The sequence below is a fragment of the Phyllobates terribilis genome, unplaced genomic scaffold (genome assembly GCF_046119375.1).
Source record: "Phyllobates terribilis strain yellow unplaced genomic scaffold, ASM4611937v1 Scaffold_12__6_contigs__length_324123572, whole genome shotgun sequence".
Classification (NCBI taxonomy): Eukaryota; Metazoa; Chordata; class Amphibia; order Anura; family Dendrobatidae; genus Phyllobates; species Phyllobates terribilis.
The window spans coordinates 150,640,090-150,712,178 of NW_027362772.1; the positions used below are offsets into that span (position 1 = coordinate 150,640,090).

A 72,089-nucleotide genomic window follows, 5' to 3' on the forward strand; every position below is an offset into this window, starting at 1 on the left:
AAAATGTCAATTAAAATTATTGTATTTTTATACCTTATTTCTTATGCTCTCAAAGTGTGTTCCTACTTATTAACCTATCACCCTAAATGTATGTATGGGCCGTGTTGATCCAGAGGAAGGCGAAAACCCCCTGTGAGGAATAAGCCAATTGTCCTCATATCAGGGGGGAAAATTCCTTCCTGACCCCAAATATGGCGATCAGAACGAATCCCAGGATCAAAGGATGAAACCCACCTGTGTAATGTACCTGACCTGTGTAATGTACCTAACCTATGTAATGTACGTGACCTGTGTAATGTACCTAACCTGCGTAATGTAAGCTTAATATACAAAAAAAAATACAAATAATTTTTAGTTACTTGGACTAATTATCATTTATATTTATAGGAATTAATTTTTCTTTTGAACAAAGAAAATGTTATTTTTTATAACTTTTTTTCTTATGCTACCAGTGTGTGAATCTACTTATTAATTTATGAGACTAAACCTATTTAAGGCCGTGTAGATCCAGAGGAAGGCGAAAAACCCCTATGAGGAATGGGCCAATTGTCCTCATACTAGGGGAAAAATTCCTTCCTGACCCCAAATATGGCGATCAGATTAAATCCCAGGATCAAAAGCCGAACTATGTGCCGAAAATAAATTACTGTGTGTATGTGCCTATCATGTAGTGTAGGTTCTATACTGATCATGTAGTGTAGGTTCTACACTGATCATGTAGTGTGGGTGATGTGATGTGTGATGGGTGCAGTACTTACCAGGCCTGTGCTAAGGTGAGTTCAGGGATAATGGCCGCTCCGTACATTCTCCTGCCCCAGGACTATTGTTCCTGAACTCACCAGATGGAAACTTAGCACAGGCCGCTCCTGGGGTAGAAGATCTTCGGGCTGGAGGGATGTCAAATGCCAGCCCAGGATTGGAGGAGGCCAAATCAAGAGTCTGGGGCAGCAAAACAATGGCAGTGGTCCGGCATGAAGATGGTATAGAGAGAGTTGATGTTGACGGGCAGCCGAGGTGACGTACAGCAGCAGAGACGAGGCACGGGTCAGGAGGCATGGAGTTCTGGGCAGCTGGCACGGGCTCATCCTGCAAGACACAAGGGGAAGACATGAAATCTTCTGTCTACTGCATCTTGTGTTATTAGGGGAATGGTCTTTATAATGAACCATTCCGCTATGTAACATCAGATACAATGTACTGATATAAAAGGTGTCTTGTGTGGACAGCGGTCACTCACCAGATGGTCATGGATTCTTTCACAGTCCAGATCTTTTCATCCACCTAAGAAAAAGAGAGACATAAAGTCATTACCGGAAAGTGAAAAAATACAAGATGGAGGATGACAATTACCACAATGTGAGAACACCTGATGGGAGTTATCCCCAGAGGAGGAGATACTTACCGGGCCCAACTTGGTGACACGTACGTAAATCCGGCCACGGGGTGAAGGACTGTATGCTCCGGCCACTGCAGATGGTGGTTCTCCAGATCAGGCCTGAATGGTGTAAATGGTGGCACTGCTCTCCTTTCCTCCAGTTCCTCCCAGCGGATGGTGGTAAAGAATGGATGCTGTCGGATGTTCCCGCTCACACCCAGGCGTGTCTGAGGGTCTTTGCGCAGCAGCTTCTTGATGAGATGTTTCACGTCAGCATCAAGCCAAGATGGAAATTTTGGCTTGTCGTTGATGATGGCTTTGAAAGCCATTTGCTTAACGGGGCCGTTGTAAAATGGGGATCGTCCTGCTGCCATCCTAGACACCACGATCCCCAGGCTCCACCAGTCCACTGCTGCGCCGTATCGTTTCCTACGAAACACCTCAGGGGCCATGTAGTGGAAAGTGCCCGTCACTCCAGAGATGTTTTTGGAGGATGTTACGCCATCTTGGGCAAGCCCAAGGTCGATGATACGGATGTGGCCATCTGCATCCAGCATGATGTTATCCGGCTTTATGTCTCTGCAAAGAAAGAAGAAAACCAATTAAGAAATCTGTCCATTGATAGCAAGAAATGGAAAATGGGTCACTACAAGATCAGGTAGAATAAGGGACAGGACACCAGCAAAGCTGGGGGCCATATCTCCAGAATGTAAAGGGGACAGAGAGAAGGAGGAAAGTACTGCTTACCGGTGGACGATGTTGTGTCCGTGGAGGAACTGGAGGCCACATACAATCTCTGCTGTGTTGAATCTGGTGAAGAGAACAGAGTGTAGTATCAATGTCATCAAACCCTTCTCTAGCAATCCCCAAATACCCTGGTACCCCATCATCTGGATCTAGCACCCTAAATATATGCCCTGCCAGTGCTCCCTTAGTTGCACCCTGACCTCAGGTTTTTTTTCCATCTCCTTAGCTCTCTTGTAGGCACATTCTCCGCTTTCTCACCTCACATTGCCGATGTTCAGGCAGCCGCACATCCTGATCAAGTCCTCCAGGCTGCCACCGGACAGATACTCCGTGATGAAGAAGGCCCTGTGCTGAGACTGGTGTGCGGCATAGAGGTGGCATAGGAATGGGCAGTCTCTGGCCGCCAGGAGTATCCGCCGCTCTCTCTTGATGGTATCCTCATTGTCCTCTTTTTTGATGATCATTTTGACGGCCACATTGATGTTACAGCCGGGGACTGATGCCAGGACCACCTGAGAAAGACAAATGGAGAATACTTAGAAGGTGTCTGCAGGGGGTGGAAGGGATGTGGATTTTATAGTACACAAGGCACATGAGAAAACTGAGTGGTCGCTCAATCTGCTGGTGATCAGGATTGGATGGACAAATCTATCTATCAGCATAATGCACTGCCTGATCCATGGATGGGCTATGGAGAGGTGTTAAAAAATAATCATAATTTTAATTTTCATTTCATAAATCAATAATACACATGAAAATAAGCAATTTTGTAATAAATCTTTTCAGAGAAATCTGCTTTGTTCTCTGCCAGGACAGATTCTCAGTTTTCAAAATTCTCTATTTCCTGGTAAAATCAATATTCAATGAAGGCAGATTGAGATTACTGAGAGGAGATGACAGTTGGTGCTGATAAAATGCTATGTAAGCGGGAGGAGGGAGGAGTACTGCATTTAGCTCTTCCCTCTCTCCCTTCTACATAGAGTACTATCAGCACCTACTGTCATGCTTTGAGTTGGCGTTAGTGTGGTCCAAATCTCCTTGTCTAACTAGATTTAATAAAAACACAGTGACCAATGTATGTACAATATGGCCGCCTTATAGGAGCTGATATAAACGATGGCATGTAAAAAAAACAATGTCCCCCCGCCCCCTACAGCTGTGAACCCCCCAGATGTGGGACTTACTTTGCCAAAGGCGCCCCTACCCAAGACCTGGTAGATGTTGAAGCGGCTGATGTTAAGCCTGGCATAGGGGCTGGATGATCCATCGTCTCCGCTGCATCCAGGTATTGGCTCGTCCAATCCGTTGTTGACTCCTCTACGCTTCTTCATTATCTTCTTGAATCCAGTGATATCACTGTCATCTTCTCGCTTCCTCTTGCCTTCTCTATTCTCCATGCTCTGCTCTCCATGTCTAGTAGACTCCATTAGCATAAATTTCTTCCAAACCGCAAACTTCCGTCCGATCGCTTCAGCCGACAGTAGAAAGTAAACGGCAGTTGGTCGTGTGCAGGTGATGTCAGAGGTGACAGTTTAGAGTCCAGAGGAATGGCACAGAACTTCATGGCGACAGTTAGTGATTTTTTTAAATCTATTCCCATATACTTCAGGAATAATAAAAAAAAACATACAAAAATTAATACTATTAATTTACTAGCTCTTCCTCTTACCAATGTAATCCTTCTATATTCCAGAATTTTTTTCTTCTTTTCCTGTCATTGTAAGATGCTACTTTTCATACAGTGTCATGTAAAAGTTTGGGCACCCCTGGTCAAATTTACTGTTATTGTGAAAAGTTAAGCAAGTAAAAGATGAAATGATCTCTAAAAGGCCTAAAGTTAAAGATGACAAATTTCCTTTGTATTTTAGGCAAAATATATATATATTTTAATCTTTTACATTTTAAAAATTTCAAGAAGGAAAATGGGCCAATGGAAAGGTTTGGGCACCCTGCATAGTTATTACCTAGTACCGTCCCCTTGTGAAAGTATCAGCTTGTAAATGCTTTTTGTAGCCAGCCAAGAGTCTTTCAATTTTTGTTTGAGGGATTTTCATCCATTCTTGCTTGGAAAATTCTTCCAGTTCTGTGAGATTCCTGGGTCGTCTTGCATGCATTGCTATTTTGAGGTCTAGCCACAGATTTTCAATGATGTTCAGATCAGGGGACTGTGAGGGTCATTGGAAAAACCTTCAGTTTGCGTCTTTTGAGGTCGTCTATTGTGGATTTTGCTGTGTGTTTAGGATTATTATCCATTTGTAGAAGTCATTTGCCCCCAGTTCCAGCTTTTATAGGGGCAGCCTGCTCACCCTACTGGCCTGAGACAGGAGGTATTGCATGCTAATGTTCCCCTGACTAGAGAACCTCCCCCTTGCTCTCAGACACAGCTTTATTACATTTGTGGCATCCAGGCCAGGGTGACACATATATATATATATATACAGTACAGACCAAAAGTTTGGACACACCTTCTCATTTAAAGATTTTTCTGTATTTTCATGACTTTGAAAATTGTACATTCACACTGAAGGCATCAAAACTATGAATTAACACATGTGGAATTATATACTTAACAAAAAAGTGTGAAACAACTGAAAATATGTCTTATATTCTAGGTTCTTCAAAGTTGCCACCTTTTTGTTTGATGACTGCTTTGCACACTCTTGGCATTCTCTTGATGAGCTTCAAGAGGTAGTCACCGGAAATGGTTTTCACTTCACAGGTGTGCCCTGTCAGGTTTAATAAGTGTAATTTCTTGCCTTATAAATGGGGTTGGGACAATCAGTTGTGTTGTGCAGAAGTCTGGTGGATACACAGCTCATAGTCCTACTGAATAGACTGTTAGAATTTGTATTATGGCAAGAAAAAAGCAGCTAAGTAAAGAAAAACGAGTGGCCATCATTACTTTTAGAAATGAAGGTCAGTCAGTCCGAAAAATTAGGCAAACTTTGAAAGTGTCCCCAAGTGCAGTTGCAAAAACCATCAAGCGCTACAAGGAAACTGGCTCACATGAGGACCGCCCCAGGAAAGGAAGACCAAGAGTCACCTCTTCTTCTGAGGATAACTTTATCCGAGTCACCAGCCTCAGAAATCGCAGGTTAATAGCAGCTCAGATTAGAGACCAGGTCAATGCCACACAGAGTTCTAGCAGCAGACACATCTCTACAACATCTGTTAAGAGGAGACTTTGTGCAGCAGGCCTTCATGGTAAAATAGCTGCTAGGAAACCACTGCTAAGGACAGGCAACAAGGAGAAGAGACTTGTTTGGGCTAAAGAACACAAGGACATGGACATTAGACCAGTGGAAATCTGTGCTTTAGTCCGATGAGTCCAAATTTGAGATCCTTGGTTCCAACCACCGTGTCTTTGTGCAACGCAGAAAAGGCGAACCGATGGACTCTACATGCCTGGTTCCCACCGTGAAGCATGGAGGAGGAGGTGTGATGGTGTGGGGTGCTTTCCTGGTGACTCTGTTGGGGATTTATTCAAAATTGAAGGCATACTGAACCAGCATGGCTACCACAGCATCTTGCAGCGGCATGCTATTCCATCCGGTTTGCGTTTAGTTGGATCATCATTTATTTTTCAACAGAACAATGACCCCAAACACACCTCAAGGCTGTGTAAAGGCTATTTGACCAAGAAGGAGAGTGATGGGGTGCTACGCCAGATGACCTGGCCTCCACAGTCACCAGACCTGAACCCAATCGAGATGGTTTGGAGTGAGCTGGACCGCAGAGTGAAGGCAAAAGGGCCAACAAGTGCTAAGCATCTCTGGGAACTCCTTCAAGATTGTTGGAAAACCATTTCCGGTGACTACCTCTTGAAGCTCATCAAGAGAATGCCAAGAGTGTCCAAAGCAGTCATCAAAGCAAAAGGTGGCTACTTTGAAGAACCTAGAATATAAGACATATTTTCAGTTGTTTCACACTTTTTTGTTAAGTATATAATTCCACATGTGTTAATTCATAGTTTTGATGCCTTCAGTGTGAATGTACAATTTTCAAAGACAGGAAAATGTAGAAAAATCTTTAAATGAGAAGGTGTGTCCAAACTTTTGGTCTGTACTGTATGTAGCCAGAAATGCAAAGGACCATCCATCTGATCCATCAAGAGTCCCTCTCATCTCATTAGTCCATAAAACCTTTGAACAATCCGTCTTCAGATATTTCTCGGCCCAGTCTTGATGTTTCCCTTTCTGTGTCTTGTTCAGTGGTGGTCGGGTTTCTGCTTCTTTACCTCGGCCATGTCTCTAAACACTGAGCACTTTGTACTTCTGGGCCTTCAGGAGACTGCAGATCTGGAATATGACAGCACTGGAGGATAATGGGGCCCTGGACGATTCACGTTTGATTCTTCTCAAATCTTTAACAGTTAATGTGAGTCTTTTTTTCTCAACATCTTTTTTGTGATCCCGTCGACTATTTGCACCAAAACTTTTGCTGGTTCTGTGATCGCGCCCCAATATCTTATCAATTTCAGGAGTGCTGCATCCTCTTTAAGTCTCTTTTCTGGCCATTTTGTCTGAGGAAAACAAGCGCCTAATAATTCTTCACACCTTGGTAAAGAGCCTCACATCCTTAGTCCGCACCCCCCTCATTACACAAATACACATCACCTGAGCAATGGTTCTTCTTATTTTGGTGCAGGGTAAACCTGTATTTATTACCATTTTTTGGATGTTTCTTCTAACTATTCCAATACTTGCAAATGTTCCTATCTGAGAGAGGCTTCCTGATCATTCCTTGCAAATGGCATCATGAGATGTTGCTACAAGAGCTTGGTATGTAATTTGTGAATTAATAGTTCACATCTATCAATCTTTGTATGGTCACCTTCATCCCTCCTAGGAAACAGATATAACAGTGAGTGAATGACCAAACACCATTGATCCTTTCCCACCATTGGATGTAGTGGTGACATATGTTGGGAGCGGGCTCAGGAGCTGAACCTGCTCCGTACTCTGCAGGTGTCGTCTGTGTTATGCAGTCAGGGCCTGGGCGAAGAGCAGCAATCAGAGCTAGCTTAGATTGCTGCTGATTTAACCATCTAAATGCCGCTGGCACTCTCACACAGCTAAAATATAACTTCCATGGCGCAATCACTTTTGCACCCCAGCCCAAATGATCACAGGTTCAGGTACTGAGGGGGCAACGAAAATAACGTAAATTAAATAAAAAGTGTAAGAAAAATCCTAAAGACCAATTTTTTTATAATTTTTTTTTATTATCATGTCCCAAAAAGAAGCAAAATCAAAATCTAAGGCTACTCGACCCATACATTAAATTTTAGAATTGACGTTTTTTGTCTCCACCCCAAAAAAAGTGATCAAGAGGGTGTGAAACTACAGGAGTGCACAAGAAAATAAGCGGTCACATGGCTTATTATGTTATATACCCCATAATGGTCAAAAAAAATATTCAAATCGTCACGAAAAAATGAAGCCCTTATTCAGCTTTGTTGGCAAAAAAAAATAAAAAAGTTATAGCTCTCACAATTTGGTGCCGAAAAAAGCAATTTTTTTATTAAAAAAAAAGCATTTTAGTGTGTGATAGTAGCAAAATATTAAAAAAACTATATAAAATCAGGTATCACTTGTACCGCACGGTTAACCGCGCAAAAATAATAATACAAACTGTTCTTGTACTTCTATTTGCTCATTCTACCTCCCAAAAATCGGAATAAGGCTCAGGTCACATTTATCCTGTGCTCTCCGCTGAGCGCTTACATCGGGGTTTCCATGTAAAACAGAAAAACCGCGATTCGGGCAAAAACCCAATGGAACCACTCACTATAAAGAGGCAGATGGGGGCACTGTGGACCCCATTTGGTCTGTGTTCTTGCAGTGTCACATTATTTTAGGTGTTTTTTTAGCGCACAAGTGTTGGTGACCACAGTTCTGTAAAGACCTAAAAAGATGGATACCACCGGAAAAGACAGCAAATGGAGCCAAGGTGTTATTATAGTGAGTAGTACCAGCAGGGTTTTCATCTGAATCACAATTTTTGTGGAATTTACACGGAAATCCCAATTTAAAAAAAATATCATGTACCCCAAAATGTTACCAATAAACCCTAACTTATCCTACACAATACCATCCCCCACTCAGGTCCGTCATCTGTCAGTGGAACTATAGGGGGTCCCACGTTACTGGTAGAACAAAGACTATGGAAATGCAACGGCTCCCCCCTCAAATAAAATCCAATGAAATCTGCGCTCCTATATCCAAAAGCCCCATCCTTGTGCCTAAACCGTAGTAAACGGCCACATGTTTGGCATTATTGTAGCGGGGAGAGCACACTTAACAATTTACAGGGTGTCCCCAATAGAACAAGCTGGGCACGACAATTATAGGTGCACAATGTAGGGGCACTAAACTGGCAGATTTGCAATTCTCCAGAATAAAGTACAGCGTGGATGTTATAAAATAGTCATTGAGCCGTAGATGAATTCATTGAGAGGTGCAATTTCTACAATGGGGTCACTTTTGGTTTTTTTCTGCTCTTCTGGCACCTTTTGGGGCTCCGCAAATGGCGCCCGAACACTATTCTAGAAAAATCTGTGATCTAAACCCCAAATAGTGCCCCTTCCTTCCCAGCCCTGACATGTTGGCTAACAGTAATTTTTGACGACATATGGGCCATCACCGCATTTGGGAGAAATGCACAATAAATTTTGGGGTCCAGTTCCACCTATTTACCCTCGTGTAACTGAAACTTTTGACGCTAATTTTTACTAACAAAATGTTATATTATATATACTGCCATGTTCAGCAAAAATTGCATAAGTTATGGAAGGAACTAAAGCTCAGAGTTCATAGAAGTAGCCCACGGGACCTTCAGGATGTGAAGAGTGCTTGTGTAAGAATTGGTCAAACTCACATCTGAGCAATGCCTGCGACTAGTTTCTCCATATAGGAGGCGTCTTGAAACTTCATCACCAACAAAGACTTGTGTACGAAGTATTAAATAGATTTCAGTAAGCGTGTTCAATACTTTTTCCCTGTGTATTTTTTCTTAATTACACATATTTTAATATATGTACATCTATGGTGTGATTTCTTTGCCTGTGTGGATTGGATGGGCTGTTACTAACAGCTGGTGAGAATTTCATGTCAGTAGCACCTTTAGAAATAGATTTACTTAGAAAATTGGTGACGTGTTCAATACTTATTTCACCTGCTGTATATTTGCAGTTATTGTATCGTTTGGATTGTTAGAAACAGATCTTTGTAAATCAATTAATAGTATTTTGAGAACCCGGCAGAGACATCTGTGTTTTTATGAATAAGAATATATTGTATAAATTTGGATACAATTGTAATATCTGTCCCCACTGGACTGGTCGTCTTCTGCATAAGTCTTATGTTGTTATCTTGTACTGTTATACTAATTATAAATTACTCTCAGAGTTGTAATCAGTGGCGTACCGCCAATGGCGGCAGACCACGCTACTGCTATGGGGTCCGTGGCCGGAGGGGGCCCGTGAGGGCCCCAAGCAGCGTGGGAACGAGGAGGATAGGTGAGTAGGAGGTTGCGGCGGCAGAGGAGCGGGTTGCGGCAGTGGAGGAGCGGGGCACACGCTGTAGCCGCTGCTGCAGCTATCACGTGTGCCCGCTGCTAAAGTGACATGAATATTCCCTCTTCTCCACTCCTATGGGCGTGGAGAAGACGGAATATTCATTCTGTTTAGTAGCGGGCACGGAGGAGCGCTGAGCCCCGGCTTCTGCTGTCAGTGCCCGCCGCTAAAGAGAAAGCATATTCACGCTTCTCCACGCCCATAGTCCCGGCGTGGAGAGGAGTGAATATGCCAGCAGCAGCTCACCTCGGCCTATGAGAGCGCGCGCTGCTCAGATGCCGACATGAGCTGCTGCAGACAGGACGCAGCGCTGGAGCAGAGGTGAGGAAGGAAGGGGAGTATAAGTGTTTATTGTTTTATGTGTGCAGTGATTGGGGGGATGAGGAAGTCACACATTCCAGGATACTTGGATTGAGGAGGCCACACATACCAGGAATGAGGGATTGAGGAGGCCACACATACCAGGAATGGGGGATTGAGGAGGCCACACATACCAGGAATGGGGGATTGAGGAGGCCACACATACCAGGATTGAGGGGTTGAGGAGGCCACACATACCAGGATTGAGGGGTTGAGGAGGCCACACATACCAGGATTGAGGGGTTGAGGAGGCCACACATACCAGGAATGGGGGATTGAGGAGGCGACACATACCAGGATTTGGGGATTGAGGAGGCCACACATACCAGGATTTGGGGATTGAGGAGGCCACACATACAAGGATTTGGGGATTGAGGAGGCGACACATACCAGGATTTGGGGATTGAGGAGGCGACACATACCAGGATTGAGGGATTGAGGAGGCCACACGTGCCAGGATTTGGGGATTGAGAAGGCCACACGTACCAGGATTGGGGGATTGAGGAGGCCACACGTACCAGGATTTGGGGATTGAGGAGGCCACACGTACCAGGATTGGGGGATTGAGGAGGCCACACATACCAGGATTTGGGGATTGAGGAGGCCACACATACCAGGATTTGGGGATTGACGAGGCCACATGTACCAGGATTTGGGGATTGACGAGGCCACACGTACCAGGATTTGGGGATTGAGGAGGCCACACGTACCAGGATTTGGGGATTGAGGAGGCCACACGTACCAGGATTTGGGGATTGAGGAGGCCACACGTACCAGGATTGAGGGGTTGAGGAGGCCACACGTACCAGGATTGAGGGGTTGAGGAGGCCACACTTACCAGGATTGGGGGATTGAGGAGGCCACACGTACCAGGATTGGGGGATTGAGGAGGCCACATGTACCAGGATTGGGGTATTGAGGAGGCCACACATACCAGGATTGGGGGATTGAGGAAGCCACACATACCAGGATTTGGGGATTGAGGAGGCCACACGTACCAGGATTGAGGGGTTGAGGAGGCCACACGTACCAGGATTGAGGGGTTGAGGAGGCCACACTTACCAGGATTGGGGGATTGAGGAGGCCACACGTACCAGGATTGGGGGATTGAGGAGGCCACATGTACCAGGATTGGGGTATTGAGGAGGCCACACATACCAGGATTGGGGGATTGAGGAAGCCACACATACCAGGATTTGGGGATTGAGGAGGCCACACATACCAGGATTGGGGGATTGAGGAAGCCACATATACCAGGATTTGGGGATTGACGAGGCCACACTTACCAGGATTGGGGGATTGACGAGGCCACACATACCAGGATTGGGGGATTGAGGAGGCCACACATACCAGGGATTGTGGGATTGAGAGGGCCACACATACCAGGGATTGTGGGATTGAGGGGGTCACACATACCAGGGATTGTGGGATTGAGGGGGCCACACATACCAGGGATTGTGGGATTGAGGGGGCCACACATACTAGGGATTGTGGGATTGAGGGGGCCACACATACCAGGGATTGTGGGATTGAGGGGGCCACACATACTAGGGATTGTGGGATTGAGAGGGCCACACATACGAGGGATTGGGGGATTGAGGAGGCTACACATATCAGGGATTGTGGGGGGGCACACATACCAGGGATTGTGGGATTGAGGGGGCCACACATATGAGGATGGGGAAATTTACCAGTAGCTGCTGCATTTCCCACCCTAGGCTTATACTCAAGTCAATAGGTGTTCCCATTTTTATGTGGTAAAATTAGGGGCCTCAGCTTATATTCGGGTCGGCTTATTTTAAATATACGGTATTTTAAAATCAGTGAGTACGTGGTGCCCATAATACTGCAGGTCTGTGGCGTGCATTATACTATATGGGGCTGCATTTTACCCTATGGGGTGTGTAATATACTGTATGGAGGACTATGGGGAGTGCATTATATTCTTTGGAGGACAATGGGAAGTTCATTATACTATATGGAGGATTATGGAGGGAGCATTATACTATGTGGAGGATTATGTGGGCGCATTATACTATATGGAAGATTATTGGTGGTGCATTATACTATATGGAAGGCTATGTGGGGCCATTATAATATTTTGAGAGTTATGTGGGGGGACATTATACTGTATGAAAGCAATTATACAGTGTGAAGGTTTGTGTGGAGTCATTATACTGTTTGGAGGGCTGTGTGGGGGCCATTATACTGTTTGGAGGGCTGTGTGGGGGCCATGAGAGTGTATGGAGGGCTCAGTGGGGTTCACAGTTGGGGCATTATTCTGTGTTAGGGTCACCATACTTTGCCGTGGGAGTTGAAGTGGGGTACAATAGGGTTATTATACTGTGCATGTGGAGGAATGCACCATAGGGGTATCATACTGTTTGGGGGGCACTTTTGTTGGCATCATACTTTATGGGGGCAATGAAGAAGGAATCTACGACTTCAGAAGGAGGTAAATTACTATGTAAAGGCTGGAAAGTTATGAGATCTGCTCTTCTGTGACACAGACAAATATTTATTTTTTGTAGGGGGGGGGCCCAATTAGAGCTTCCGCTACGGGGCCCCATGACTTCTATGTACGCCCCTGGTTGTAATTATTCTATTTTCATACATAGACAATCAAATAGATGCAGAAATTAATAAAGAAGAGCGTTTTATTCTTTTTTTCTGCTCATGTACATTCATAGAGGCAGAATGAGATTTAATTATATTGAATATATGGAATTTTAATCATGTTTGTATATAAAGAAAAACATACATTACTGCATTACTTGGAGATATGGTTTTCTATGTCTTTTACATTTCATTTCGATGATCATTCTCCAAGGTAAGACGCACAGCAGTTACAAGCTCTTTGCTATAGATTCCTATGATTTTGGACAAAGGGTAAGGGGCACTTCAAAAAATTACAAAAGCCTACAAAAAAAAAGAAGTACTAAGCCCAAATGATAAAATTCAATAATGCTCAATAATTAGTATCAATATTAAAAAGACATACAGATATAATAAATGGAAATGAATACAGAGAAATTACTGTGCTAAGATGACCCAGATAAATAATAATTAATTACAAGTGTTACACGATTGCCCAAAATCCAAGAAAACAAAAGTGCTCCTGCAGACTGTTAAGATGGCAGAAGACATACACGATCTAATCAATCCCAGAAAATGATGTATATAGATCGGAGATAATTATTGAACATTATTGAATTTTTTGTCCTCTTTGCTATAGAGCTTACAAGCGCTGCTCTGAAGTTGGCCAGATCAGTGGATCCAACCATCTTCAGTGCTTCTTTGATCCTCCAATGCTGCAGAGGCAAAGGTGCCTCATATAGAGGCATGGGAGCAAAATTTGAACATATAGTGGAACCATAATACTTCTCCAAACTGTCAGTCAGGAGCACGCTTCTCCCTGCCGAGCAGGAAGCTGGAAGACAGGGGAGCAGCGCGCTCCTGAAGAAGAGTTGAGAATAACCCCTTAAAGGTGTGCTACAAAGATTACAAGTGATCACCTTTCCACCAGAAGAGTAAATACTTGCTGACCACTGGGTATCCCACACTGGGACCTCCACACTCCAAAAATTGCACAAATATGGGGTTCTAGTGTCCCATTTGAATGGAGGGATAGTCCTGCACAAGAATCATTACTCCATTCATTGACTCCATTCATTGCCCCATTCATTTATTGGTACTGCTGGAGATATAGGGCCCGATTCATCAAATTTTTTGACAATTTTCTAGTGTTAAACACTTTGAAAAGTTACAAAATTTTGGCGCAATTCGAAGTAGCACAAAAATGTTGTGACTTTTAGCATTTTTACTCCACTCCTGACTAGATCCACCAAAAGCTGCAAAGCTAAGGCACCACTGGGCTTGTGGAAGCCCGGGGGGGAAAATTCATAAAGGATTATGTCACTTTAGGTGCATAGATAATCTATGCATAGAAATGACTAAGACAATTATTTTAATCATTTTGTGAGCACTTTCTTAGTCACCAGTCTTAATGAAAAGCATGCATGAATAAGATTCACTGATTTCTTTAAGAGGCGCACAGCACCTAATGATGTATCTGATCAGTGGTGTGCGTCTCCATCTGCCTCTTCAGAAATGTTACTCCAGTCAGGGACTACAGGAACTGGAGTCATATTTCAGGAGAAGAAATGGTTCCTATTTTGAAGAATTTGATGGCGGCCACAGCATCGCCCCGTCCTATAGCACCGCCCCGTCCTACAGCACCTCTCCGTCCTACAGCACCGCTCCGTCCTACAGCACCGCTCCGTCCTACAGCACCGCTCCATTCTACAGCACCGCCCAGTCCTACAGCACTGCCCTGTCCTACAGCGCCGCCCCGTCCTACAGCACCGCCCCGTCCTACAGCACCGCCCCGTTCCACACTGGCTCTTTCCCAACTCCTCCTATTTTGGCGGAGCTACCTGAAAGTGTTGTGGAAACGCAAAAAAATCCCAATTGTTTGGCGCATCTTTGCCTTGAGCAATAATTTGAAACTTTTGAAAGTGTTTTATGCCAGTTTTCTGGTAATGACACTTTCATAAATTGGGATCTAAAAGTTTTTGAGATTCAATAAATAAAGGGCAAACTTTGGAGATGCTGTAAAGATGCATGAGACATGAGCGTGAGACTGATAGGCTATAAAGAATGAAATATATTGATTGTGCTAAAATAATTCAGCTCAAAATGTTGAAACAAATGACAAAATTTCGCTAAAATGTGGACATTTACAACATGATACTGAATATTACCCCAGTACTAAAAAAACAACATTTTCAGTATCAGAAATCTAAAAATAGTCATGAAAGTTGCCAAAACATAAAGCAACAAGAAATCAAGAATCACTATTAAACAGCTTAGTCAAAGAGGGCTGTACGGCAGAGACATAGAGGACTGTACGTGTTGAGGGAGGGCAGTAATGACCCTTCACGGTTGACCAAGTGAGTGTCAAAATATTATGTTACAAGCTTGATTGCAATTCAAAAGAAAACCAGATGGATGCAAAGTTCTGTATGGGAGGATTCAAGAATCTCTAACCCTGTTTATTTCTACTTACCATTTTATATTGTTTTGAGTTTATTAATATCCAATCACCTACACCCATACTACAAGCTTGAACCAATGTTAGTACAATTATTACTGAAATACACAAATGGTCATATTATCGTCAGTTCGGTGCATGGTGGAAAGTTACAAAGTCGTACATCCCGGCTCAGACTAGCTAGATAACAGGAGCAGGGTGTCTCATAGAATGTTCCTGAGAGAAAAGGTTAGTGTGGGAAAGTTGCATGTGAATCAAGAGGAAAGAAGGAAAGAATGTATGTTATGCAAAGAGTATAATAACATGATTTTGAAGCAAGCAGACAAAATGGAGTTGCCATAGCATGAATAGTATCAATATGTCCTTTACATTTCCCCCCTAAAAATTACGTTATTATCAACAATAGAGGTGCTTTCCCAGGGTTATGGTTTGAGCCTGAGGAATATTGGTCTTCACTCAATTAGTGCCCTTGTTACCAATTGAAGCTGTTGCGGCATGTCCACCCCCCTTGTCCGTTGATATAATCATAAAGCTCTGATCTTCAGACGTGAGGTTGGTCGGGGCGTGTGGGTGAAGGTCATCATTCCCTTGCCGTCCTGGTCCTCAATGCTGGTTATATCTGGGAGGTCCGTGTATAGTAGCACTGGATGTTGGTTGACAGCATTCTCCTTGCTCTCTGATAACTGGCAGGTTTTCCTCATGCAAATTGGGATACAATAAAAGACTAGTTTTAGTAAAACATATATTAACAAGATGCAAGCAGCAATATGCAACACTCCTTGTAATATTCCAGCAATCCATCCACCAATCCCTTTAAACCAATTAGCAGGATTTAAAAAGGAAAACGTATCAGACCACCAACTGTCTTTGGTCAATTCATTATGTTTTGTTATATTCTTCCCTGAGTTTCCTAATGTCTTCCATTTTAGTCTTTAACTGTATGGTAGAGTCGGGGTCAATATAGTGACAACAGGCTGGGCCTATAACCTGACACATTCCTCCTTGAGCTGCTGTCAAATAGTCCAGCACTAAAGTATGTTGATTAGCTACTATAATAAGTTGATTCTGCACGGCAACAGTAGTATTAATTACTTCCAATATACTCCAAATCTGGTCATCTAAGTAGTCAGTGACTTCCACTAATTTGTCCCACATTTGTGTAACCATAGGGTAGAGGAAGATGGTACTGGCTATCTTATTGGTATACTCATTTGTACTAAATGAGGTCTTCCTGATGGGCGTGGGGTGTTGTCCTTAGCACGTTTATAGATGGTGTGAAGAGGGATGGCTCTCATATCTACTTTACCATGGGGAATAAGATAAGTGGCTGGAGTTAGTCGGGCCAACGTACAAATCCCCCCTACTCCGACTGGGAGCCATTTGTACGCTTTATTCCCACAGAACCAATATGTGGCTGATGGCAGATCCCATAAAGTAGAGTGCTGTAATACTAATTTATGTACCAAATCGATAAAAACGGTGTTATTTGATAACATACACCATGAAGGCATTTGTCCCAGGGGGCTACAATATCCAACATCCAGATCGCTACATGTTGGATCACTAGGCTTATATTCAGAAAATTCATTGCAAGGGATGTTACCAGATATTTTATAACATGTGTCATTGGTACCTTTTATAAACAGATTTGCATGTACCCATGAGTGATTATGAATGTATCTTTCCAACAATGATGGTTTAAAAGCATCTGCCGTACTAGAGGTAGCATTAAAACTGATTTGTAGACCTTCAGTTGGTATGAAGCCTAAATTAGTCAAGGAAGACTTGTTTCTGGGCACCCACTTGTTTCCGTTAAGGGCAAGAAATTGTAGGTGTTTACTAGTGGCAGTAAGATTTCCTTGCCACCAAGGGAGATCCACCCACCCAACTACTGGTATACCTACAGTGGTGTTCCATAATCTACTAAACTTAGTAGCATTATTAGCAAGGGCATCGCTACAATTGGGCTAGTTTAGTAATTCCTCCAGAGTGACTGGGACCACCAGAAAAGGCATACTAGTGGCTGAAACTGGTGAGTGAGTACATATCCAACAGTCACTTATGTGGTTGTTCTCTAATTGACTCAATTCTTGTACCAAAATCTGGTGCTGAGTAATGAACTTATTATTAAAAGGGTCAGTATTCTGTTGTAGGCTATTCCAGGTATTGACTAATCTAACCATACATATTATCATAAAACATCTCAGGATGGTTGGTGTTTGCAGTGTGAAGCATGAGGGTATGACGACCTTCTGCATCAGCTGGATCTGGAATAGAAGATGATACTAACGCATGGGTGTTAGTTAGTGCTTTGGCAAGCTGAATCACATATTGCACAACATGATCTGTTTCTTCTGATAACTGTTTTGGAGTAAATCGAGCTATAGCTGGTTGCAACCCAAATAGTATCTCATAGGGTGACAATTTGTGTTTCCCTATGGGGGTGGTGCGTATGTGATATAGTGCAATATCATTTTGGTCAATTGCCTTTTTGGTGTGCCATTCAATCTTTCCACCTTGCCACTTGACTGTGGATGGTAAGGAGTATGTAACGCCACTGTTGATGCGATCATGGTAAGTATTTCTTGATATACGCATGAGGAAAAGGCTGGTCCCTGATCACTTTCGATAACTTCTGGGACTCCATACCGGCAAACAACTTCAGAGACCAGCTTCTTGGCGGTGGTAAGGCTGCAGCCTCTACCAATGTATCTTCAGTTGTGACAGCATATCCAGTATGAAGCCTGCCAGAGGTATCAACATATCTGGATCCATCCGTATATAACGTAAGTTATGGATCATCCAAGGGTACCTCCCCCACTAAAACAAGTGGAGTTGACTCTTTCCCCTCTCCTTCAGGTGCTGGTAGCAGGGTGGCCGGGTTGATGGTGGTGCACCGGTGTAACTTCACATTTTCTGGCAAAATCAACGAACACTGCAGGCGCAGGTGTCTCTGTGTGGACAAATGTTTAGGTTGCTGTAAAGCCAAAACAGCCGCAATATTGTGTGGAGCATAAATGTGAGTCTCATGTCCAAGGATGATGTCCGCCGTCTTCTCAAGTAACTGCTGTGTGGCGTGAACCGCTTTTAGACAGCTGGGGGAGGCCCTGGCTACCGGGTCCAGATGTGCCGTGTAATAACCGACCGGGCGCTGGTTTGTACAGTGTCTCTGCGTGTGTACCCCGGCTGCATGCCCTCCCGTCTCAGAGACATACAAATGGAAAGGTTGAGCATAGTCCGGATTTCCAAGGGCAGGGGCTGTCATCCTTGATTTTAGTTGCTCAAAGGCTTGTTGCAGCAGTTCTTGGTGGTCCTTGTTGTTTACATCAGCAAGAGTGTCTTCTTTTAATGCATCATATAGGGGTTGCATCAGACGTGAGGCGTCTGGGATCCATTGTCTGCAGTATGTGCATAGTCCAAGGAACCGTTGCAGCTCTATGGGATCTTTTGGGAATGGTAGCAGGTAGATGGCCGTCTTTCTTTCTTCTGTGAGATGTCTGGCACCCCGAGTAAGGCAGTGGCCTAAGAAAACCACTTGACCGAGGCAAAACTGAAGTTTCGAGGCTGAGTCTCGACAATTCAGTTTTGCCAGATGCTTAAGGAGGCTAACACTGGCCCTGATGGACATTTGCTCCATGGGCGCACACAAGAGAAGATCATCCACGTATTGTAATAGTACTACCTCAGAGTTGTCCAGCTGCCACGGCAGCAGACAGCTAGACATGTTCTTTGCAAACTGATTAGGGCTATTCTGCGCACCCTGTGGCATGACCGTCCAAGTCAATTGCCTGCCCTGATATGTAAATGCAAACAGAAACTGACAGTCTTTGTGTAATGGAATGCTAAAAAAGGCTTTTGCTAAATCAATTACTGTAAACTAGGCTGCGGTAGTTGGTATTTGTGAGAGTAGTGTATGTGCGTTAGGCACCACAGGAGTTTCCAAGACTTTCGCTGAATTTACTGCCCTCAAATCCTGCACCAATCGATAAGCGGGCGGCTGCCCCGGTTGGGATCTTTTCTTTACGGGAAACAACGGCGTATTGCACGGGGAAAGGCAGGGGATTAGTGCCCTTTTCTCTAACAAGGTCTGGATTTGCTGGTGTAGACCTTGTTCTTGTGCATGTGTGAGCGGGTACTGGCGAACCCTGGGAAAGGGCGCTTCAGGCTTGAGGTACACCTGTATTGGTTCTACCGGCAATCTCCCAATGTCATCTGGGCCTTGTGACCACAGATGAGAAGTGATTTCCTCTATGTATAGAGCTAACCTGGGATCTTTTGGGAGATTTCCACTCGTATCTGATATGTTAATCATAACCGTGGGAAGCGCCCGTAAGATGCAGACCTCCTCTATGTGTGCATCAGAGTTTGGATCCTTTAAAGTAAGGATCATCTGACCATTGTCCTGGTATTGGATTCGGGATCGGAATTTAGACAAGAGGTCTGCCTCTAAAAGATTTGCCGGGCAGGTCGGGGATATGACAAATTGTGCCATTACTTCTGGAAATGGGCCAATCGGAATAGGTTTGGTAAGAGTGTGTTTCTTAGGTCTGCCATCTACACCCATCAATATTAGATTGTCATTGGAAAATTGGACTGGGAGACCCTAGGGCAGTTCAGTGGATTTTAAAATGGAGTTGGCCCCCCCAGTGTCTACCATGAACTTCACCGGATTCCCTCCTACTGGGAGAACTACAGATGAACAGAGCCCAGGGGTGGTTACGGGCATCACGATGGCAGACTCTGGTTGGCCTCCATTTCAGAATGGACGGTCCTGGGGGACATTTTCTTGTGAATCTCGTGGGCCGGGCGTCCTATTTCTAGATAGGGGGGCTTGGGTGGTGCACTGGATGGCAGGGGTGTGACAGTCCCTTTGGAAGTGTCCTGCCCGGTCACACCTCCAACACAGAAGACGGGAATTCGTTACTGGTCTTCTCCCAGGATCCATTACTCGCTGATCAGGTACTGTCATGGGGCTGTAAGGGAGGATACTGGGGGGACAAGGGGGGATACTGTGCTATGGGTACTGTGGGTGCCGCAACTGCCACTGCAGCGGGTTTGGATTTAGGCTTAACCGCAGAAGCGGTCCGGGTGACACTCTTCTGGAAGCTTTTTGATACTTTTAGGGCATCTCCTGGGGTGGCTGACTCAACATCTGGCCGTACAGCCAATATCGCGTCCTTGATTTCAGTACGTAAACCCTGGATAAAGGCGGACACTAACAGCTGGCAATGAGTTTTAGTATGTAAGGAGAACCCAAGGTCCTTATAGACCTGCAAAAGGCGCTCATAAAACTTCTCAACCGACTCTCCCTTCTCTTGAGTGACATCTGTGAGGGTGGTGGATTGATCAGCCAGCTTATCCTGAGCCCATATTTTAAGGGCTCGACAGAAGTCAATCCCACTCTCATACGTATTGGAGTCTAATGCTCTGTTATATGGGATAGCAGTCTCTATCATCGGATAATATCCTTCACCGGCTTTTACACGAAGCAGGTGTAAAAGATCTTGCCTTGTTGTTGAATATATCTCTCTATTTGTGGCCATGCCCCTGTAAAAAGCCATGGGGGAATGTTCGGGATCTGGGAGACGATTACACAAAGTATCCGTCTGTGCTGGGGTAAACGGGGTATATTTGGGTGGGCTGGTATTCTGGTCCGCTTCCTACATTTCCTCCAACTTTGTGAGAGGGGGTAGAGGTGGAGGGAAATCAGGGGGAGGGGGGAGATCAGCATGAGTACTGATTGATGGGAGATCTCGGAGGTAGGGAAGCGCTGGGGGAGACCAGATATCGGATCTGATCGTGGGTTTGATTAGTTGAGCGGCATAATCGACTAGATCCCTGTCGATGGCCAAGAGTCTTCTCTCTCTCAATTTAGTTGGATGCGTGGCAATGTATTGCTTTATAGTCTCAACTATTATTTTGGCCACATCCTGTTTTGGATATCCAAAGATACCGGTGGAAATAAATGGCAGGGCTAGGGTTGGGACCGCATGAAGCTGTGATGTGTATGCTATGGTGTTCTAAACTGTTTCTGTAAGCAGGTGTTGTGACCTGGTTACATCTAGGGGATCATATCTTGGTCCCACCGCATGTATAACATTCTGACATGATAGCTGTCCGGCTCTTGTAGCCATTACTTCTACTTCTCTTAACGGACCATTGTCACGGATGTGATCGTTGGATGCAATCTGTATTGCAGGTTCCACAAGACAAAATATTTCTGCAGCTAGCCCCCTCCCCCCCCACGCTGTAGTCTCGTATTTGCTGCATTTACAATGATCCCAACTTGCTGTTGCGGTATGCTCCCTATGCCTATTCTCAGTATAGTGGAAAATTCTGAAAGACCATTCAGTAAAACAGACGCCAACTCCTGGTACTTGTGTCCATGTTCTATTTCCCCAGTTTGGGAGAGGGTGAATAGGGTAGAATTCGGAGGACCCTGGGTCTCCCCGAATGGAGTGTGGACCATGGCGGGGGCAGGTGGGGGCAATGGTTTATAATACCCACCGTCATTTTACACGAAGCAGGTGTAAAAGATCTTGCCTTGTTGTTGAATATATCTCTCTATTTGTGGCCATGCCCCTGTAAAAAGCCATGGGGGAATGTTCGGGATCTGGGAGACGATTACACAAAGTATCCGTCTGTGCTGGGGTAAACGGGGTATATTTGGGTGGGCTGGTATTCTGGTCCGCTTCCTACATTTCCTCCAACTTTGTGAGAGGGGGTAGAGGTGGAGGGAAATCAGGGGGAGGGGGGAGATCAGCATGAGTACTGATTGATGGGAGATCTCGGAGGTAGGGAAGCGCTGGGGGAGACCAGATATCGGATCTGATCGTGGGTTTGATTAGTTGAGCGGCATAATCGACTAGATCCCTGTCGATGGCCAAGAGTCTTCTCTCTCTCAATTTAGTTGGATGCGTGGCAATGTATTGCTTTATAGTCTCAACTATTATTTTGGCCACATCCTGTTTTGGATATCCAAAGATACCGGTGGAAATAAATGGCAGGGCTAGGGTTGGGACCGCATGAAGCTGTGATGTGTATGCTATGGTGTTCTAAACTGTTTCTGTAAGCAGGTGTTGTGACCTGGTTACATCTAGGGGATCATATCTTGGTCCCACCGCATGTATAACATTCTGACATGATAGCTGTCCGGCTCTTGTAGCCATTACTTCTACTTCTCTTAACGGACCATTGTCACGGATGTGATCGTTGGATGCAATCTGTATTGCAGGTTCCACAAGACAAAATATTTCTGCAGCTAGCCCCCTCCCCCCCCACGCTGTAGTCTCGTATTTGCTGCATTTACAATGATCCCAACTTGCTGTTGCGGTATGCTCCCTATGCCTATTCTCAGTATAGTGGAAAATTCTGAAAGACCATTCAGTAAAACAGACGCCAACTCCTGGTACTTGTGTCCATGTTCTATTTCCCCAGTTTGGGAGAGGGTGAATAGGGTAGAATTCGGAGGACCCTGGGTCTCCCCGAATGGAGTGTGGACCATGGCGGGGGCAGGTGGGGGCAATGGTTTATAATACCCACCGTCATCATTAAGAAATGGGAAGGCTGGTGCTGCAGCATCGGGTCTGCGTGCTCCACAATTATAGCACGTCTCGCGCCATCCTGGATTAGTGGCCCAACTCACATTACAAAGCCAGCCATCTGGGTTACATGATGTTGGCTGGCCACCAGTGGGAAGTGCAGGGTATTTAATCTCCTTAGGTAAAAATTGCTCAGTTTCCGGATTGAGGGGCTGGGATACGGCTACATTTGTCGGGGTATGGGATGCTTCTTTAGGGGCTTCAGATTCTGTTTGTGGACACATAAGTCACGAAGGGGAACCTACTTCCTCCTCTATCTTGTCCCCATCAGCTTCATTTTGTAGCACAAAACAGTCAGTCATCGTTACAGTGCTATATAATTTTCCCTTCTTTGCATAAAGATAATTGAAATAACCAGGCTTCATCTCCTCCTCTATTTCAACATATCCTTCATCACAAATCTCATGTGCAACTTTCCTAAACTTTTCAGCGTCTTCCAATAATCCACAGTCAACTAATCTACCCCTTTTCTGCCAGATGCCTTCATCCCACAATGTAGGATGAAGTTTCCCTTCCACGGGAAAGTTTAACACCTTAAACACTATTGGTGCATTCTTAAATGACCTTTTCCCCTCTCTTCCGACCATGATGGTCATCACATCCTCTCCCTCCTGCGGGAGAGACACTCTCTTTCTGCTCCACGGAAACATTGATTAATCACTGCACTGCTGCCTTTCAACTGACAAAAGATCCTTGATTTGTGCACAGTACAAGTCCGGCCAGGCTCAGCTGCTGTTTCACTGACTTCACCCCTCCCGTTGGGGGAGTCACATACGGCCCAGATGAAAGGAGGAGAGCTCTCGTCCACAGCTCTCCGGACACTAGATATAGTTATATCTGTGTGTGTGTCCTACCCAATCTTCGATCACCTGCCGCAACTGAACCTAACAGTGTTCAGTCTCCTAAGGATCTTTGTCAGAAGTTAAGGAAGTCTCATACAATATTCACTTGTCAATCCGAGGGGGTATTGTTTTAAAAGTTATCAATATCAGAACCCTAATGAGACTACACCCCTATAGTCTCACCTCTGACTATATCCAACCAGGACGTCCGGAGATACTGCAAACAACCACGCACCACGTGGAAACCACGCCAAACGGTCAGTATCACTAGTAAAGAACTCGTGCACTTACTGTGGCTTTTGTGGGGGATGATCAGTCCCAATTCCAGTGGGGGAGGTCGAAAGCAAGTCTCTCTTTGTGGACGTCCAAGGGTGGTGGGGCGTAGTCCCATTAGGAGACATAGAGGACTGTACGGAGGATACATAGAGGGCTGTACGGAAGAGACATAGAGGGCTGTATGGCGGAGAAATAGAGGGCAGTATGGAGGAGACATAGAGGGCTGTACAGCAGAGACATAGAGGTCTGTACGGAGGAGACATAGAGGGCTGTATGGCGAAGACATAGAGGGTGGTATGGAGGAGACATAGAGTACTGTACGGAGGAGACAAAGAGGGCTGTACGGTGGAGACATAAAAGGCTGTACGGCGGAGACATAGAGGACTGTACGGAGGAGACATAGAGGGCTGTACGGTGGCGATGTGGCACCCCAGGGGTCTGGTTGCCACAGTGATAGAAATATTACGTCTGGGAGCAAGTGGGAGGTTTCCTGTTCAGGAGCCCTTAAACATGCAACACCTCCTGTCCCAGGTCAGATAGGGGAGGAACCTGCCCTATATAAACTGGATCTGGGGCGGGGTTAGTCAGAGTCAGAGAAAGAGAAAGACACAGGGAAAGCAACAGCTAGGAGCTCTGTAGGAGCAGGAGCTGAAGACCAGGGACTTGAGCTAAACGGAGTTCGTCCTGGCAGAAGACACCGAGAACCGGACACAGGAGTCTGAGGCTGTGGGGACTTATATTCACCCAGCAGCAGAAACCTGCAGGCAGGGGATTTCAGGTCCTCTGGCCATAGAAGCACGGAGGCTCAGTCACGAGGAAGGGACCAGCACCGCCATCGAGGAGCGGAGGCTATCAGAAGGCCCCAAGTCACCAGCCATACGGGTGAGCACCACACGGTACACTCAGGGACGTGGGCTACTTCCACTCGCTTACAGTAAGGTAGCCAGGAAGAGTGCAGACAGACGGGGAGGCCTACAACTCCACCTGGCCAGGGGAGCTCCTGCTTGCTCACAGACTGACCAGGCCCCTTATGCTAGCCAGTACTCCTGGGAGGGTCTGCCTTAATATCATCAGTAAAGACCCTGAACTGCACTGCAAAGACTCTGAGTCGTTCTTGCTTTCTCACCGCATACAGCACTACTATTACTAGGACGCCCGTGCACCATCACTCCCACCATCCACATTCCCTGCCCTGAGGCTATACTCTTCCCGTGGGGAGTCATCCCATCCTTTGCTGCGCACACTACACCAGCCTCAGCGGACTGCCTCGCAGCGGCGGTACCCCCTGACCGCAATCCACGGGTGGCGTAGTCGGACACTAACCCATTAAAACACTATAAAAGACCACCCTGAGCCACGGGATCGGGTCGCCGCCACAGAGACAACAACCCCCAGAGACCCGGCTCCGGGTAACGCACACACATGCACACGTGGCCCAGGGGGCGCGTCAACTTTGGCGTAGTCGGCAGGATTTCGTGCCCGCAACCACCGGGTACTGTGCGCCTTCAAAAAACTGTCATACCTGCCGTGGTGAAGGTTCCCGCCATCCGGAGCCGTTTCCCGCCATCTTCAGTCGGTTCCCGCCATCTTCAGCCGTTTTCCTGCCATCCGCAGCTGTTTTCCCGCCATCTGCAGTCGTTTTCCCGCCATCGGACGCCATCTTCGGGACGCCGCACGGGAAGAAGAGGGGAATGGACGCCTAAAGCGCGCGAGACCTGAAGCTCCGCCCTACGCACTGACGCTGCGCAAGGTCCTGGAAGGAGAGGGAGCGACGCTGACGTCACCAGAGCGTGACGCAAGGTCCTCCACCCTGACGATCGTCTGCGGAGCCGCGGCCTACGGAGAAGAAGCCACAGAAGGTAGGCCACACTTAACTAGGGGGGAGGAAGATGACGGACAGTAATGCCGTTCACCATGCCTTACATCCCCGGAGCGGTCTGGCTGCCCCAGTATTCAGGGGAGTCGCATACCCTAAGCGACTTTAAAGAGAGAATGTACAGCCTATTTAAAGTATACCCCCTGATGGAGGGACAAAAAGTGAGCATATTGGTAGGCCTGTTAACCGGCGCAGCCCAACGTGAAGTAAAGTCCTGGTCAGTCAGGGACAAGGAGACTGTGAAGGAGATCTTAGCCCGTCTGAGGGACACTTTTGATACCCGCACCTCAGCAGAGATCAAAATGAAATTTTATGGGTGCAAGCAGCGGGCCCAAGACAGTATAAGAGACTATGCTTTGAATTTGCAAGAGGCCCTGGGAGCCATTAAACAGGCAGACCCTGACAGTGTGCGGAATGCAGATGAACTGTTGACTGAGCAATTCATTGAGGGTCTGCTGTCCAACGCCCACCGAACCCAGTTACGGGCAATAGCCTTGCAGAACCCTGGGTTAGACTTTGCAAAGTTCAAAGACAGGGCCATCCGGGTGCTCCGAGAAATGGCACCGCGTAGCGCTGTAACCCACCGGCGCCCTGCTATTACCTATCACCAGGAGGCGGCACCCTTGTCAACAGAGTCTGTAGGAGCTGGTGCGCAGGCTTTGGATAACAACCCGGCTACAGACTTGCACCACCAGGTCCAAGAACTGACCAAAAGCATAGCCGCGCTAACCAGAGCTGTGCAGTCTTTACAGGTTGTAGCGACGGCGTCCCTGCCCTCTGCTAGGCAGGGACGCTGTTCCCCTCACCTCTCTGCTCCGTGCCCGGCGTCCTCCTCCCGCTCTGCTGGCAGCGCGCTCCTTCCCGGCCACTGTGCTTAGGGCGCGCGCGCGCGCTCTCCCTCCCTCTTAAAGGGGCCGTGCGCGCCGTCCTAAGGAGTCCCCGGCCAATGGCCGGAGGACTTCACCATATATAAGGCACCTCCTCCAAAATGGAGGTGCCCGAGCAATGTTGTTGCACTGTTCACTACTCTGCTTCAGCCCTCAGGTCCCGTTGCCAGTTACCTGCCAGATACCTGCCAGATTCCTGCCAGCTTGCTGTCTTATTCCTGCCTAATATTCTGCTACCTGCCTGCTAGCCTGAGGTCCGACGGTCTGCCTTACTACTCCTGTCAGTCTGTCTAAGGACCAGCTTGCCCGCTCACCTGGGAGCGCACATCAACTACCTGCCTGCTTGCCTGAGGTCCGACGGTCTGTCTTCCAACTCTTGTCAGTCTGTCTATGGACCAGCTTGCCCGCTCACCTGGGAGCGCACATCTGCTACCTGCCTGCTAGCCTACCTGGAGGCTCTGCCGTCACGTGCTGTGACCACCTGCCTGTCCAGTGACTCCTGCCCGCTCACCTGGGAGCGCTCATCTGCTGCCTGTCTGCTAGCCTACCTGGAGGCTCTGCCGTCACGTGCTGTGACCACCCGCCTGTCCAGAGACTTCTGCCCGCTCACCTGGGAGCGCTCATCTGCCGCCTGTCTGTTGGTCTTCCTGGAGGCTCCGCCGTCACATGCTGTGACCACCCGTTTATCCAGAGACTCTCGCCTGCTCACCTGGGAGATCACGTCTACCATCAGCCGCCACAGGTCGTACCAACCCTTTACCCAGAGACTGCCCCGGTCACTTGCCGTAACCATCTGCCCGTTCACCCAGAGACTGCCCCGGTCACTTGCCGTGACCATCTGCCCGTTCACCCAGAGACTGCCCCGGTCACTTGCCGTGACCATCTGCCCGTTCATCCAGAGACTGCCCCGGTCACTTGCCGTGACCTCCTGCCCGTTCTTCTAGAGACTGTCCCGGTCACCTGCTGTGACTTCCTGCCTGGTCGCCACCCGCTCCCTTACAAGGACCGCCCCCTTGTATAGTAGCTCAGAGGTTCCGCCTCCCAGACCCGTTACAGTTTGCTCGGGCCATGGAACCCGGTGGCACCCAAGCTCCCTCGCTCTCGGACCTGTGTCATGAACTGTCCCGTCAGAGGTCCCAACAGGAGTCCGTCCTGGGTCACCTGCGGAATGTCAATTCTCGCCTGGACACTCTGACTGCTCCGCCAGCAACCTCCGCCAGTGCCATGACTCGCAATCCGGCAGCTCCGCTGTCCACTAATACCAAGGTATCCCACCCCGGACCCCGGCTTTCTGCACCTCCTCGCTTCGGAGGCGACTCCGCCCAGGCTCGGGGCTTCATAAATCAGTGCACCCTGCACTTTGAACTCCTGTCCCACCAGTTTAACTCCGACCGGGCCAAAATTGCCTTCATCATGTCCCATCTCACCGGGGAGGCCCTGGCCTGGCTAAATCCTCTATGGGAGAGAGGAGACCCCCTGGTGTCCGACTTGCCTGCCTTTCTCATGGCTTTCCGGAGCGTCTTCGACGAACTCGGACGGAAGACCTCATCCGCATCATCACTGCTACGCCTCCGTCAGGGAAGTCTCACCGTGGGCCAATATGCCATACGGTTCCGTACCCTTGCCTCGGAGCTGGCCTGGGATAACAACGCTCTGGTATCCGTCTTCTGGGAGGGTCTGTCCGGCCGTATTAAAGATGAACTTGCCGGTCGGGACATTCCTACCACTCTCGATGACCTAATAACTCTTGCCACCCGGATTGACCTACGGTTCCAGGAGCATGCCAAAGAGGTCACCCGTGAGAGGAGATTTCCACGTCTAGCTCCTACTTTTCAGAAATCCGTCTCTCCCCAGGTACACTCTCCTGAGCCTATGCAGGTCGACCAGACCAAGATGGTCAAAACCCGTCAGGACTTACGCCGTGCCGAGGGGAGCTGCTTCTACTGTGGCAGTAAGGAGCACCGGATCCGTGCCTGCCCGGAGAGGTCGGGAAACGCCTGTGTCTAGGTTCGCTCAGAGAGGTCGACCTAGACAAGAATAAATCCTCTCCATCTCTGCTGCTGTCAGTCTCAATTGTCTGCGGGGAGAACCGTTTTTTCGAACTAGCCCAACTTGACTCTGGAGCAGCCGGGAATCTTATTTCACAGTCCCTGGTAGAGAAATACCGCATCCCCACCAAACCTCTGGCTGTACCCTTGTCTGTTGCTGCCGTGGATGGGGGTCTCTTACCACGCCCCATCCAACTCATCACCGAATCCATTACTCTGCAGGTGGGAATGCTGCATTCTGAGAGTATCTCCTTTCATGTTCTGCCTGGACTCTCTCACGCCCTCTTGCTAGGTCTACCTTGGCTCCAGAGACATGCACCCGTGCTTGACTGGCAGACCGGAGAAGTCCTTCGCTGGGGACAGGACTGCCATAAGACCTGTCTGGTTCCCGTCCATCCCGTCCGTCCTTCTCCTACCCCAGCTAATCTACCTGGACTTCCGATTCCTTATTGGTCTTATGCTGATGTCTTTAATAAAAAGGAGGCAGAGACACTACCCCCTCATAGACCATACGACTGCCCTATCGACCTGTTACCTGGTACTACTCCTCCCTGTGGGCGTATTTATCCATTATCCGCTGCTGAGACCCGGTTGATGTCCGAATATATTGAGGAGAATCTGGCCAGGGGATTCATCTGGAAATCTACCTCCCCGGCGGGAGCAGGCTTCTTTTTCGTCAAAAAGAAGGACGGCTCTCTCCGTCCCTGTATAGACTATAGAGGCCTTAACCAGATCACGGTGAAGAATAAGTACCCCCTTCCGCTCATTCCGGAGTTATTTGATCGTCTGAGGGGGGCTAGAATCTTCACCAAACTGGACCTCCGTGGGGCGTACAACCTGGTTCGTATCCGTCAGGGGGATGAATGGAAGACGGCATTCAACACCCGGGACGGCCACTATGAATATCTGGTAATGCCCTTTGGTCTCTGTAACGCTCCTGCCGTCTTTCAAGAGTTGGTCAATGACATCTTCCGGGACCTTCTCTACTCCTGCGTAGTGGTGTACCTGGACGACATCTTGGTCTTCTCTCCGGATCTCCAGACTCACCGGAGGGACGTTCGTCAGGTCCTGCTCAGGCTCAGGCAGAATCACCTCTTCGCTAAATACGAGAAGTGCCTCTTTGAGCAGACCTCGCTTCCGTTTTTGGGCTACATTATTTCTCAGACCGGCCTACGAATGGATCCAGAGAAACTGTCTGCCATCGAGAAATGGCCTCGACCGGAGGGGTTGAAGGCCATTCAGCGGTTCCTGGGCTTCTCCAACTACTACCGCCTCTTCATACCGCACTTCTCTTCCCGGACTGCCCCAATTTCCGCGCTCACCCGTAAGGGTACTAATCCCAAAGAGTGGCCGCCCGAAGCAGAGGAGGCCTTTCTTTCCTTAAAACAGGCCTTCTCTTCCGCCCCGGTGCTGCATCGCCCGGACGGCAACAAGCAGTTCTTCCTGGAAGTTGACGCCTCCTCCTCTGGAGCCGGAGCGGTACTTACTCAAAAATCATCTTCCGGGAGGATGGTAACTTGCGGCTTCTTCTCTAAACTCTTCTCCTCCTCAGAGCGCAATTATTTCATAGGAGACCGAGAGTTATTGGCCATCAAACTGGCATTAGAGGAGTGGCGTTACCTGCTCGAGGGGGCTCTTCACCCGGTAATAATTTACACTGACCACAAGAACTTGGCTTACCTCCAGCATGCCCAGAGACTTAACCCGCGCCAAGCCCGGTGGTCCTTGTTTTTTGCTCGCTTTGATTTTGTTCTTCATTTTCGCCCGGCTGACAAAAACGTCAAGGCGGACGCCTTGTCTCGATCCTTTCTGGTGTCTGATCTCGAGGAAGATCCGAAACACATCATCGATCCCGCCAGAGTAATGCAGGTGGCTCCCGTGAGTCTAAATCGTCTCCCTCCCGGAAAGACGTTCGTATCAGTACCTGATCGGGAGAAGATCCTTCACTGGGGTCACTCGTCTAAACTGGCTGGCCACGCCGGTCAGAAAAAGACCCTCCAGCTTATTACCCGGCACTACTGGTGGCCTACCCTGCACAAGGACGTAATAGACTTTGTTTCTGCCTGTGTGTCCTGCGCCCGCAACAAGGTTCCGAGACATCTGCCAGCCGGTCGCCTCCTTCCGCTTTCTGTACCTGCTGCCCCCTGGCAGCATATAGCAATGGACTTTATAACTGACCTCCCAGTCTCTGCCGGTTGTACGGTCATTTGGGTGGTCGCTGACCGCTTCTCCAAGATGGCTCATTTCGTTCCCCTGCCAGGCCTCCCGTCTGCACCCGAGCTAGCGAAAGACTTTATTCGTCACATCTTTCGTCTTCATGGCCTGCCCCTCCACATCGTGTCGGATCGTGGGGTACAGTTCACCTCACGCTTCTGGAGAGCCACTTGTAAACTGCTAGACGTCACCCTGGACTTCTCTTCCGCTTACCACCCACAGTCCAATGGTCAAGTGGAGCGGATCAATCAGAACCTGACCAGTTACCTCCGGCACTTCGTTAATGCCTATCATTCAGACTGGGTGGATCTCCTACCATGGGCCGAGTTCTCTTATAACAATCACGAGAGCGAATCCTCCTCCAAATCCCCGTTTTTTGTAGTCTTCGGTCAGCATCCTCGGATTCCTTTTCCTGTCTCCACCTCTGTGGACAACCCAGCTGCGGAATCTCTCGTTAGCAAATTTTCCTCCATTTGGGAGAGTACCCGATCCGCACTCCTTCAGTCGTCCGAACGGATGAAAAGACACGCTGACAAAAAACGCCTGGATCCTCCACAATTTCGTCCTGGAGATAAAGTCTGGCTCTCATCTAAATATGTCCGACTCAAGATACCTTCTTACAAGTTAGGGCCTCGGTTCATCGGTCCTCTGGAGGTCATCAGTCAGATCAACCCGGTGGCCTATAAATTGAAACTCCCGGCCAACTTACGGATCCCTAACTCCTTCCATGTATCTCTCCTCAAACCTGTGGTACTTAACTCTTTTTCCAAGTCTACAGGTACGCCTCCTGCTCCGGTTTCTGCTGAGGACGAGTTTGAGGTAGAGAACATTCTTGCCACCAAAAGGGTAAGAGGAAAGGCCTTTTTTCTAGTAGATTGGAAGGGGTTTGGTCCTGAGGAGAGAACGTGGGAGCCCCGGGAGAACATCCATGCCCCGCTCATCCTTGCTAAATTTCTGTCTGGCCTAAAAAAGGGGGGGCCTAAAGGGGGGGGTACTGTAGCGCCGGCGTCCCTGCCCTCTGCTAGGCAGGGACGCTGTTCCCCTCACCTCTCTGCTCCGTGCCCGGCGTCCTCCTCCCGCTCTGCTGGCAGCGCGCGCTCCTTCCCGGCCACTGTGCTTAGGGCGCGCGCGCGCGCTCTCCCTCCCTCTTAAAGGGGCCGCGCGCGCCGTCCTAAGGAGTCCCCGGCCAATGGCCGGAGGACTTCACCATATATAAGGCACCTCCTCCAAAATGGAGGTGCCCGAGCAATGTTGTTGTACTGTTCACTACTCTGCTTCAGCCCTCAGGTCCCGTTGCCAGTTACCTGCCAGATACCTGCCAGATTCCTGCCAGCTTGCTGTCTTATTCCTGCCTAATATTCTGCTACCTGCCTGCTAGCCTGAGGTCCGACGGTCTGCCTTACTACTCCTGTCAGTCTGTCTAAGGACCAGCTTGCCCGCTCACCTGTGAGCGCACATCAACTACCTGCCTGCTTGCCTGAGGTCCGACGGTCTGTCTTCCAACTCTTGTCAGTCTGTCTATGGACCAGCTTGCCCGCTCACCTGGGAGCGCACATCTGCTACCTGCCTGCTAGCCTACCTGGAGGCTCTGCCGTCACGTGCTGTGACCACCTGCCTGTCCAGTGACTCCTGCCCGCTCACCTGGGAGCGCTCATCTGCTGCCTGTCTAATAGCCTACCTGGAGGCTCTGCCGTCACGTGCTGTGACCACCCGCCTGTCCAGAGACTTCTGCCCGCTCACCTGGGAGCGCTCATCTGCCGCCTGTCTGTTGGTCTTCCTGGAGGCTCTGCCGTCACATGCTGTGACCACCCGTTTATCCAGAGACTCTCGCCTGCTCACCTGGGAGCTCACGTCTACCATCAGCCGCCACAGGTCGTACCAACCCTTTACCCCGGTCACTTGCCGTGACCATCTGCCCGTTCACCCAGAGACTGCCCCGGTCACTTGCCGTGACCATCTGCCCGTTCACCCAGAGACTGCCCCGGTCACTTGCCGTGACCATCTGCCCGTTCATCCAGAGACTGCCCCGGTCACTTGCCGTGACCTCCTGCCCGTTCTTCTAGAGACTGTCCCGGTCACCTGCTGTGACTGCCTGCCTGGTCGCCACCCGCTCCCTTACAAGGACCGCCCCCTTGTATAGTAGCTCAGAGGTTCTGCCTCCCAGACCCGTTACACAGGTCTCTCCTCCAGGAAAGATCCAGCTGGCATCCGGACCGGAGGACATCCCATGGCGCCGACAGAGGAGGATCCCGCCGTCCAGAGAAAGACCCAGCGACCGCTACAACGAGGACGGACAGCCCATCTGCCGCCGCTGCAATCAACCCGGACATATGGCAAGGTACTGTCATTTAAACAGGCACAACCTAGGGTAGAGGGCCAACCCCCAGGCATAAGATCATCAGGCCCATCGAACTGGCGTGATAAATACGTAGGGGGACGTCCGGTCTTGCCTGTGGTACTGGATGGAATTCCTATGAGTGCCCTACTAGACACTGGGTCACAGGTGACTACCATCCTATACATGCTCTTTAAGCGGTACTGGAATGACTCGAACATAACCCGCTACCCAGATGACGACCTGAGTATCATCGCCAGCAATGGTCAGCCCGTGCCAAAGGTGGGGTTCAAAGAGGTGACCATTAAGGTCGGTAAAGTCGAACTGGCGGCACAAGGACTGATTATTGTGGACATTGACCGTCATGAGAGTCACCCTAAAATAACCTTGGGAACTAACGTGATTGAAAATTGTCTTGCAGAGGTAATTCTCATTTTACAGCAGGTTGCCAAGAACACCAGCTCCAGCCAGCAACGTGTTCTCCAAAAAGAGATCCGGGCGCTAATGAAACGGCAACAAGTGGAACTATCTGGTGGTGAGATTGGTAGCGTGAGAATGTGTGACCCGTTCCCTATTGCCATGTCCCCGAAAAGTGAGATGATGATCTGGTGCCGGGCAGCTATTGGTCTAAGAGGTAGAGACTACCAAGCAATGGTAGAACCCGTCTACTCAGACAGTAGGCCCACCATTTTGACAGCACGGGGGGAGGTCGATGTACGACATGGGAGGGTACCTGTGCGCATCATAAATATCGGGGAGAGAGAAGTATCCTGCCCTGGTATGCCACGCTAGCCAAATTGTTCACCATAAATCAAAATTCTGTAAGGGCCGTGGAACCCTTGCCTCCATCTCAACCAGAGGAAGGTAACGGCTCTAAGAAACAAATGGAGGACTGGTGTCAGCAACTGCATGTGGGTACTGACTCCACTCCCTCACACCAAAAACAGGGAGTCTACCGGGTGGTTCAGGAGTACGAAAGAGTCTTTAGTAAACACTCGCTAGACTTAGGGCGAGTAAAGGGGGTAGAGCATCACATCCCCACAGGAGACCATCCACCCATAAAGGAGAGATACCGACCGGTACCCCCTGCACACTATCAGCATGCAAAGGGGATGTTGCGGGACATGAAGGAGGCTGGGGTAATCAGGGTTAGCTGTAGCCCCTGGGCAGCTCCTCTAGTTCTAGTGAAAAAGAAAGACAACACCATGAGAATGTGTGTAGACTACAGAAAGGTCAACCGTATCACACACAAAGATGCGTACCCGTTACCTAGAATAGAAGAATCTTTAGCTGCATTAAAATCTGCTAACTTCTTCTCCACTTTGGATCTTACTAGCGGGTACTGGCAGGTTCCTGTAGCATAGGCAGACAAGGAGAAGACTGCATTCACCACCCCAATGGGTCTCAGCGAATTCAACTGTATGCCGTTCGGAACTGCAATGCACCAGGAACCTTCCAGCAGTTGATGGAATGCTGTCTGGGACACCGAAATTTCGAGACGGTCCTGTTATACCTGGACGATGTCATAATTTATTCCAAAACCTACGAGGACCATCTGAAACACCTGGCAGAAGTGTTTGATGCCCTGGCAAGCTACGGCCTAAAGGTGAAACCCTCCAAGTGTCACCTCCTGAAACCAAAGGTGCAGTACCTGGGACACGTGGTGAGTGCTGACGGAGTGGCTCCCGACCCCGATAAGATCACCGTGATTAAAGACTGGCCAAGACCCTCCAGCATAAAGGAAGTGCGGCAGTTCCTCGGGTTGGTAGGCTACTACCGAAGATTCATTCCCGGTTTCACCAAAATGGCAGCCCCTATGCTGGACCTCCTGATAGGTCAATCCAGGGAGGCCAAAAACAAGAAGCCGCCCTTCAGGTGGGAAAAGCTGGAAGAGGAGTCCTTCCGCCAGCTGAAGATGGCCCTCACGGGGGGTGAAATCCTGACGTACCCTGACTACAGCCAGCCCTTTATCCTCCACAAGGACGCGAGCAACATCGGGCTAGGAGCCGTACTGTCCCAGATCCAGCAGGGGAAAGAACGGGTAATCGCTTACGCCAGCCGAAAACTACGGCCCACAGAGAGAAACCCTGAGAATTATAGCTCATTCAAGTTAGAGTTCCTGGCAGTGGTGTGGGCAGTGACCGAACGTTTCAAGCATTACCTTGCCTCTTCCAAGTTCACCGTGTACACGGATAACAACCCGTTGACACACCTGGACACTGCAAAACTTGGTGCCCTGGAGCAGAGATGGATGGCCCGCCTGTCCAACTATGAATTCACCATCAAATACTGGGCGGGACGCTCAAATGCCAACGCGGATGCCCTGTCCAGAATGCCAAACTTACCAGACATAGGGGAAGATCCAGAAAAACTGGAAGAAGTCGAACTCCCTGCGTTCCACCGTCATGGGATTACCCTGTATTCCCACCGTGTAAGGGACAGGCGCTCTGCTATATTCAATCCCAATCACAAGACAGTTATCCCGCAGTCCGTCTGGTGAAGGAAATGCTGACACAGGCTGATGCCCGTCTTGACCCAGACGCTCCAGAGGAGACCAAGCAACTGTGGAAGGAGAAAAGTAAGCTGTTTCTCTACAAGGAGAAGCTGTGCCGGAGGATGGTCAACTCTCGAACACATGAGCTAACCTGGCAGGTAGTGGTCCCAAGACGAGACGCGGCTATGGTTCTGGAGGTATACCACGACAGAGCAGGGCACTTCGGATGGAAGAAGCTGGAGTTCCTGTTGCGTGGACAGTTCTACTGGGTAGATATGAGAGATGCCATCGAGAGATGGTGCAGAGACTGTGGCCCGTGCAACCTAAGAAGAAAGGACCGTGCCAGCCAGAAGACTCCCCTGCAGTCCATCATCACCAGGCAGCCACTGGAACTGGTAGCCCTGGACCATGTGAAACTGGCTCCATGCAAATCTGGGTACGTCTACGCCCTCACCATCGTAGATCACTACTCCCGGTTCCTGGTGGTGGTCCCTGTCAAAGACTTAACAGCTCAAACAGCAGCCAGAGCCTTCCAGCTGCACTTCTGCCGTCCACATGGGTATCCGTCGCAAGTGTTGACGGACCAAGGACCAGTCTTCGAAGCGGAGGTCTTCCAGGAGTTCTGCAACCTGTATGGCTGCAGGAAGATAAGAACAACGCCCTATCACCCTCAGACCAATGGACTATGTGAGAAAATGAACCAGGTGGTGATAGACTTTCTAAAAACGTTGCCCCTGGAAGAACGCAGTCTGTGGCCTGAAAAACTGCCTGATCTGGTGGACTTGTATAATCACATCCCCGTAGGTTCCACCAACTGTACCCCGGCTTACCTAATGAGAGCAAGACCTGGTAAGCTGCCTATTGACCTGGATATGGGAGTCCTAACACCTGAGGACACCTCGCCAGAGGCAGACTGGGATACAGAACGGCAGCAGCAGTATCGGAAAGTACAGGAGAGCGTTGAGCAAAGTCTGTCTCAAGCAAGAGAAAGGCAAGAGAAGACTTATAACCAGCATGCTCCTGCTGTTCCCCTGGTACCAGGAGAGCAGGTCTTGAAGAGAAAGAGGTGGCTCCACAAGTTGGACGACCAGTGGGAGAAGGACCCATACACAGTACTGCCTTCAAGTCATGACAATCCAAAAGTCTGTGTAATCAGTAAGGATGGAGGAGAGACCACAGCCATTGTCTCCAGAGACCACCTGAAAAAGTGTCCCGAGCAGCTGCAAAGCCCTGACGAAGATCAAGAGAACCCTCAACCCGCAGAGGAAAGGGAAGAAATGATCAGTACCGTACTCGGAGACTTTCCCCGGTCCTGGACTCAAATCAACAATGCAGTTGTGGTACCCGTCCTCACCTTTCTCCAGCCAGCCCCTCAAGGGCCTACAGAAGAACAGGGAGTGTCAGCAGAGCAGCCGGCCCAGTAGGCAGAAGAATCCATACCAGCAGCCCAGGAGAATCAACCCTCTGTCTGCTAGTAGTGAGCCTGTCGTGCCCCTAGTAAGCCAAAGAGTATGCAGAAAGCTGCCAGGCCTGCGCGCAACACCTCCTACACCCTGTAGTGCAGAACCAGATAGTGGGTTACGTAGGTCCACCAGGAGCACTAGAGGACAGATGCCCGCTCGCTGGAGAGTCTAATGCCAAGTACATGTTTACCTGTTCATACGTAAATGCTGAAAAAGGTTTATGTTTTTGTTGCCTGTTCATTGATTATGTTTCTCTAGTTACCCTGCAGGTTTATTTGGACTGACAGGTTATGGACGCTGAATAACCGGAACTACATTGTAGATAGTTGCACCTTGTGCCTCTTGCGAAGATGGCCGCGGAAGAGAAAACCGGTCTGGCGTGGCCACCTTGTGGCCCAAAGTAGCTAGCCTCAGTCTTGCAGCCACGCCCAGGGCCAACGTTTGGGGTTTGCTTTGGACAGGTCCCCTACTCTGTTCCAAGACTTCACCTTGTTGGGTGATATGGACACCCGGTCACGGACACGCCGTGACCTCTAGAGACTAAACTTCTTGTACATATGTTGTTGTATTATTGTTTATACCCTTGTATTTGTGTATGTTTTAAAAATGTGTTTAGTCCCGGAGTACTAAAATTCACTAGGGGGGAATGTGGCACCCCAGGTGTCTGGTTGCCACAGTGATAGAAATATTACGTCTGGGAGCAAGTGGGAGGTTTCCTGGTCAGGAGCCCTTAAACATGCAACACCTCCTGTCCCAGGCCAGATAGGGGAGGAACCTGCCCTATATAAACTGGATCTGGGGCGGGGTTAGTCAGAGTCAGAGAAAGAGAAAGACACAAGGAAAGCAACAGCTAGGAGCTCTGTAGGAGCAGGAGCTGAAGACCAGGGACTTGAGCTAAACGGAGTTCGTCCTGGCAGAAGACACCAAGAACCGGACACAGGAGTCCGAGGCTGTGGGGACTTATATTCACCCAGCAGCAGAAACCCGCAGGCAGGGGATTTCAGGTCCTCTGGCCATAGAAGCACGGAGGCTCAGTCACGAGGAAGGGACCGGCACCGCCATCTAGGAGCGGAGGCTATCAGAAGGCCCCAAGTCACCAGCCATACGGGTGAGGACCACACGGTACACTCAGGGACGTGGGCTACTTCCACTCGCTTACAGTAAGGTAGCCAGGAAGAGTGCAGACAGACGGGGAGGCCTACAACTCCACCTGGCCAGGGGAGCTCCTGCTTGCTCACAGACTGACCAGGCCCCTTATGCTAGCCAGTACACTAACCCATAAAAACCCTATAAGAGACTGCCACTGGTTATATCACCCTGAGCGACGGGACCGGGTCGCCGCCACGGAGACTACAACCCCCAGAGACCCGGCTCCGGGTGACCCACACACGTGCACTCGCGGCCAAGGGGGCGCGTCAGAGACATAGAGAGCTGTACGGCGGAGACATAGAGGGCTGTACAGCGGAGACATAGAGGGCTGTACGGAGGAGACATAGAGGGCTGTACGGCGGAGACATAGAGGGCTGTACGGAGGAGACATAGAGGGCTGTACGGTGGAGACATAGAGGACTGTGCGGAGGAGACATAGAGGGCTGTACGGTGGAGACATAGAGGGCTGTACGGCGGAGACATTAAGGACTGTACGGAGGAGACATAGAGGGCTGTACGGCGGAGACATTAAGGACTGTACGGAGGAGACATAGAGGGCTGTACGGAGGAGACATAGAGGGCTGTACGGAGGAGACATAGAGGGCTGTACGGTGGAGACATAGAGGGCTGTACGGAGGAGACATAGAGGGCTGTACGGTGGAGACATAGAGGGCGGTACGGAGGAGACATAGAGGGCTGTACGGCGGAGACATAGAGGGCTGTACTGCAGAGTCTTTTCATCACACTTGATTTATGACTAATGATGTAATAAAGAACTTTCGATGTCACTTTAGCCAGACGTCCCAAGACTGAAAATCAAAAGATAATTGATTATAATATTATAATTTTCTTCATCGAGTTCATCAACCATTTGTAGGTTGTTTTAGTTACATATGTGAACAAATGATCAATAAATGATTCCTAAAAAAACAAGTAATATTGTTGCCCAACAGGTATGAAAGAGTGAGGAAAGTATATTGTGGATATAGGCATTCTGCATTTTGTGAAAAATGTGACAAAAATATTTAAATGCCCTTTGAAGTGTCCATCTCACATGTCACTTCAGAGAGTTCCTCCTCCATCATCTACCAGTATCCTTGTATCATTCAGGTCGGTCCTGTAAATTACTGCTCTTGAGTTTTACCACTGATTGTGTCGGGCACTTCTCCCCAATCTACGGCTCTTTATGCCATTCTGGGAGTTGTAGTTCTGACACCAGCATAGAGCTGCCGGCTGGGAACATTGGTATAAAGCAATGTAACAGCATTGTATCAGTAAGGACTTACCTGGGGAACATCTGCTTCTTCTTGCAAAACTTTCTCTTTATAAAGCGACGCCAGAAAGAAGCCAATCGGGTTTGAAGAACTAAAAAAAATAATAATTAACATTTCTATTAGATTTGTTTTAACAATTACTTCTTTTGCTGTTTATCTTCCCATTTTCTGCCTATGATATCTTTTGTTTGCCCATTTTGGTATTTATAGGACTTTTTCAGAATGGATTTTGAAGTAGAGAATAATAACAAATGATGTTATAGAAATGTTTACAGTGAGGTGAAAGATAAATGTCTGGCCCCACGTGTCTGTAGCCTCCTGACAATGTCTGGGAATGCTCCTGATGAGATAATCGGTGGTATTCTGGGGTGTCGGGGCATCGGTGAGCTCCTGCACAGCCTGTTACTTGGCGGCGTTGGATGCGCTGATGCTTTACAAACCTGAGGTTTTCAATAGGATTCAGGTCTGGGAAACATGAGAACCAGTTAGTGGCATAAATGCCTTCATCATCCAGGAGCTGTCCACACACTCTGGTCACATGAGGATGGACGTTGTCTTGTTTTGTTTTCAATGTTTTATTTATTGAGAATAAGAGAACACAAATAACAAATCATTTTCATGTTGAATCAAATCTTAAAGAAGTGGTGAACAGCTTTAAACATGAGACTTATAAGTAATTACAAGTAATCCACACAGGGCCGGCGTCAGCACCCGTCACACCCGGGCAAGTGCCGGGGCCCTGAGCAAGCGGGGGGGCCCACTCACGTTCGGGTACCCCGCCGGGCTGTGGGCGGAGGAGAGCTGAGCCAGCACCCGTCCTTCTCCCCCACTTGCTCAGGGCCCCGGCAGCCGGATACTTACCTCTCCCCGTGCCTTCGCAGATCCGCTGTCTTCCTGCTGTGCGTTCCCTGTGATGTCTAAGATCAGAGGGTGTGGTGACGTCTTTCCACTGCGCCCTCCCCTGAGCCACCACAGGCAGATCAGAGCGGGACAATGCCGGCGACGCTGGAGTCCCGACCTGAGCAGCGGCAGCAGGTGAGGAGGAGTGAGGTGAGTATTTGATTTTTTTTTTAATGTATGGAGGCATGGGGCATTATGAGGGCGGTGACATCCTGCATGGGGCATTCTATCGGGGGGGGGGTGACATCCTGAATGGGGCATTATATGGGTGGGAGGTGACATCCTGCATGGGGCATTATATGGGGGGGTGACATACTGCATGGGGCATTCTATCGGGGGGGTTAAACATCCTGAATGGGGCATTATATGGGGGGGATAGGAGACATCCTGCATGGGGCATTATATGGGGGGTGACATCCTGCATGGGGTATTATATAAGGGGTGACATCCTGCATGTTGCATTTTATGGGGGGGTGACATCCTGCATGGGGCATTATGTGGGTGGGAGTTGACATCCTGCATGGGGCATTATATGGGGAGTTACATCCTGCATGGGGCATTATATGGGGGTTGACATCCTGCATGGGGCATTATATTGGGGGTAACATACTGCATGGGGCATTATATGGGGGAGGTGACATCATGCATGGGGCATTACATGGGTGGGAGGTGACATCCTGCATGGGGCATTATATGGGGGGTGACATTCTGCATGGGGCATTATATGAGGGGTGGCATCCTGCATGGGGCATTTTCAAGAGAGGGGGTGATATCCTGCATGGCACATTATATAGTGGGGGAAAGGGACAACCTGCATGGGCCATTATATGGGGGGGAGAGGTGACATCCTGCATGGGGCATTATATGGGGGGGGAAAGGAACATCCTACATTTGCCATTATATGGGGTGGAGGTGACATCATGAATGGGGCATTATTTGGGGGGTGACATCCTGCTTGGGGCATTATATGGGGGGTTACATCCTGCATGGGGCATTATATGAGGGGTGACATCCTGCATGGGGCATTTTATGGGGGGTGACATCCTGCATGGGGCATTATATGGGTGAGAGGTGACATGCTGCATGGGGCATTATATGGGGGTGACATCCTGCATGGGGCATTATATGGGGGGTGACATCCTGCATGGGGGATTATATTGGGTGCTGATATACTGCATGGGGCATTATATGGGGGGAGGTGACATCCTGCATGGGGCATTATATGGGGGGTGACATCCTGCATGGGGCATTATATTGGGGGGTGACACCCTGTATGGGGCATTATATTGGGGGGTCACATACTGCATGGGGCATTATATGGGGGGAGGTGTCATCCTGCATGGAACATTATATGGGTGGGAGGTGACATCCTGCATGGGGCATTATATGGGGGTGACATTCTGCATGGGGCATTATATGGGGGGTGACATCCTGCATGGGGCATTTTCAAGAGAGGGTAGTGATATCCTGCATGGCACATTATTTAGTGGGGGAAAGAGACACCCTACATGGGGCATTATATAGGGGGGGGAGGTGACATCCTGCATGGGGCATTATATGGGGGGGAAGGAACATCCTACATGGGGCATTATATGGGGTGGAGGTGACATCATGCATGGGGCATTATATGGGTGGGAGCTGACATCCTGCTTGGGGCATTATATGGGGGGGTGACATTCTTCATGCGGAATTATATGGGTGGGTGACATTCTGCATGGGGCATTTTAAAGAGAGGGGGTGATATCCTGCATGGGGTATTATATAGTGGAGGAAAGGGACATCCTGCATGGGGCATTATAAGGGGGAGGGGAGGTGGCGTTCTGCATGGGGCATTATATGGGGGGGAAAGGGACATCCTGCATGGGGCATTATATGGGGGGAAAGGGACAGCATGAACTATCCATCCACATTTGAATGAAATTAAATGCTATGGCAGGAGACCCAGGAGAACCTCACTGCTGACATAGAGACATAAAAAGCTAGACTGCAGTTTGCTAAAATGTACGTGAGTAAGCTAAATCCTTCTGGAAAAGCATCTTGTGGACAGATGAGACCAAAATAGAGCTTTTTGGTAAAGCACATCATTTTAATGTTTGCTGAAAAGGGAATGAGATCAAGAAAGAAAAGAACACAATACCTACAGTCAAATATGGTGAAGGTTCAAAGATATTTAGGGGGTGTTTTGCTGCCTCTGGCACTGGGTGCCTTCACTGAGGCATCATAAAACCTGAAGATTACCAAAGGATTTTGGGTCGCAATGTAGTGCCCAGTGTCAGAAAGCTGGGTTTGTGTTCTAAGTCATGGGTCATCCAGCAGGACAATGACCCCAAACATACTTCAAGAAGAACCCAGAAGTGGTTGGAAACAAACTACTGGAGAGTTCTGAAGTGGCAGCAATGAGCCCTGATCTAAATCCCATTGATCACCTGTGGAGAGATCTTACAATTTCTGTTGGGAGGAGACGCCTTCACATATGAGAGACCTGGAGCAGGAGATCTCATCTATATGTGTGGTCAGTATAAAGGACTAGCACATGATTTATTCCTTCCAAAGACCATACTAAGGACCAGGAGGCACTCATTACGGGTGGAAGAAAGGTGATTCTGGCAGCTAAATAGGAAAGGGTTCTTTACAGTCAGAGAAGTCAGACTGTGGAATGCCGACCACAAGAGGTAGTAATGGCTGACACTATAACAGCTTTATACAACGGCTGGAGGACATTTCACAACAAATGGTATTATGGGTTATAAGTAATGTGTAAGTGGTGGAGAAGGGTCTTTTTTCGACCTAGAATTCCCACAGCGATCCCCCTGATTATATAATAAGACAATGTTTGGTTTTATAGGTCAATGAGAGAATCCTTAACAGACTTCACCAAGTTCAGAAGATCACACGAAAGCTGAAACAAGAGAGAAGGTTGGTATTTTGCCATCCCACCGATAGAGTAGACCTCGTACACACCGCGCTGTATTCATCTGTCTAAGAATAGAAGACGTCCGAAGGGTGAAGGTCCCGCACACAAGCGCAGGGGTCAGCCCTGGCCCAGGTCATGTGAGGCAGATCTCGGATCACTCCGGTCTTTCCATATCCTCCTTCCATACAGCAAGTCTGTATTGTTTCCCAAGTATGCTGAATTATTGATCCCGACCACCCACAGAGGAGGAGGCACATTAGTGGAGGGCCGTATTGCACAGATCTCATTCTCTCTTACTTTGTACATATTTCAGATGTCTCATGAAAATCTTGGACTCCTACAGGGATGATTACAGACAGAGCCAGCTCACCTTCCTACTTGAGGTATAACTTATTATGAAATGCATTCTTTATTTAAGCCATTCTTTAAAGAGGTTATCTGGTGTCATCCAAGATGGCCACCCTTACCTGCAACCCGCCCTAGGCATAAACGAAGACTGGCTGCATATAGTATCAAAAATCGTCCTTAGAAATCTTATATAATTGACGTTTCCAGATGAACATATATCAACAGAAAGCTTTCAAGGTGACAGGTTTCGGCCGATAAAACTAGAAGTGACTCGAGGTGAAAATATAAAAGCATACAGGTGCATCTCACTAAATTAGAATATCATCAAAAAGTCAATTTATTTCAGTTCAATACAAAAAGTGAAACTCTTATATTATATAGAGTCATTACAAGCAGAGTGATCTATTTCAAGTGTTTATTTCTGTTAGTGTTGATGATTATGTCTTACAGCCAATGAAAACACAAAAGTCATTATCTCAGTAAATTAGACTAAGAAGAAACACCTGCAAAGGCTTCCGAAGCGTTTAAAAAGGTCCCTTAGTCTGTTTCAGTAGGCTCCACAATCATGGGGAAGACTGCTGACTTGACAGATGTCAAGCCAGCCAGCCCCACAGTAACTTACTAGGAAAAGCAAATCCCGGCACTCACGTGTTGATGATTAATTTGTTTATTCCACAACTCACAAGACGTTTCAGCCTGTCCAAGGCTTTTTTCAATTGTAACGGTAACTTACAACACTCAGTCTTACAGGTAAAGACTCTTATGATTTACAAGATGTTATAGCTCCAATCTGTTTCTGCTGTCTACATGTGCCGCTCTATCTAACATTGCCTATGACACCTTGGGGTCTATCCCTTGCCCCACATGGTTCCTATTGATTGAATATGTGAGCACCTCCTGAGGAAGTGATATCCTCACAAAGGGCCTGTTCATTCTAATTGTATATACTTGTGGTGAGCGGTATTGAAGCCCTGGGTCTAGCAAACAACTCTGCTTGTTTCACTGCATATGTGATTTAGTCACTTGTACATTCCATGGGAAGTGAAAAGCATTATTGAGCACTGTTTGGATATTTTTTCTACCATTCCCTTCCCATAAAGGGCCAGGCTTTCAAAAATACTCATATTTCAGTTAGATGATTTTGACACATACCGTAAACGTATTGTCTCAGCATTATATGCACTAAAGCACTTTATTACTACGGTTAATCCAGTCTTAATACCAAACTACCTTATTTGGCTGGGTGTGTCAGACAGTCGCTCTGGATCTGGCTGTAGAAGGTTGCTGCGCTTGTCATTGCAGATGCCTTTTTGATCCTCTCATTTCTGTAGTGTAGTGATATCCTTCTCCCTTTAGGACCCAGCAGCGACCTCCACCTTCTTCTGCTAATTGACACACCCTTGCTTGGGAGTTGAAAACTGTCTCCAGAAAGTCGCTGGTGATACTTCTATGTACTTCTGTGCAGGCTTGGAGTACTAGCAGTCGGCTAGTTTCTTCTTTGGTGCGCTTGGAGGACAGTTGGCGTTATCTCTCTGGTGTCTGCTCAAGCTAAATGTATCCCCTTTGTTTGTCTACCCTGTTGTCTTTAGTTTATAGTGGGGACTGACTAGTGTGCACCCCATCCCCTCAATATCTAGTGCCTATCTCTAGGGACATTCAGGGTTTAGGGTCCTGCTTGGCAACAGATGCGGAACCTATATAGGGATGATAGGGTAGGCCAGGTGATATTAGATCTGCCAAGGGTTCTCCACTTCCCCTTTCCCTAGTTGTTGGGCTCCCTCCCCCCCCCTTCCCGTCATTGTACACTTGTTCCTTCACTCACCTGGCGTGACATTATGTGTACATTCTTAGATCAAATACTTACATTTACTTGGAGCCTAGTTTTGTGTGTGCCAACGATCTGGCTGATTTTCACTGTCAGCATTTGACAAAATTGATTAGGACGTTGTGTCCCGTTGTTGGGAAAAGCACTGTATTTATTATTCATTGGAGCTGTTCCAAAATAGGAAAGCATAACTGTGTATGCGATACCACGAGTACAGCCACTATTAGCAGTGAGCTCTACGATTTTGTTGTGATTTTTAATACAGTTATCCTGTCTTTTAAAAATGTTTTTATTATTTTGTCAATAAAACATATGTTTTGATATTTTCACCTCGAGTCTCTTCTAGTTTTATCGGGCGAAACCTGTCACCTGGTAAGCTTTCTGCTGATAAAAGACTGGCTGCAGCCTGAAGAAACGCTGCTCCAGATGTGTCTCAACATGCCAGGCCGAGGAGCAGCATTGCAAACTGATCTGCTCACTCCACCTGAATAGGACATAGACCAGGAGGAAGAAAGCCTGGAGGCTCACTGAGCAGAATGGCTTATTTTTCCCCGCTTCTGTCCGTGTCCCCATTGTAAACCTGTCAGGTGGAGCGAGCAGATCAGTTATGCTTGGTCACAATGCTGCTCCTCAGTCTGACAAGGAAGACACCCGGTTTGAGTAGCTTTTCATCAGGCTGCCGCCTGTCCTAATGTATACCTGCTCCTCCTCCCTGTCATCTCTCCACATTGTGAGACTGTTTTTTCTCACCCCAATGCTGGATTCACAGCTACACTGCTCAGTAGTCCTGTATAATGTCTTAAATGCTGCTGCTCCTTTTGGTCTGTACTACAGAAGCAGGAATCCCTCTGCGTGTGCTGTGCATAGGAGACTACTTCACTCCAATGCTGGATTCACAGCTGTACAATGCCCTACCTCAATGCTGCTGTTCCTCTCAATCTGTACTACAAAAGTAGGAATCCCTCTCTCTGTGTGCTCTGTATAGGAGACTAATTCACTCCAATGCTGGATTCACAGCTACACTGCTTAATACTGCCCTACCTAAATGCTGCTGTTCCTCTTGGTCTGTACTACAAAAGCAGGAATCCCTCTCTCTGCTTGTGCTGTGCATAGGAGACTACTTCACTCCAATGCTGGATTCACAGCTACACTGCTTAGTACTGCTGTATAATGTCCTAAATGCTGCTGCTCCTTTCGGTCTGTACTACAGAGAAAGAAGCAGGAATCCATCATCTGTGTGTGTGCTGTACATATGAAATATCATAGCAGCTAGTCCATCCAATAGCTCAGAGAGAAAATTAGAGCTAGAGCCCGCAGAGAGGGTGCAAGTGACCTCACGGCCAGAAACTGTTTCTCTTCATGTACAGACGACAGATTATTCTGAAAAGTTACCTGAAACGACAGGCGCGTGTTCAGTTATGAACTAATTTGTAATCGATTTCTATACATTTTCTAAGTTCTCTTGATTTTTTTTTACAGGATGAAGGCACCCAAGCTTGCAATACACCCACCCCGATAAACTCTGAAAACGAACTCCCAGATAATGAGGACTTATCCAAGTGTCTAAGCGGCGGACCTCCCCTTGGCTTAGAGGCTACCAGTCCAGAAAGCCCATCTCTTGTAGAAGGGCCACCAGCTAAAAGAAGGAGAAAATTCAAAGAGGAGAAGACCATGGAAAAAAATAAGTCCATCACTTCTTCCACCAGAGCCACTTTTAGAGCAGGTAAAGCCATGCAGAATATAGGTGTTTCCCTTAAAGGGAATGTGTCAGAAAATCACCTAATTGTTTCATCAGGTCTTTGTATTGCATGTAGATTTTAACCCCTTCCCGACCCATGACTTATATTTACTTTGCCTTTGATGCGGGCTCACACGCTGAACCTGCATCTTTCGCTGCACATGATGGCTGATTTAATCAGTCATCCTGTGCCTTTAACAGCCGCAAATGGAATGGAGCTCCACCCGCGGTTGTTAACCAGTTAAATCCTACTGTCAATCTCTAATAAGGGATTTAAAACGCGCAGGCTGGAAGGGCATCATAAATCCCACCCATCGGCTCCCCTGTCACGTGATCGTGGGGTGCTGATGTGTTGTCATGATAGCATGGAGTCAGCAGAAGACCGCTGTGCCTGTCATTGTGAATCTCATGTGAACACCGACTCGTGGCCAGTGTTCATAGGAGATAGTGATTTCTGCTATACACAGCAGTGCTGAAGCCCTGCAATGTATAGCACAGGTGATCAGACGATTGCAGCTTCAAGTCTCCAAAGAGGACAATTAAATAAAGTGGGGGACAAAAATTAAAAATGAAGAAAAAAATATATATATATCTATCTTTCTATATATATATATATATATATATATATATATATATATTACACACACACGTTCAAATTATCCCCACTTTGCCCCATTCAAAATAAAACAATTATACACATATTTGGTATCCTTGCGTTCAGAAGTGTCCAATCAAAATCTAACAGTGTAAGTGAAAAAAAATCTAAACTCAGGAATTAAAGTTTTTTTTGCCGCCGCAACATTGCAATAAGAGATGTTCAAAACATCGTATCTACCCCAAAATGGTATCAATAAAAGCGTCAGCTCAGGGCGCAAAAAATAAGAGATAACCCAACCCCAGATCCCAAAAATGGAGACGCTACAGGTCTCGGAAAATGCTGACAAACGCAAGAAAAAATTTTCTTCCAATTTCGAAAATAAAAATTAAACTATACGTTTGGTATCTGCATACTCGTAATGATGGGAGAAATTCTACTGGGCAGCACGGTGGCTCAGTGGTTAGCACTGCAGCTTTGCAACACTGGGGTCCTGGGTTGAAATCCCACCAGGGACAACATCTGCAAGGAGTTTGTATGTTCTCCCCATATTTGCATGGGCTTTCTGGATTATCTGGTTTCCTCCCACACTCCAAAGACATACTGATAGGCAATGTAAATTGTGAGCCCCCATGGGGACAGTGATGATAATGTCTGTAAAGCGCTGCAGAATATGTTAGCGCTATATAAAAATAAAGATTTATTATTGCTAGGTCAGTTTTACCATATAGTGAACATGGTAAATGAAAACAAAAACATTTGTGGAATTGCACTTTTTTTTGCAATTTCATCGAACTTAGATTTTTTTTCCCTCATTGTCCAGTACTCTATATGGTAAAATCAATGGTGTTGTTCAAAAGTACAACTTGTCCCGCAGAACACAAGCCCCACATGGCCATATTGATGGAAAAATAAAGTTATGGCTCTTGCTTGGAAGAAGGGGAGGGAAAAAACAAAACGTAAAATGACCATGGCGTGAAGGGGGTTACGTTATGGAGAAAAAACAAAACAAATCACAACCTGTATTAAAATAAGAAATTGCAGTTTTCACACCGACCACTAGGACTATAAGGCCACGGTCCCACTATCAGTATTTGGTCAGTATTTTTTCTCAGGAGCGGGTGGTAAATGCAGAATTGGTGACTTGTTTCTATTCTACCTTTTCTCTGATTGTTCCTCACCTGGTTTGGGGTCTCCCACTCCTGAGAAAAAGTACTGATAGTGGTGCCCTGGCCTTAGACTTTTACTGAAATGTTATATCAGACATTAGTCACCTTCCAGTCTCAACAACAGTGTCCAACCTCACTTTCAACTATAAAGATCTTTGGGATTAACTTTCTTCTTGCACTTTCATTTTTTTCTTCCCTTCTTCCAAGAGCCATAACTTTTTATATCGTTCCCACAACAGAGCTGTACAAGGGCTTGTTTATTTTCAAAGTGACCATCTGACTTTGGTTGATTCATTGACCAGACCTTCAATAGTGATTTCAAAGTTGTAGTTTTGAATGACTTTTTAACATCCCACAAAAATTCCAAATGTTACAAAAATTGTGAACAAGAACCCAAAACCTGCACTTATGACATTACTTTTTGGGGTATTATTTTCACATTTCATTGTAACTTGTCAACATGATACTCCAGGCGAGGACAATGGCGTTGATTTTTTTTTATGTAAAACGGGTTGTCCCGTTTAGAAAGCTTTTCCCTTATGTGCACAGTTCTTACCATCCCTAAGCCCAGCGCTGAATCCCCACCGCTACCCCAGTCTCCATTGTTCGGAGACCCAATAATGGATGTACCAGTCAGCGGAGGGATATTTTGAATGATCATCACTACGATCAAGAAGAATATATCCAGCAGTGCCGCCATCACACGATAAAAGGATGGACGTGGTGTAGGATCTATGTCAATGTCATGAGATTATTGAATTGCAAAAATTTGGACGCCCGACTGCCGCTTCCTTCATTCTCTTTGGTTCCACCAGAAAAAGCCAAGCACATTCCATAGGGAATGAATAACGCAGTGGTTGGACGTCCAACTGTTCTGCCCATCGGTGGTCGTACACCCACCAAGCAGAATCAATAGGGCACATTAATGTAACTCCTGTATTTCATCCCGCCATCACTCACATCTTTGTCGCTCTGTTCCAGGTTAAGATTGAAGAGGATTATTTGTGTGACGGAGACGAGGAACTTAATCTGAGCTGGCGTCCTCTCAGCCCACGAGACAAGATCCTGCAGTACACAAAGTTTTCCAGCCCGGATTTTGATTGATACATAATACTAAAAATGTGATTACTGGAGACGCTGTGCCTTTAATGGAAGAATGCGGCCGGCGTCTCTGCACCCGGATTGTGTGCGAATGGTGCGCTTCGCTGTGACGTCTTTGCTGCATTCCATGATTGATCTCCTGCTGCCCCCCACTGGTTTGTCTGAGACATTTCACCTCTGATGTGCCCCGTTATTTCAGCCATTTATCTGTCCGCTATTTCAATACTATGAGAAAGGTTCAGATCCTGGTTTTATACTTTTCTATGTGGATGTAATGTTTTTCTGTGCAGTAAACGTACAGCGTCCGTGTGTCTGCGCATTTCATGGAGTCCATCTAATCTTCTGTATATTGCGACTCCTTTATGATCATTTCTAACCTTCCTCCTGATGGTTATACATTAGTGTTGAGCATTCCGATACTGAAATATCGGGTATCGGCCGATATTCGCGGTATCGGAATTCCAATACTTAGTTCCGATACTTTTAGAATATCGTATACCGGAGTCGGAAGTTCCCATAATGCAATGAGCCAGTTTCATTTTATTCAGCCAATGAGGATGCTCAGAAGTGTGGGCACATCCTGTTAGGCATGTAGGTATGTTAACTAATGGCATGGCTGTGATTGGCTGCTGAAATGATGTCATGATGCACTATAAAAGCCGCCGCCGCCATTTTCAGCTCACTCTGCTGTGAATTCAGTTAGGGATAGGACGCTGTTGTTCTGAGGGACAGTTTTAACTACCTATTTGGTCTATTCTGCTTTACCCAAGCTACTTTATAAATCGCTGTGCCTTGCAGCGCTAGTGCACAGTTCTCTGTGCTGTTCACCGCTGTCTGCAAGGTCTCTGTGTGTGAGTGAAGCTCATGCTGTAGTGTGTGCTTCAGCCACGTCTGGTTGTAGTGCGCTCAGCGTGCGTCACTGCCTCATACATTGTCCTTTTTTGCTAATTGATCATTTTTCCTTATTTCTCCTATTAGTGTGGTGGTTCCATCCGTATTCAGCTACATTACTTCCAAACACACTATATAGGAGTAGATGGAGGAGCCTTTCTGCAGCATTGTGCCCTGCAGCCCCAGCCAGATTAGTATTAGCCTATTTTTTGTAGCCTCATCTATTGCATTGTAGGTTACCTTCCTACATTGTAATAGCTACAAAAAGTTTGTGATACTATCGGTATTACATCTTTGGGCACATCCAGTGTCTTTTTGTGACAAAAAAAACCTAAATAAAGTTCACCAAACACTCCACTTTACAGTTGTGTAGGCCACATTAGCTCATATTAAAGTCTAGTCCACACTTTATAAAATTACTGTTTCTTATACCTGTTAGCCACTGTTCAGGAATAAGCACACTAAGCCCTTGGTACTTTTCTGCCTATCTTTATCAGTCTACCAAGATGAAGAAGGCAGGGAGTAAGGCATGTGGTCGTGGCCGTGGGCGTGGAGTTTCTGCAGGGAGAGGACGTGAGGATTCTGTGCCTGCAGGGAGAGGACGTGGAGATTCTGTGCCTGCTGCGGGCACCATTGACTCAGCAACCCCCAGTTTTACCAGGGAACAGTCCTTTATGCGCAGCTTTGTAGGAGCTAGCCGTACCCCACTGCTGCGGGAGGACCAAATTGAAGCCGTTGTCGGATGGATGGCAGCTAACGCATCGACTTCAATTAGTTCCAGATCCTCTCAGGTCCTGAGCACTGAAGAGCACCCATCTGTCTCTTCACCACCTGCCAAATTGCCCAGGCAGTCAGAGAGCCCTGGACAGGAGCCATCTCTACTTCTGTTCTCTGAATCTCTTGGCTTGGAAAGAGGGGGCCAGCCAAGCAGAATTCGAGAATTTGAAGAAGAGGTAGTATGCAGTGATGCGCAACCGTTTTATCTCTCTGAATCTGAAGAGGCGGGTGGGCCAGTGCCTATGGTCAGCAGCTCACCTCAGTACGCATCTGATGATAAGACTCAGGTGCCACTTTCTCGTGCGTACTGTGCTGTCGAGACTACCCAGGAGAAGCAGTTGTTTGAAGAGGGTGGTGTAGATGGTGAGGTCCTTGACCCATCATGGCGTGAGGGACAGGAAGGTGGTGGGAGCAGCTCTGAGGAAGAGATTCCCCGAATGGCCCAAAAAGGAGGGAGAGGGAGGGGGCAGACTTGGTTGCCTGTAGCCTCCACTTCGGCACCCATTAGGAGCATGGCTCTTCCAAAATCCAAAGCGGGCGCGCCCAAGACTTGCAGTGCCTGGTCTTTTTTTGACACAGTTGCAGATGACATTTGCTTTGTGAAATGCAAACTGTGTAATCAGAAGGTGAAAAGAGGGAAAGGTGTCAGCAACCTCAATACCACAAATATGTGGAAACATGTGCGGACCAAGCACGTGGTGGAGTTACAAAAACACACTGAAGACCTAGGCCAACCTACAGCGCCAGCTACCACCTCTTCAGCTCGTTTTGTAGCCTCTTCCTCCAGCTCACACACAGCTGGTTCGGCTTCCTCACAGGATCGCCATGGAAGAATCTCTGGCACTGTTGTACAGAGACACAGTGTAATTCCACCCACAGCACCACTTTCCCTGTCATCCTCACACTCCCACACCAGTCTACAGCCATCGTTAGCACAGGCATGGGAGAAAAGGCGCCCATACTCGGCAAACCACCCCCGAGCACAGGCTCTGAATGCTGGCATTGCTAAACTACTGGCCCTTGAAATGCTATCATTCAGGCTGGTGGAGACTGACACCTTCCGTAACTTTATGGCATTGGCAGTCCCACAATACGTGCCCAGCCGCTTTTATTTCAGCAGGCAAGCCGTCCCTGCCCTGCAACAGCATGTGGAGGGAAAAATTAAACATGCGCTACAAAACGCCATCAGTAGCAAGGTCCACCTGACCACTGATGCGTGGAACAGTAAGCATGGACAGGGACTATACCTTTCCCTCACTGCCCATTGGGTAAATGTTGTGGAGCCGGGTACAGATCTTGAGAGTGGCGCTGTACGTGTTCTGCCAACTCCAAGTATTGCAGGAATCCAGTCTGTACACATTGACTCCTCCTCATACTCCAGTTCCTCTGAATCAGCACTGCAGGAGCCGTCACGGTCTACCTCCACATCGACCCGTGAACGGTTACCTGTTATGATGACCGATATGAGCACAGCCGTGGCCAAACGTCAACAGGCCGTATTAAAATTAATTTCTTTGGGGAATTGAAGCCACACAGCGCAGGAGCTCTGGAATGCCATCAAGCAGCAGAGCGACATGTGGTTTGTGCCAGCGAATCTCCAGCCAGGCATGGTAGTGTGTGACAATTGCTGAAATCTGGTGGCAGCTCTGGGCCTAGGCAACCTCACTCACATCCCATGTCTGGCACATGTGCTCAACTTGGTCGTGCAGAGTTTTTTAAGGGACTATCCGGATCTTGATGCACTGCTTCACAAGGTCAGCATAGAGTGCGCTCACTTGCGGCGTTCCAGCAACGCAAGATCGCGCATTGCAGCTCTGCAGCGCTGATTACGTCTTCCGGAACATCGCATCATATGTGACCTACCCTACAGGTGGAATTCAACGTTACATATGTTGGAGAGGTTGTGTGAGCAGCAGGCAGCAGTAATGGAGTACCAGCTGCAGCAGGCGCAAACAAGTCGCAGTGCGCGCCGTTCACACTTCACCACCACTGAGTGGGCCTCTATGAGGGACATTTGCCACGTTTTGCGTGCCTTCGATTATTTAACGCGGATGGCGAGTGCAGATGATGCACTAGTCAGCATGACTATCCCCCTTTTCTGCCTGCTTGAAAAAACACTGCAAGCACTAAGGGAGGAGGTTTTGGAAGAGGTGGAGGATGAGGAGTCACAAATGCCATCTGCTTCTCTACAGTCTGCGCAATGTGGTTCCTCACAAAGGCCTAGGCAGGGTACACTTTGTGAGGAGTATGAGGAGGAGTCAATGGAGGAGGAAGACATCTGTCCAGAGGAGGGAGGTACACAATGCTCTAGTAGTCAGTATCTAGAGCGAGGGTGGGGTGATGCAGAGCAGGCAGAAATCACGCATCAAGCAGGGGACAGCGTTTCTTGGCCAGTTGGCAGTCTGCAGCACATGGTTGATTTCATGCTGCAGTGCCTGAGAAACGACCGCCGCATCGCCAACATTCTCAACATGGCTGATTATTGGGTGTCCACCCTCCTAGATCCTCGCAACCGGGACAACTTACAAAGCCTCATAACACCGTTGAACCGGGAGCGTAAAATGCGGGAGTACCAAGACGCACTGGTGCATTCCATCATGTTCTCCATTCCAACCGAGAGCAGTGCTGCTAGTGCTTTACAAAGCAGCTCAGTGCGGCGAGGCAGTGGAGGAAGCTCTGCACAAAGAGGGAGCAGAAGCAGCGCCTCAGCACAAGGCAAGACCAGTATGGCCCAAATGTGGCAAAGTTTTGTGTCCACGCCGCCACAAATGTCTACACCATCACAGATGGCTCCAGTCAGCAGGAGGCAACGTTTCCGTCAGATGGTGACAGACTACATGTCTTGCCCTCTCAGTGTACTCCCAGACGGCTCTTCTCCCTTCAAGTTTTGGGTCTGAAAGCTGGATACATGGCCAGAGCTTAGCCAGTATGCATTGGAGGTGCTAGCTTGCCCTGCTGTTGTGTATTATCGGAACGCGTCTTTAGTGCCGCAGGTGGTGTACTAACAGACCGTTGCATGCGACTATCCTCCGATAACGTTGATCGGCTTACTTTTCTCAAAATGAACAAGGCCTGGATCTCGCATGAATTTGCCAGTCCTCTTCCAGAATAAATAATTGGTTGGCAACAGTATCCAGGTCTCCTGTGTGTTCATGTTTCTACCACCTGAACTGTAATCCCTGAGCTTCAACATCGCCAGTTGCTGCTCAGAAGTGCCGTCTGCACAGTCAATGCTTGCTCCAGTATTATTGGGGTTCAGTAACGTCAGCTGATCCCCAGCTGTGTGTCCGGCAAATTCTCCTGCTCTGTCCACATCCACTGTACTAATGATTTAAAACTTGCTCCAATTACACCTCTGGCTCCTCTGTTTTCAGTATTATCCCTGAGCTCCAACACCGCCAGTTGGTGCTCAGAAGTGCTGTCTGCACATTCAACACTTGCTGCCGTGTTATTGGGGTTCAGTAACGTCAGCTGTTCCCCTGCTGTGCGGACTGTAATTTCTCCTGCTCTGTCCACATTCACACTACTAAAGATTTTAAAGTTGCTCCAATTACACCTCTGGCTCCTCTGTTTTCAGTATTATCCCTGAGCTCCAACACCACCAGTTGGCGCTCAGAAGTGCCGTCTGCACAGTCAACACTTGCTGCCGAGTTATTGGGGTTCAGTAACGTCAGCTGTTCCCCTGCTGTGCGGACGGCAATTTCTCCTGCTCTGTCCACATTCACACTACTACAGATTTTAAAGTTGCTCCAATTACACCTTTGGCTCCTCTGTTTTCAGTATTATCCCTGAGCTCCAACACCGCCAGCTGGCGCTCAGAAGTGCTATATGCACAGTCAACACTTGCTGCCGTGTTATTGGGGTTCAGTAACGTCAGCTGTTCCCCTGCTGTGCGGACGGCAATTTCTCCTGCTCTGTCCACATTCACACTACTACAGATTTTAAAGTTGCTCCAATTACACCTCTGGCTCCTCTGTTTTCAGTATTATCCCTGAGCTCCAACACCGCCAGCTGGCGCTCAGAATTGCTGTCTGCACAGTCAACACTTGCTGCCGTGTTATTGGGGTTCAGTAACGTCAGCTGTTCCCCTGCTGTGCGTACGGCAATTTCTCCTGCTCTGTCCACATTCACACTACTACAGATTTTAAAGTTGCTCCAATTACACATCTGGCTCCTCTGTTTTCAGTAGTATCCCTGAGATCCAACACCACCAGTTGGCACTCAGAAGTGCTGTCTGCACAGTCAACACTTGCTGCCGTGTTATTGGGGTTCAGTAACGTCAGCTGATCCCCAGCTGTGTGTCCGGCAAATTCTCCTGCTTTGTCCACATCCACTCTACTACTGATTTAAAACTTGCTCCAATTACACCTCTGGCTCCTCTGTTTTTAGTATTTACCCTGGGCTCCAATACCGCTAGTTGCTGCTTAGAAGTGCCGTCTGCACAGTCAACGCTTGCTGCCGTGTTATTGGGGTTCAGTAACGTCAGCTGATCCCCAGCTGTGTGTCCGGCAAATTCTCCTGCTTTGTCCACATCCACTGTACTAGTGATTTAAAACTTGCTCCAAATATACCTTTGGCTCCTCTGTTTTTAGTGTTTACCCTGGGCTCCAATACCGGTAGTTGCTGCTCAGAAGTGCCGTCTGCACAGTCAACGCTTGCTGCCGTGTTATTGGGGTTCAGTAACGTCAACTGATCCCCAGCTGTGTCTCCGGCAAATTCTCCTGCTTTGTCCACATCCACTGTACTACTGATTTAAAACTTGCTCCAATTACACCTCTAGATCCTCTGTTTTTAGTATTTACCCTGGGCTCCAATACCGCTAGTTGCTGCTCAGAAGTGCCGTCTGCACAGTCAACGCTTGCTGCCGTGTTATTGGGGCTCAGTAACGTCAGCTGATCCCCAGCTGTGTGTCCGGCAAATTCTCCTGCTCTGTCCACATTCACACTACTACAGATTTTAAAGTTGCTCCAATTACGCCTCTGTCTCCACTCTGTTTTTAATATTTACCCTGGGTTCCAGCATCGCCAGCTGTTTCCCAGCAGTGTCTTTGGCACGGGTACTCCCTCCTGCCCAGCCTGGTTCCAGCACGCCAGCTGTTTCCGGGTAGTGTCAATGTCACTTTGCTTCCAATGCGTTGTCCTGTCGTGTTGCGGTCGGGTTAGCCGACTCTGTGGTGCCTGCAGTTTAGGTGACTCCTATGTGGGCTGCGTGATCTAGCAATGAAGGCTGGTTCCATAGTGCCAATAAGACAAGCACCCCCTGTAGGACTGTGGGTTTCGGTAACTGCGGCCGGCTCGCGGCCTTGCAACTTTTTTTTTACATGGGTACCTTCTGCTACCCATCCGGGTTCCAGTACTGTCAGCTGGTTCTCGGCAGTGCCTTTGGCTTAGGTGCCTCCTTCTCGGTATCCAAGTTCCACCAACGTCTGCTTGTCCTTGGTAGTGCTTTTTGGCACAGGTACCTCCTGCTTAGTAACCGAGTTCCAGTACCGTCAGCTGGTCTTTGGTAGTTCCATTGGCTCTTGTACCTTCTGCTACCCATCCAGGTTCCAGTACCGTCAGCTGGTCCTCGGTAGTTCCATTTGCTCTTGTACCTTCTACTACCCATCCGGGTTCCAGTACTGTCAGCTGGTTCTCGGCAGTGTCTTTGGCACGGGTACTCCCTCCTGCCCAGCCTGGTTCCTGCACGCCAGCTGTTTCCGGGTAGTGTCAACGTCACTTTGCCTCCAATGCGTTGTCCTGTCGTGTTGCGGTCGGGTTAGCCGACTCTATGGTGCCTGCAGTTTAGGTGACTCCTATGTGGGCTGCGGGATATGGCAATGAAGGCTGGTTCCATAGTGCCAATAAGACAAGCACCCCCTGTAGGACTGTGGGTTTCGGTAACTGCGGCTGGCTCGCGGACTTGCAACTTTTTTTCACATGGGTACCTTCTGCTACCCATCCGGGTTCCAGTACCGTCAGCTGGTTCTCGGCAGTGCCTTTGGCTTAGGTGCCTCCTTCTCGGTATTCAAGTTCCACCAACGCCTGCTGGTCCTTGGTAGTGCTTTCTGACACAGGTACCTCCTGCTTAGTAATCGAATTCCAGTACCGTCAGCTGGTCCTCGGTTGTTCCATTGGCTCTTGTACCTTCTGCTACCCATCCGGGTTCCAGTACCATCAGCTGGTTCTCGGCAGTTCCTCAGCCTTCTTGTACCTTCTGCTACATTTCCAAGTTCAAGCTTTTTGAAATGGTTCTTGGTAATCACTCTGGATCTCCCTGACGAGGACCCTGAAGACGAGGACCCTGAAGACCAACCCGAAGAAGACGAGGACCCAAAAGACGACGACCCTGAAGACGAGGACCCTGAAGACCACCCCGAAGAAGACGAGGACCCTGAAGATGACAACCCTGAAGACGACGATCCAGAAGACCACCCCGAAGAAGACGAGGACCCCGAAGACGACGACCCTGAATACGAGGACCGTGAAGACCACCCCAAAGAAGATGAGGACCCCGAAGATGACGACCCTGTACACGAGGACCCTGAAGACCACCGCGAAGAAGACGAAGACCCCGACGACGACGACCCTGAACACGAGGACCCTGAAGACCACCCCGAAGAAGACGAGGACCCCGAAGACGACGACCCTGAACATGAGGATCCTGAAGACCACCCCGAAGAAGACGAGGACCCTGAAGACGACGACCCTGAACACGACGACCCTGAAGACCACCCCGAAGAAGACCAAGAAGATGACCCTGAAGAAGTTGACCAAGAGGACAAAGAACAAGAAGACAACCACCAAGAAACAGAAGAACAAGAGACAGAAAACCAAGAAGCAGAAGTACAAGAAGCTGCAGAACAAAAAGCGGAAGAACATTAAGCATAAGACTAAAAATCAGAGCAAAAGATATTATCTAAATTATAAGCAGAAGATGACTAAGCAGTGTATGTGGTTGAGTCCGTTCCTCCTCGTGGTGCCCCTGGAAAAGACCTGCTGCTGCAGGCCAAACTGAACGCGGACAAATCCTGTTGTAAATCTTTTGTGACGGGCAGAACGAAAGGTGAAATGTTCAAACTTTTATAGATAACAACTACAGGAATGCCTGTCACAAATAAGAATATGATGAAGAAGAAGAATATGAAGAAGATGAAGAAGTAGAATATGAAGAAGAATAATAGTTGAATAAGAAAAATATAAAGAATGTATAAAAAAAAGAATAATACGAAGAAGGTGAAGAAGAAGAAGATGAAGAAGGTGAAGAAGAAGTTGATGAAAAAGATGCTGATGCTGAGGATGATGAAAGAGAAAGTGTGGGAGAAGTAAAAAAGAAGGTAAAGAGCATGGAAGTAGTGAAACATAAATATCTGACAAAATATAAAAAAACTTAACACAGTCAATATTTCCGTAACTCAGAACGTCTTAAAAAAAAATATTAATTCCTGCTATTCCATTTGATTGGGCTAAACCTCTATGCCTTTATTGTCTCCCCCACCTCCCCCAATACATTCTACATTATTCTTAGTTGTTTTCCTTCATGTAGAATTAACCTACAAGGAAAGAAAGGGTTTATTTTTATTCCGATATTTCTGTCCCATTGACTTGCATTGGTTTCCGGTATCGGAATCGGCGATATCCGATACTTTTTGGGTATTGGTCCGATCCAATCCGATCCGATATTTCCTGATATCAGAAGGTATCGCTCAACACTACTATACATCACTATAAAGAACACTTGATTTATTTTCTGTAAAAAAAGTTATAAATACACTGCTCAAAAAATTAAAAGGAACACTGAAATAACACATCCTAGATCTGAATGAATGAAATATTCTCATTGAATACTTTGTTCTGTACAAAGATGAATGTGCTGACAACAAAGTCACACAAAAATAATCAATGGAAATCAAATTTATTAACCAATGGAGGCCTGGATTTGGAGTCAACCCTAAAATTAAAGTGGAAAATCACACTACAGTCTGATCCAACTTTGATGTAATGTCCTTAAAACAAGTCAAAAGGAGGCTCAGTATTGTGTGTGGCCTCCACTTGCCTGTATGACCTCCCTACAACGCCTGGGCATGCTCCTGATGAGGTTGTGGATGGTCTCCTGTGGGATCTCCTCCAGGATGGCACATCAATGTGAGCTGTGGCAAGAAGGTTGGTGTGTCTGTCAGCGTAGTGTTCAGAGGCTGGAGGCGCTACCAGGAGACAGGCCAGTACACCAGGAGACGTGGAGGGGGCCATAGGAGGGCAGCAACCCAGCAGCAGGACTGCTACCTCCGCCTTTGTGCAAGGAGGAACAGGAGCACTACCGGAGCCCTGCAAAATGACCTCCAGCAGGCCACAAATGTGCATGTGTCTGCACAAACAGTTAGAAACCGACTCAATGAGGGTGGTATGAGGGCCTGATGTCCACAGATGGGGGTTGTGCTCACAGCCCAACACCATGCAGGACGCTTGGCATTTGCCACAGAACACCAGGATTGGCAAAGTTGCCACTGGCGCCCTGTGCTCTTCACAGATGAAAGCAGGTTCTCACTGAGCACGTGTGACAGACATGACAGAGTCTGGAGACGCCATGGAGAGCGATCTGCTGCCTGCAACATCCTTCAGCAAGACAGGTTTGGCAGTGGGTCAGTAATGGTGTGGGGTGGCATTTCTTTGGAGGGCCGCACAGCCCTCCATGTGCTTGCCAGAGGTAGCCTGAATGCCATTAGGTACCGAGATGAGATCCTCAGACCCCTTGTGAGATCATATGCTGGTGCAGTTGGCCCTGGGTTCCTCCTAATGCAGGACAATGCCAGACCTCATGTGGCTGGAGTGTGTCAGCAGTTCCTGCTAGATGAAGGCATTGAAGCTATGGACTGGCCCGCCCGTTCCCCAGACCTGAATCCGATTGAGCACATCTGGGACATCATGTCTCGCTCCATCCACAAACGTCACACCACAGACTGTCCAGGAGTTGGCGGATGCTTTAGTCCAGGTCTGGGAGGAGATCCCACAGGAGACCATCCACAACCTCATCAGGAGCATGCCCAGGCGTTGTAGGGAGGTCATACAGGCACGTGGAGGCCACACACAATACTGAGCCTCATTTTGACTTGTTTTAAGGACATTACATCAAAGTTGGATCAGCCTGTAGTGTGTTTTTCCACTTTAATTTTGGGGGTGACTCCAAATCCAGGGCTCCATTGGTTAATAAATTTGATTTCCATTGATTTTTTTGTGATTTTGTTGTCAGCACATTCAACTTTGTACAGAACAAAGTATTCAATGAGAATATTTCATTCATTCAGATCTAGGATGTGTTATTTGAGTGTTCCCTTTATTTTTTTGAGCAGTGTACAATGATCGGATTCACTATGCTACATGAAAAATCCTCACGTGGCTGGCTATAATTTTCTTTTACTTAAATGCATGTATTTGAGGCTACAATTCATTTTTGCAAATGGGTTTCATTAACAAACGGCCTCTGTTTATTTCTCACTGCAGAATGAGGTAACTGAGAATCCATCAGTGAGCTCATTCTGGTAGACCACAGAGAATTTTTTCGCTCTTTTTTTTTTTTTTTTTACATTCTTAACTAATTTATGACCACCTCAAAGTAAAGTGTGCAAAGAGCCTAAAAAAGCCAAATAGGGCAAGATTTTTATTAAACTCAATTGCAAAAATTATTTTTAGCCCCAAGTATAAATAAAGTGAGGAAGAAGAAAAAAGTTCCCAGAGATGAAAAAAAAGCCACTTTAAAATCCACTATTGCACAGAGCAGATCATTCACATATCTATATATTACAGCAAATATTGGACCCTGTGACGGGATGTGCCACCCGCAGGGTTTGCAGCAAGAAGAACGGCGCCATCTTGTGAGCGCAGCTTCTGATTGGCTGTTAGTAATGGTCACAAGCTCTGAATACAAGTCTATGAGAGCCAGAATGAGGTTTTCATAGACTCGGCGCCGCTCCATGAAACACTGGAGCAACTGGCAGGTCACAAACGGCAGGAGAGGCAGCGAAAACAGATATAAGACAGGGGTCTTGGATTTTAAGCTCCACCCCAGCAATGAAATAAAGAAAACTCTGGAGTGGTGCTTTAACCTTTTGGAGGCAATGGCCCGTTTTCTCTAATGGAGGGATATGCAGAAAGTTTCCAAAGAGCATCTGTGGAACAATCTCTGCCCTCCACTAGCTCAAAGGGGGGACAGTAAAAGGTAGAGCGCGTTCTATTGGGAAAGTAGATTTATTGTGTTAATGATACAATACTAGGCGGTAAATCTGGAGAAGCAGACGTCCTTTACAAATCGCTCTTCCAGAAGAATAATTTACTCCTATTTCGGCATTCCTGGCTGACGCGGTGCAATGTGTGACCATCAGACCTAACAAGTCCATAGAAGGTTGCAAAGGAGACACAGACGGGGTCTTCACAATTACAGGTTCTTCAGCCAATCCAAGTTAGGCCCAACTTTGTCGCAGGGATGGCTGGGGATATCCGGCATGTTCCCGTCATCCCGAAAGGAACTGATAGAAAAATGACTCGCCCCCTGGGCCGTGGGGCACTCGGATCCGGGCAATAGGGAGACGATGGGGGTAGTAGTGGCGACCCGGTTCCGTGGCTCAGGGTGGTCAGGCCAATGGTAGTCTGCTACGTTCTGCTGATAATGTCCGACTACGCCACCCGTGGATTTGCGGTCATTAGGAACCGCCGCTGCAGGGCAGACCGCTGGGGCTGATGATATATGCAGCTGGGATGGTGTGACTCCCCACGGGAAGAGTGCGGCCCCAGGGCAGTATAGTGGATGGTGGGAGTGATGGTAGTGAGAGTCCCAGTGCTGTTAGTGCTGGAGGAGCAAGGAGCACACAGACAACAGGTTGCAGTCCAGGGTATTTACTAAACAGGTAAACTGACCAACAAACAGTCCCAGCTAGGAGGGGACCTGGATGTCTGAGAGCAACGGGGAAATTGGCCCTGGTCAGGGTGAAGGTGTAGGCCTACCGTGCTTTCTGCGCTCCTTCTGGCTATCTCCTCGTTATAGGGTAACAGCCCACGTTTCCGAGCTTTCCGTGTATTCTCGCATGTATGGCCTGCGACGTGGGTTCCTTTCTGCTCCCAGCCTTGTACGGCTTTACTGGTCTCTTCGGTTGTGGCAGGGCCTCCAGGCTTCTTAGGCCAAGGAATATACAGTCCCTTGTGGACTGGTTCTCTGCTGGAGGATGTAGAATCCTCCCAGCCTCAGACACCAAAGTCTGGTAAAGTCAAGTCCGTTATCTGCCAAGACAGGCTCTCTTCGCCTCTTGTCTCTGGCTTGTGGCTCTCCTCCTGCCACACTTCCTCTTAGGTGCAGTGCAACTGTCTGTCCCTGCTCTGTTCTGGGACAAGTCTCAGTGCTGAGACAGGCCATCAAGTTCTCTCTAACCCTGCCCCCAGCACCAGCTTTTATAGGGGCAGCCAGCTCCCCCTACTGGCCTGAGACAGGAGGCATTGCATGCTAATGTTCCCCTGACCAGAGAACCTCCCCCTTGCTCTCAGACACAGCGTTAATACATTTTGTGGCATCCAGGCCAGGGTGACACATTCCCCCCTAGTGAAATTTAGTACTCCGGGACTAAACAATAAACAAGGATAATATACATGACTATAAAACATTAATAGATAGACGACGCACAAATTGAGTTCTTAAGGTCACAGTGTGGCCTGTGACCGGGTGTCCATATCACCAATACAACGGGGAGCCTTAACCAGGTGGGGGTCTGTCCTACCCCAAGTCCTTCACAGTCTTAGTTCATTCCTTGGTCAGGCTCCGAACGCAGTCCATACAAGGTCCCGGTTATAAAAAAGTCCATAACCTTTGAGTCCTTACGGTAGCTGCAAGAAACTGAAACACAGAATTACCAAACATGCATGTAACTTTGCAAACAATTCAACATTTGGTAACAGGGTTATTTACAATTTTAGTACGCTCTATATTCTCCAGCGAGCGGGTATCTGCCCCTTTGTGCTCCTGGTTGATCTACGTAGCCCACTGTCTGGTGGTGGACCAACCTGGCTTTCCCCACTAGCGTTAGGGGTACAGCTACCAGCTGGGTGTACAGGTAGGGCAGGCAGCTGTCTGCGGGTCCTTTGGCTTACCGCAGGCATGGCAGGCTCACTGTCAGCAGAGGGTTGACTCTCCTGGGCTGCTGGCACAGGCTCTTCTGCCTCTGGAACCGCTTGCTCCTCTTCACCTTCCGGCTCTGGTGTTGGTTGTTGCTGTGCCGGTTGCAGGAAATGCAGGACAGGTACCACTATGGCAACATTTATGCGAGTCCAAGACTGAGGGAACTCTCCGAGAACGGTGCTGATCATTTCTTCCTTGTCCTCTGCGGGTTCAAGGTCACTCTGATCCTCTTCTGCACTACGGAGTTGCTCGGGGCATCTTTTGAGGTGGTCTCTGGAGATGACACTAGTGGTTTCTCCTCCGTCCTTGGTGATTGCGCACACCTTTGGGTTGTCGTGGTCAGACTGCAGTACAGTGTAGGGTTCCCTTTCCCACTGGTCATCCAACTTATGTAAGCCTTCTTTTTCGCTTCAGGACTTGCTCACCAGGTTCTAGGGGACCAGCAGGGGTGTGTTGATTGAAGAGTTTTTCTTGCCTCTCTCTCACCTGGGCCAGGCTCTTCTCCACACTCTCCTGTACCTTCTTGTACTGCAGTTGCCTTTCCGTATCCCAGTCCGCATCCGGGGAGGTGTCCTCAGGTATTAGGACTCTCATCTCCAGGTCTACGGGCAGCTTACCTGGTCTAGCTCGCATCAGGTAAGCCGGGGTGCAGTTTGTAGCATTCACCGGGATATTGTTGTATAGGTCTATCAGGTCCGGCAGTTTTTCTGGCCACAGGCTGCGTTCCTCCAGGGGCAACGTCTTCAGGAGATCAATGACTATATTGTTCATCTTCTCACACATCCCGTTGGTTTGTGGATGGTAAGGCGTTGTACGAATCTTCTTCCAGCCATAGAGGTTGCAGAACTCCTGGAAGATTTCAGCCTCAAACGCTGGACTCTGGTCTGTCAGGACCTGTTCCGGATACCCGTGTGGATGGCAGAAATATTGCTGGAAGGCTCTGGCCACTGTTTGGGATGTCAAGTCCTTTACCGGGACCACCACTAGAAAACGGGAATAGTGGTCCACGATTGTCAGGGTATAGATGTATCCAGACCGGCTTGGAGCCAATTTGACGTGGTCCAGAGCTACCAGCTCAAGAGGCTGCGTGGTGATGATGGGCCTCAAGGGTGTCTTCTGGCTGGTGCGGTCCTTCCTCCTTAGGTGACAAGGGCCACAGTCTCTGCACCATTTTTCTACAGCTCCTCTCATGCTGACCCAAAAGAATCTTCCTCTTAGCAGAAACTCCAGTTTCTTCCAACCGAAGTGCCCCGCTCTGTCATGGTAAGCTCCCAGGACCATAGCTGCATCCCGCCTTGGGACCACGACTTGCCAGGTCAGCTCGTGCGTCCGGTGGTTAACAATCCTTCTGCACAACTTGCCTTCGTAGAGGAACAGCTTGCTCTTCTCCTTCCATAGCTGCTTGGCTTCCTCTGGGGCATCTGGATCTAGGCGGGCGTCTTCCCGGGTCAGCAGATCTTTCACCAGGCGGACTGCAGGGTCACTATCTTGGGTCTCGGCCCAGCTGTGGTGAGGTAGGGGATTGATCATCACAGTTGTTAGATCCTCCTCCTTCACGCGGTGAGAGTGTTGAGCGGCTCCATACCGGTGAAACGCGGGGAGTTCTACCTCCTCCAGCTCTTCTGGGTCTTCGTCACCCTCAGGTAAGTGAGGCATTCTTGATAGGGCGTCCGCGTTGGCATTGGTTTTGCCTGCCCGGTACTTGATCACGAAGTCATAGTTGGAGAGACGGGCCATCCACCGCTGTTCCTTGGCACCCAGTCTTGCATTGTCCAGGTGTGTCAACGGGTTGTTGTCCGTGTACACGGTGAACTTTGCGGAGGCCAGGTAATGCTTGAAGCGTTCTGTCACGGCCCACACCACCGCCAAGAATTCTAGCTTGAAGGAGCTGTAATTCTCCGGGTTCCTCTCGGTGGGCCTCAGCTTCCGACTGGCGTATGCGATCACCCGCTCTCTGCCCTGTTGGTTTTGGGACAGTACGGCTCCCAGTCCCACATTACTGGCGTCTGTGTGGAGAATTAAAGGCTGGCCATAATCAGGGTAGGCCAGGATCTTGTGGCATCCAGGCCAGGGTGACACAAAAACACATTAATGAAACAATTAAGTACGTTGGAATCTTACTGTATCCCAGCCTGCAAAGAGGGAATCTCATCTTGTATGGTGTATGATACGTGCAGCACATTAAAGGGCATCTGTCAGTAGGATCTGGGCATCTATATGGCCATGTAGGTCATAGGAAGCTGAATAAAATGATACCTTGATATCTGTGATCCGATGTATTATTCCAGAGAAACACCAAGGTTACTTACCGGTAGCCGGTTTTTCCAGAACCCATGACAGCACACCTGAGAGAGAGGATCCGCCCTTCAAGAACAGGAAACCATCTGAAATAAAAGGGCGACACCTCTCCCCCGCTTCAGTTGGTTACAGAGCATTGAGAGGACCTCCATAAAAAAGAGTTAAACACAAATCCAGCACCACATCAAATAACACCCAACACACGTGCACACCCGTATGGTGAGAGAGAAGAGGGGGAATATACGGGTGCTGTCATGGGTTCTGGAAAAAAAGGCTACCGGTAAGTAACCTTGGTGTTTTCCCTTCACCCTATGACAGCACACCTGAGAGAATTTTGGACAAAGAAACACCTTAGGGAGGGACCACCGCTTGTAGCACCCTTCTACCAAAGGTTAAGTCAGATAGGCAGGATAGATCCAAACGGTAGTGTTTGAAAAAGGTAGATGATGATGACCATGTAGCGGCCTTACAGATTTGATCTATCCATACCTCTGCCTTCTCTGCCCAGGAGGTAGCCACGGCCCTGGTGGAGTGAACTTTGATGCCGTCCGGGATCCGGGTGCTACTTGTAGAGTAGGCTAAGCAAATGGCCTCCCTAATCCATCTGGCTATAGTTGCTTTCGTCACCCCATACCCCTTCCTACTCCCCTGGAAGGCTACGAACAGGGATTGGCTACGCCTCCACTGGCTAGTTGCCTTTATGTATTGTAATAGAGCACTTCTAACATCAAGGTTATGAAACTTTTGCTCCCCTGGGTTCTTTAGGCTGTTACAAAAGTAGGGCAGAACAATTTCCTGAGATCTATGAAACCTGAGCGCAACCTTAGGAAGGTAGGCTGGATCAGGCCTCAATACTATTCTATCCTCAAATATTTGCGTATATGGAGGATGTATGGATAGAGCCTGTAAATCACTTACCCTACGGGCCGATGTTAAGGCTACCAAAATAATTGTTTTGAGAGTTATGTATTTTGCGGACAACTCCTGAACTGGTTCAAAGGGTTCCATAGTTAGTGCGTCAAGTACTAAATTTAGGTTCCATAGAGGAACTTTGGGTATTGAGATTGGCCTAGATCTACCGCAGGATTTAATGAACCTTGTAATCCATTTATTGGCTGCAAGGTTATGGTTATGACGCGCCCCTGGGCCTGAGTCGCGCAGCGTTGCGCACGCGGGAGCCTACCCGGAGCCGGATCTGATAGGGGTAGTAGTCTCGTGGCGGTGACCCGGTCTGTGCCCAGGGAGTCAAGCTGAGTGGCAGAGTTTAGCAGAAGATGGTACGGTGTTCGACTATGCCACCCGTTGAATGCGGCTATGAGGCCGCCGCTGCAGGGCAGACCGCTGAGGCTGGTGGTACGATTGTGCAGCGTAGATGGTATAACCCCCAACGGAAGGGGTATGGCCTCAGGGCAGCCGACGTGTTTGAAGGGGGTAGCAGAATAGCATGCAGGTAGCAGGAACCACTCAGAGACGGTGCGGTGTAGTTCAGGGTCTTTACTGATGGCAAAGGTAGACCCTCCCGGAGTACTGGCTAGCGATCGGGGCCTGGTCAGTCCATGAGCAGATGGGATCTCCCCTGGCCAGGCGGAGTTGTAGGCCTCCCCAACTAATTGTACTCTTCTGGCTACCTTGCTAGAGGCGGGTAAAAGTAGCCCACGTCCCTGAGTGTACCGTGTGGTGCTCACCCGTATGGCCGGTGACTCGGGGCCTTCTGGTAGCTTCCGCTCCACGACGGCGGTGCTGGTCCCTTGCGTGTGACCGTGCTTTCGGGTTTCTTGGCCAGAGGACCTGAAATCCCCTGCCGGTCGGTTTCTGCTGCAGGGTAAGGATTAGTCCCCACAGCCTCGGACTCCGGGTCCGGTGAGAACTCTTCAATCAGGGCGAGCTCTACAGCTTCCAGCCCCTGACTCCTTTTAGCACTGCTCCCACTGAGCTCCTGATCTTTCTTTCCTATAGCTGCTCCTCTCCAGACCAGACTATGTCTCTGTCTGGGACTCCTCTTCTTCTCTTTCTCTCTAACCCTGCCTCAGCCCCAGTCTTATATAGGGGAAGTTCTTCCCCTCCCAGGACTGGGCAGGAGGTGTGGCATGCATAGGATTCCTGGCCAGGAGACCTCCCACCTGCTCTCAGACGTAATATTGCTATTACTGTGGAAACCAGACCCCTGGGGTGCCACATTCCCCCCTAGTGAAATTTAGTACTCCGGGACTAAACATACTTTTGTAAACATAACAAGTTATAAACAGAAACAGTACAATAAAGAAAAACACATTAGGATGGTCACGGCGTGTCCGCAACCGGGTGCAGTTTTTGAAGAAAACAAGGGTGTCCATTCCACCAAAGAACAGGGAGCCGTAACCAGGTAGGGGTCTGTCCTGCCCCGAGTCTTTAACAGTCTTTAGTCCGTTACTGGGTTACGCTCCAAACATATGTACAAAGGATTCCGGATAATCCATGAACGACACCTATAAAATAACTAGAAATACACAATTATTCACAAGCAACAATAAACAAGTAAATACAAATAAAACAGTTTGAGCACTTTAAATCCTCCAACGTACGGGCAACTGGCCTCTAGTGACCCTAGTAGACCTACGGAGCTGACTGACTGGTCCTGAGTTACAGGGTGTAGGGGCTGTCAAAGGTAAACTGGGCAGCTGTCTACGAGCTCTTTGGCTCACTAGGGGCACGGCAGGCTCACTATAAGCAGAGGGTTGATCCTCCTGATCTGCTTGTGTGGGGTCTTCTGCCTCCTGGACCGGCTGCTCTTCCAGCTCTACCTGTTTCTCCGTAGGTACTTGAGATGCTGGTTGGAGGAAGGTGAGGACGGGTACCACAACAGCGCCATTGACTTGAGTCCAAGACAGAGGGAAGTCTCCGAGCACAGTACTGACCATATCTTCCCTTTCCTCTGCGGGTCGAGGGTCTTCCTGTTCTCCTTCAGGGTTCCGTAGCTGTTCGGGACACTTCTTCAGGTGATCTCGGGATACAATGGCTGCGGTTTCTCCTCCATCCTTACTGATTGTGCAGACTTTCGGGTTCTCATGGCTTGAGGGCAGTACGGTGTACGGGTCCTTCTCCCACTGGTCGTCCAACTTGTGGAGCCGTCTCTTCCTCTTCAAGACCTGCTCTCCAGGTACCAGGGGAACAGCGGGAGCATACTGGTTGTAAGTCTTCTCCTGTCTTTCTCTAGCTTGACAGAGACTTCGCTCCACGCTCTCCTGTACTTTCCGGTACTGCTGCTGCCTCTCTGTATCCCAGTCTGCTTCTGGTGAAGTGTCCTCGGGTGTCAGGACTCCCATATCCAGGTCAACAGGCAGCTTACCAGGTCTTGCTCTCATTAGGTAAGCCGGGGTACAGTTGGTAGAACCTACAGGGATGTGGTTGTATAGGTCCACCAGATCAGGCAGTTTCTCAGGCCACAGACTGCGTTCTTCCAGGGGCAATGTTTTCAAAAGGTCTATCACCACCTGGTTCATTTTCTCGCAGAGTCCATTGGTTTGTGGATGATAGGGTGTTGTTCTTATCTTCCGGCAGCCATACAGAGTGCAGAACTCCTGGAAGACCTCCGCTTCAAAGGCAGGTCCCTGGTCCGTCAGCACCTGCTCTGGGTATCCGTGTGGACGGCAGAAGTGCTGCTGGAAGGCTCTAGCTGCTGTTTGAGCCGTTAAGTCCTTGACGGGGACGACAACCAAGAACCGGGAGTAGTGATCCACGATGGTTAACGCATAGACGTAGCCGCTTCTGCTGGGGGTCAGTTTTACATGATCCAAGGCTACCAGTTCCAACGGCTGCTTGGTGACGATGGACTGCAGGGGAGTCTTCTGGCTAGCACGGTCCTTCCTTCTTAGGTTGCATGGGCCACAGTCTCTGCACCACCTCTCGATGGTTCCTCTCATGCCTACCCAATGGAACCGCCCGCGCAGCAGGAACTCCAGCTTCTTCCATCGGAAGTGCCCAGCTCCGTTGTGGTATGCCTCCAGTACCATAGCCGCGTCTCTTCTTGGCACCACTACTTGCCAGATCAGTTCATGCGTCCGGGAGTTAACCATTCTGCGGCACAACTTCCCCTTGTAAAGGAACAGTCGACTCTTCTCAACCCACAGTTGCTTGGCCTCCTCCGGAGCGTCTGGGTCAAGGCGGGCATCTGGCTGAGTCAGCATCTCCTTCACCAGTCGGACGGCGGGGTCACTGTCTTGCGTTTCCGCCCAGTTGTAATGAGGTAAGGGGTTGAACGTAGCAGATTGCTTACCCCTTACACGGTGGGAATACTGGATAGTCCCATGACGGTGGAACGCGGGGAGTTCAACTTCTTCCAGTTCCTCTGGATCTTCCCCTACGTCCGGTAGGTTTGGCATTCTGGACAAGGCATCCGCGTTGGTATTGGAGCGTCCTGCCCGGTATTTGATCGTGAACTCATAGTTGGACAGGCGGGCCATCCATCTCTGCTCCAGGGCACCGAGTCTTGCCATATCCAGGTGTGTCAACGGGTTGTTATCCGTGTACACGGTGAACCGGGAAGAGGCAAGGTAGTGCCTAAAGCGTTCGGTGACTGCCCACACCACTGCCAGGAACTCTAGCTTGAATGAGCTGTAATTCTCAGGGTTTCTTTCGGTGGGTCGCAGTTTTCGGCTGGCGTAAGCAATTACCCGTTCTTTCCCCTGCTGGATCTGGGACAGTACGGCTCCTAGCCCAATGTTACTTGCGTCGGTGTAGAGGATAAAGGGCTGGCTGTAATCAGGGTACGCCAGGATTTCATCCCCCGTGAGGGCCATCTTCAGCTGGCGGAAGGACTCTTCTTCCAGCTTCTCCCATTTGAAGGGTGGCTTCTGGTTCTTGGCCTTCCTGGACTGGCCTATCAGGAGGTCCTGCATAGGAGCTGCCTTTTTGGTGAAACCGGGAATGAATCTTCGGTAGTAGCCTACCAACCCGAGGAACTGCCGCACTTCCTTTACGCTGGAGGGGCTTGGCCATTCCTTAATTGCGGTGATCTTATCAGGGTCGGGAGCCACTCCGTCAGCACTCACCACGTGTCCCAGGTACTGCACCTTTGGTTTCAGGAGGTGACACTTGGAGGGTTTCACCTTTGGGCCGTAGTTTGCCAGGGCTTCGAACACTTCTGCCAGGTGTTTCAGGTGGTAATCGTAGGTCTTGGAGTAGACGATGACATCGTCCAGGTATAACAGGACCGTCTCGAAGTTTCGGTGTCCCAGACAGCATTCCATCAATCGTTGGAAGGTTCCTGGTGCGTTGCAGAGTCCGAACGGCATGCAGGTAAACTCGCTAAGTCCCATCGGGGTGGTGAATGCGGTCTTCTCCCGGTCCGCCTCTGCTACAGGAACCTGCCAGTACCCGCTAGTGAGATCCAAAGTGGAGAAGAAGTTAGCAGATTTTAAAGCAGCCAAAGACTCCTCTATCCTTGGTAAGGGGTACGCATCTTTGTGTGTGATACGGTTGATTTTCCGGTAATCTACACACATTCTCATGGTGTTGTCCTTCTTTTTAACCAAGACTAGTGGAGCTGCCCAGGGGCTACAGCTATCCCTGATTACTCCAGCCTCCTTCATGTCTCTAAGCATCCCCTTGGCGTGTTGGTAGTGTGCAGGGGGTACGGGTCGGTATCTCTCCTTTATGGGAGGATGGTCTCCCGTGGGGATGTGGTGTTCTACCCCCTTTACTCGCCCGAAGTCTAACGGGTGTTTACTAAACACTCTCTCGTACTCTTGAACCACCCGATAGACTCCCTGTTTCTGGTGTGAGGGAGTGGAGTCAGTTTCCAAATGTAGTTGCTGACACCAGTCCTCCATTGATTTCTTAGAGCCGTTACC

The 72,089-nt window shown here is 48.5% G+C and overlaps 1 pseudogene; it reads left to right on the plus strand.

The window, feature by feature from the left end:
- Positions 1-3,669: 3,669 nt before the first annotated feature.
- On the plus strand, positions 3,670-50,442 carry LOC141171732 (TCF3 fusion partner homolog; annotated as a pseudogene).
- The last annotated feature ends 21,647 nt before the right edge of the window (positions 50,443-72,089 follow it).